Source organism: Scleropages formosus, chromosome 23, assembly GCF_900964775.1.
Source record: "Scleropages formosus chromosome 23, fSclFor1.1, whole genome shotgun sequence".
In the NCBI taxonomy this organism is placed as follows: domain Eukaryota; kingdom Metazoa; phylum Chordata; class Actinopteri; order Osteoglossiformes; family Osteoglossidae; genus Scleropages; species Scleropages formosus.
This window is the reverse complement of record NC_041828.1, coordinates 4,063,939-4,117,842: the sequence shown is the minus strand read 5'-3', so window position 1 is coordinate 4,117,842 and position 53,904 is coordinate 4,063,939. Positions and strand designations below refer to the sequence as shown.

At 47.6% G+C, this 53,904-nt stretch overlaps 3 protein-coding genes and 1 non-coding gene across 4 annotated transcripts; 2 read left to right on the top strand and 2 right to left on the bottom strand.

Annotated features, from left to right (window-relative positions):
- The first annotated feature begins 312 nt into the window (after positions 1-312).
- LOC108938884 (retinol dehydrogenase 12) lies at positions 313-4,754 on the top strand. Its single transcript, XM_018759854.2, has 7 exons — positions 313-391; positions 1,724-1,858; positions 2,139-2,330; positions 2,637-2,798; positions 2,997-3,116; positions 4,266-4,470; positions 4,649-4,754. The coding sequence occupies exons 1-7, from the start codon at positions 325-327 to the stop codon at positions 4,752-4,754; spliced, it is 987 nt and encodes a 328-aa protein (XP_018615370.2). The 5' UTR covers positions 313-324.
- A 9,437-nt stretch (positions 4,755-14,191) lies between these two features.
- Positions 14,192-14,273, bottom strand: trnas-gcu (transfer RNA serine (anticodon GCU)). The gene has a single exon. It is a non-coding gene; the product is annotated as a tRNA-Ser (tRNA).
- A 704-nt stretch (positions 14,274-14,977) lies between these two features.
- LOC108938865 (pleckstrin homology domain-containing family O member 1-like) lies at positions 14,978-30,894 on the top strand. Its single transcript, XM_029248526.1, has 6 exons — positions 14,978-15,268; positions 15,984-16,130; positions 24,362-24,502; positions 27,066-27,170; positions 28,478-28,579; positions 28,655-30,894. Exons 1-6 carry the CDS (start codon positions 15,242-15,244, stop codon positions 29,234-29,236), a joined length of 1,104 nt encoding a protein of 367 aa, XP_029104359.1. The 5' UTR covers positions 14,978-15,241; the 3' UTR covers positions 29,237-30,894.
- An 8,356-nt stretch (positions 30,895-39,250) lies between these two features.
- Positions 39,251-46,256, bottom strand: LOC108938858 (acidic leucine-rich nuclear phosphoprotein 32 family member E-like). Its single transcript, XM_018759822.2, has 7 exons — positions 46,041-46,256; positions 42,742-42,891; positions 42,421-42,543; positions 41,372-41,534; positions 41,156-41,274; positions 41,015-41,066; positions 39,251-40,653 (listed from the first exon to the last, which is right to left on the bottom strand). The coding sequence occupies exons 1-7, from the start codon at positions 46,092-46,094 to the stop codon at positions 40,565-40,567; spliced, it is 750 nt and encodes a 249-aa protein (XP_018615338.1). The 5' UTR covers positions 46,095-46,256; the 3' UTR covers positions 39,251-40,564.
- Positions 46,257-53,904: the final 7,648 nt, after the last annotated feature.

Sequence of the window (53,904 nt, the reverse complement as noted above, 5' to 3'; positions counted from 1 at the left end):
TTCTGCATCGTGGTTACTCTTGTTGCCGTCATTGTGGCATCGTCTTTCCCTTGGGATTCAAACTCAAGAGCCTTCCGCACAGTGTGGATGGGAGAGTGAGGGGGGACTGATGGAGGAGTAATGGAAGTGTGAGGTAGTAGTGATGAAAGAGGGAGGGAGGAGGGTGAGAGAGTCCATTCTGCCTGCACACTAATCTGATCCTAATCTGCAGGAGGAAGTTCATGCAGGTCCTCACACTGGCTGGACCTGTTGTCAGCAGCACGTGGACGTGACTGCCTGCTGTCTCGCCGAGCTCTGCCAGAGAGGGTCGATTTCAGCGCAACGATGTGGGAAGAGATCAAGTCGAGCAAGATCGCAACATATGGCGCAGTCACCGCGGTGACAGCGATCAGTAAGTGGCCATACGATGCCCCTTTGCCTCTCACACTCGCACAGTTGCTGTGATTTCCCAGTGATTGGTGGGGCAGGACACGTTGTACTGAGCCAGTATTTGAGTACATGGTGGGCAGCTGGTAGTGTAGTGGTTAGAGTTGCTGCCTTTGGACTCCAAGGTGGCAGGTTTGAATCCCACTTCTACCTGTAGTACCCTTGAGCAAAGTACTTACCCTAAATTGCTTGAGTAAAAGTACCCAGCTGTAAAAAGGGGTAAATAACTGTTGGGAACTTAATCATTGAAGGGGGGTGTGGTGATGCAGTGGGTTTGACCAGGTCCTGCTTTCTGGTGGGTCTGGGGTTTGTGTCCCACTTGTGGTGCTTTGCAATGGACTGGTGTCCCCTCCTCCCTATGCTGTTGGGTTAGGCTCTGGCTCCCTGTGACCCCACATGGGACAAGTGGTTTCAGATGATGTGTGTGTATGTGAACTTAACATTGTAAATTGCTTTGCAGAAAAGTTTCTGCTAATTGTGGGTTTAGAATTTTGTTTGTTCTACAATATATATGGTTTAAAAAATTAGGTGTGCTGTTGGTATTACATTCCTGTTTTCCATACCTGGGACTCACTTTTGCAGTTATATCATGATGTGATTACACAGATCTGTCATCACATGAACAGGTAGTGAGAAAAACTGTTCCAGTTTTACTGCAGACAGTTTTTACTGAGCTTTCACCCCCAAGTGCCTTCATAGCCACAGTTTCCCAATTCAATAGTTTTCTAAATGAGTCCAGTATTAACACTGTGGTCGCTGTATTCCACACCTTCATCTGGACTGTTGTGCAGCAGTTTCGAACAAATACATATTCACAGTTGGAGATTATCTCTAATCCCACCCTAAATCACATTATTTGGACTGGGTGATTATGGTTAATCAGGGTCAATCATGTCCTCAAAGTGCCAGACATCTTTCTGTGTTTCTTTCTGTACCCTTGAAGCCTCTGTTTTCCACGCATGGTCACTGGACAACACGCCTTTGCAGTTCCTTTATTCACCTGTGTCCATTTTTATCCCGGTGAAAACCAGGATGTTTACTGTGAAACAAGCTCCTACGTGCCTCCCGGTACACTGCTCTTTGGAAAATAAGCTGACTGAGAATCCGCCGTGGAAGCTATGCTGGCAAAGCATTCTGGGGCCCCAATGACCGGTGAAGCTCAATGCGCTAATCTGTCCCTGGGGGCTGGCTGCCAGGCCCTTGTTCATTGTGAGCTGGGGGGTCACGGAAGGCCTCAGGGTGGCTTGGCAACGGTGAGCTCCCGCTGCCAGTGACGGTCACGTGTGTTTGAACCCAGGTCTGGCACTTTTGCGGAAGTGGATTTCCGGTGGGGTGTGCTACAGCCCTGCCCGTCTCCATCGCAAGACCGTTCTGATCACGGGCGCCAACACCGGCATCGGAAAGGAGACGGCACGGGATATGGCACGCAGGGGTAAGTGACAATTACAACTCCCCACCTGCTCTTGTACCCCTGTCACTTTTGGTCTGTTCTTCAGTGGAATTCTAGGGAGATGGATGCAGATGATCTGCTGTGGGAGCACTGATTTGATGTTCTTGTATCACAGTGTTGGTTGCACCCCTCAGATTTCTGCCATGATGGCAATGAAGGTTCTTTGGGATGAGAGGCTCAGTTGAGCGGTGGTGTTTGTGAGTGGAGGCTTGGTTCACTGAAGGTCCTCCGTGTGGGGGCACCTTTCCGGCTGCTGCCCCAGGCGCCCGCGTAGTGATGGCCTGCAGGGACCTAACCCGGGGTGAGAAGGCAGCGGAGGAAATCCGTAGCTCAACGGGGAACTCAGAAGTGGTGGTGCAGCAGCTGGACCTGGCCTCCTTTGCCTCGGTGCGACAGTTCGCCAAGCGCTACAGTGAACAAGAAGAACGATTGGACATCCTCATCAACAATGCCGGTGAGACAGATCCCTGGTGAGGGAATGCAAGGGTCCCTGGCCAGCCTACTGGCTCACTCCTGAAGGGCAGTTAGACTTTTGGGTTCTTGTAACCACACGTGTGACAGTTTGGCATTTCAAGTGGTCATGAGACTGAACATGACCTTATCTATGAATATCCATAACTACCATACACATCCATACACATGACTGTATCCAGTGTAAAAGTGCCACCTGCTGCATGAAATGACTTTCCACATGTACATCTATCAAGTGCTTTGGGCAAAAATGGCTGTGAAGTAAATGATGTGTTCTTCTCTGGAACAGGAGTGATGATGTGTCCCAAAGGACTCACGGTGGATGGCTTTGAGACACAGTTTGCCGTCAATCATCTGGGGCATTTCCTCCTGACCAACCTTCTCCTGGGGAAGCTGCAGAAGTCCACCCCTAGCCGTGTCATCACTGTGTCCAGTCTCGCCCACAAAGGTGGTAAGAAACCTAGTCATCCTCTGGGCTCAATGGTTGTCAAATCTCACCACAGTGAACCCCAGTTATATTCCATTCGTTGGCCACATTCTACTTTGAGCACATCGCACTCAGCTAATGAATTAATCATAATCACCTGATTAGATTATTGAAGTTTGCTTGGATCCTTAAATAACCTGAACTGCCTGTGTGGTCCAACAGGAAAGATCCACTTTGATGACCTCAGCTTCAGCAAAACAACGTACAACTCGCTGACCAGCTACAGACAGAGCAAGCTGGCCAACCTCCTCTTTGCCAGAGAACTGGCGCGCAGGTTGAAAGGTGGGGGCCCTCATCTTGGACACCCGCCACGTCCCCAATACAATTACACCCATCCTTCACATGACAGGGTTAATTCATGAAATCACCCCATTAGCGGAATCCACACTGAGAGATGAATTACCGTTATTTCCTAGTGATAAAATGGTTCATGGACAAAAATATGTCACCTAAAAGTTATTAAAATTCCAAAATAAAAGGTGTTTTTATACACGGTTGTGATGCCAGAATAATTGATAATATTTGCAAAAAACTATTTGTATTATGTTATAGTTTTAAGTTTATCATTACCTGCCATTGCAGGTTTGCCCAGTTCTTTTTGGACGTTCTTTTGAAGCTTTGTACGAGACATCATGGATGTTTATGATATAAAAAAGAAGTTGGCACGATCTGACAAGATCAATGCCTATGTCTTCATGTCCATTCTGCAAAGCGTGCGAACACTTTGCCCTTAGAGGTACTGACTGTGTAATGTCACTGACAAATATTTGACATTAGATGGTTAAGGATTTATTTGTTTAATTATTAAATTAAGGGTTTATTTATGCTTGCAGTCTTTGTTTCCAGGGTAATTTAGAGGTTCATAAACTTGATTTAACCAGAAAAGTTCCATATTGGCCAGTGAGGGACAGAAGCTTTTTGGGTTTGAGACACAAATTGTTTGTCTGTGTCCCAAAACAGCTGATAAAAGAGGCAATACCATTGTACAGAATAGAATACCCACTGAGGATGTAAAATGACCATTACGAGCAAAAATATTATAGTACTCAGTAATATGCCCATTGGATGAAAATAGGATATATATTTCCATGAACCATTGTGGAGGTTTTTCATTGTATGGGAACCTATTATTTAAGGGATGGGTGTATATTTAACATGCATTCATTAAGGAGAACATTAAATATTAATTTCCTAACTGAACTGTACTTTCCTTCATCTAAACTGAATGCTCAGTTCAAGTTCCTTGACTTCATTGTATTGTTGGCCTGAAATGCAGAGTTATCCAAAAATGCGTGAGAAGAACGAGTGAAACTTTCCCCTGAATTGCTGATCTGTTTTTCTCTCAGACTGTCGGCCCCTCCTGCTTTCCTGGAAAGCGTCTGGTTCGTAAAGGGGGGGCTGAGGGCATAATCCTCTCTGCTGTCTGCCCAGGGTCGGGGGTCATGTCCTTCGCCCTACATCCCGGGGTGATCCGTACTGAGCTGGGCCGCCATGTGGAGCTGCAGAACCCCCTGCTGAAGGTGCTGTTGTACATTCCTGCCTTCTTGCTGCTCAAGACCCCCTGGGAAGGGGCCCAGACCTCCATATACTGTGCTGTGACCGAGGGGCTGGAAGGAAAGTCCGGGAGCTACTTCAGGTGCCTTCCAGAAGCAGTGTGCCGCGGTAGTCCTTTTCACATGTAACGTGTACTTGAATGTGGACCAGTCCATGTGTGGGGCTCACTGTGGGCCTAAAGCTGGTGTTAAGGTTAGGGTTAGGGGTAGGGTTAGTGTGTGAGTAACACTTGTCCCTGTCCCCTTTCGTGTCTCTACCAGCGACTGTGCGCTGAAGAAGCCAGCCCCGGAGGCCCAGGACGACCTGGTGGCGCTGAGGTTGTGGGAGGTGAGCGCTCAGCTTGTGGGCTACACGGAGACGGACTGATGGACGCCGCACTGCACTGACGTGCCGGGCGCTCTCATCGACGGTCATATCTCCAGGACCGCAAAATACTACCAGTGTCTTCGTTTGTGTGGTGCCACCACCATTCCTTTACCTTAACTTTTCTACGAGCTACTTCCATCAGAAGACCCCGTTCGATATGAGCTATTCTCTTCAGCGATTGGCCGATGGATTGACAGACCTTGAGTCAGGAAACCTCCGAGAATATGCCACTGGGGGAATTTATACATTCCCATTTTCACCAATGAATAGGCAAATGTTCATTTCTGTTAACTGACTTTATAGAAATGAATTAAGTATATTTTTTAATTAAAATAATATTCCAGGTAAGGATGAGCAAATGAGGAAAAATCCTTCATCTCACTGTGGGAGGTCCTTCGGTAAAAGCAGTCATGTGACACAATGACATCATATTATCTTTATTCCTATTGGCTGGAAGTCACCAGGTAATGATGGGTGACAAGGCAGAGCATGAGGTGTCTTAAATGGGTTTATTTCAATAATCTAATTTCAGTTGACCTAAAGGACTTCGCTTCTCGACAACTTCCAAACAAACACTTAAATGCATATTTACAGTGTTTAAGTGTTTCATGGTATTAACATCTGACTGTACTTATGAGACATTAAAACATCAGCGATTCTTTATGGTCATTCCACGATCATGACCATTCTCTGTTTCGACCGTTATTTGACAGAAAAGTCAGACCATTATTCACACCAGCAGCTGCCTTGCTTGGTCTCCAAAGCTGACACATACGGAGCCCGGTAGTCCATGTGGCCCATAGTCATCCATCGGATTGATAAATTGAGTGTAACAGTGTTATCTCACTTTTTTTTAAATTTTTGAGTTTTGACTGTGTGTTATTGGAGAGAGACTTTATGTGTTTTATGTAACGATCTCTTAGGAAGTTTTTTTTTGACCAACCGAAAAAAAATGCAGTTGTTTTAAAATTTGTTTACATTTTAATTGTGTGTAATATTAAATAACTTTATTCTAATAAGGTTGATGTTAAAAACAAAAACAGTGTTATCTCACTTTGGTTGTGATATGCGAAGTGATCTCTGCATGACAGCAAAACCTGATTTTCATTATACTTTGCTTTAGGGTGCACCAATTTTCGGATGCGAATATTCATAGAGTTTATCGTAACAGTATGTAAATTATACTTTTGCTTGAGACCGATAACGTCTATCATAAACTTTAGTCATACAAGAGATAGTTGTAGTCATACAGTAGAACCACTCCACTTCTTTGAAATATATATGTATTTTAACAGTGAGATTTTATTAATAATTTAAAATTATTTATCAATTAATAAAATGTGGACCTCATAGTGCGGTAAAGATGTCAGAGACTCGTTCACAGTGCCTGAGGCGTCCAGGTGATTTACACTAAAGTTTTCAGGTAAGTGTGAAACACACACACATACACACACAGCCCCTGTATTGGCAGGAAAAATATTATCATTAGGTGAAAACAACACATATGACTGTATGTGTTGTTAGTTTTAGGCCTCAACCTTGGGGGTAGTCAAGGAAGGACAAGACACTTGACTTAATTCATCTGATCTGCTGTCAACACCTGGGACATGTGGGTTCTGGTTAGTGTGGAACCCGCGGTTAGGCCTGACCTGGTCACTCTGGCCTTATACCGACTGGACCGGCGATCGCTTTCAGCGTAGACTTTACTGAGACAGTAGGTCCGCCGTGTCCTCCCAAGTCAACATATCTCTTCTTCTCCTTTGAACATCTTCAAATTTTGACAGTGGTTTCCATTAGCTTTGGCAGCGGACTCTAGTGTTCTCTGGTGGCAAGGAGACCATAGTGCAATTTAAAAAATGATGTAAATAAGGCTGCACTGAGGCGCTACTCATGATACATCCCTGGTCGTCACAGATGACTGTGGAGACCGAAGGCGCAAGATGTTCCGCAGCCTCGTATTTATTGGTCATTGCTGCGCTCTGGCTGTTTCGGTTCTCGGACACTTGCGTTGCCGATGAGACGTAACGAGAAGGACCACCGGGGGGTCCGAGAAGGACCGGGTGGGGAGGTGGGGCAGCGACAAAATAAACAGATCGGTTCTTGAGCTGCAAACTCACGCAGCCGTTATTCGCAAAGCATCGGCGCAAATGGAATCCTCTTTAGGTTGCATTAAGACAAATGTTATTTTCCCATGACTCCCTTCTGCCGCTCCACCTTCTGGAGAGAGAGAGAGCGTTAAGCAGATGACGGTGCCGCCTGGCTCGTTAAAGCAATCAAACCCGCATCACTGTAATTAGCGCTGCCGAGAGGGAGTCGCAACGCGTGATTAATCGCTGAAAAGAGCTCGCGCTCACACGTCGCCGCGGATCCGTGTAGCGTTCGCTCATCACGTGACTTCTTTCCGGGGCGAACCCCCCTTCTGTCGGTGTACTCTACTGTGTGGCACTCCGACTGCAGGCCCACGGTGTAAACACAGTGTCAGGCCAAGTAAAATTCCTTCTTTAGACTCTGAACAAAGGCTCACGTGCTCATTCTGGCGTGTTCGGACGTTACGCTGTTTATTTCCCTTGCAGCCGTTATCATGCAAAGCAGCTTGTACCTTTCTCCCACGGGTTCCTTCGAGAGAAAGAGTCCGCGAGCCTCTCAAAAGGACCATAGATCTGCTATATTGACCGCGTTGTTGACCCGGCCAATAAAGAGCCGACACACGAAGAGGCTCATTAAGCGTTTATTACATACTAGGGATTTGGGCTGTGAAGTGAGCCAACTGGTCTTCTTGACACATTGCTCACCCTTTAACGGGCCCATAAAAGCACTGATGTCCCCATGTGGGGTCAGATAAATCAAATTTAGGGCTGCTATTAAACAGCAGAGCTGGGCGGAGCCTGTACTCTTACATGGTGTCTGAAGAAGGATTCATTGGTGACTGATCTGGAGCATCAATATCCTCCGGGATCTATCTATCTATCTATCTATCTATCTATCTATCTATCTATCTATCTATCTATCTGTCTCTTCTGCACCTGAAGATGCTCCATTTGGACTGATATGAACACGGACAGTCCAGATTTTTGATCTCAGGATCAGTTCACTGTTGTGGAGAGACACGCTATCCAACTCCTGCTTCATGTGAATCACAGCATTGTTTTATACATCATCATTGGGACCCCTGGGTGTTGGGAGGGCTGTACAGTGAACCCTGGGCTGGACCTCACCTTGGACCAGCGGAGAGCACCACCAGAGGTCCTGGCAGATCCTCCTCCGAAAGAAGGTCGCTGCCCTCTCTCGGCCTCAATGCCCACCTTTGTTTCCATGAACGGAGCTTTTCTTCGTGGCCAAGCTGCCGGAAGAGCAGCGTCCTGCTTCACAGGCGCTTCACGGCTCGCTTGACCCACGGAAACGTCCGTCCGGAACACAGTTGACCGCTTGGATCTCGCCTTTGCATCTTGTTACAGGAATGAAAGTGCGAGAGATTAGAACCTTAAAAACCCCTTAATTCCATAAATCACAGCCACGAATATTTGATAGTTCATCAAACGTCAAGCTTCTGAGATTATTTTGGCAGTACCTCTAAGTTTATGACATAATAAAGCAAATGAAGCACCCGGAAATTTCACATTTCTTATATAACTAATAAAACTACAAAAATATTGCTATCATCAGTTGTGTCATCCACCAAACTGCTAAATCATCATAATGTTACTACGGATATAAAAATAACAATGTGCACTGAGCTGCCTGAAAAGTGTCAGTGAAGCAATAACAGTAACAATGTGGTAACACCAGGTAAATCACCATAATATAGCCTTACCTCACTCACAGTGTGTAGAGGTAGATGTGCTTCCAGATCGGAGCGATGCAGTGAAATACTGCGGTACACCATGGTACTCTTTTTCACTCTTTCCCTCTTATCAATACCTGTAAAAATCTGATCTGATGAAATGAGTAATACCTGAAAGTACACAAAACACAACTACCTCGAGTGCAAATTCTTCACAGCTCAACGCTGTAAAAAATACTCATTCCGGGGTTATATTTTCTTTAGACATTCTGCTTTACGGGGGGAATCGCTTGTTCTTCTTCTTCCTGCCCTTTTCTGATGTTCCTTATGACTTACGACAAAATAATTACACTTTTCCTCATCCTCATGGCACTTTGTTATTGAAGTGCCGGTTTCGTCGGAGCTGTTGCTTCTGGAAAAGGATGCTTGATTTTCCTGGACTAGCGCAGAAACGTGGGAGTTGCGGTAAGGTGTACATGGCAAAGCCATGTGACCCTTGGGGTACCAGCTGCAGGGTCGCAGGAAGATCACCTCCGGAAGGACACTCAACATGTCAAGCTGGCCGGCTCGATTCGGGTTCGATTCGGGCTTCCTGCCGTCCACAGAAAGTCACCCCGACTTTGTCATTGGTTTGCGCGAGCAGAGGGAGGAAATGAGGTGGTGGGGGGCATCGATCTCGGCACGAGTGATGCAATTATCTAACCTAATGGGCCACAGATGGCGGCGCTGTCCAAACTGACTAATTGTCTGGATGAAAAAACACTGCTCTCCCTTTGTGTGTGCGTGTGGGGGGGGGTTGTGTGTGAAGTTTGGACCGCCGCATGCCAAATTAGGAGATCCGAGGAGGTTCACCCTGCGCGTCACTGTCACTGGGATGCGCCGCCCTTAGGATCAGTGATGCGTGATTTAGTGTGTTCAGTCTGCACCTTCCTCTGGCCGACTCACCTGGTCACGTAGCGTTCGCACCTCACTGAGGATCCCCGTCTGAGCTTCACCACAACCTGAGCGTATTTCAGCGGATGCTCGTTACATGATGTTCTGTGTGGGGCAGCAGGAGGCGCAGTGATTCGGGTTCTCACCTTGCAGTCAAAGGAGCCAGATTTGAATCCCAGCTGCTGCTGCGGTGCCTCTTGATCAAGGTACTTACCCTGAACTGATGCAGTAAAAATAACCCTGCTTATGTATACAGGTAGGTGTATTTCCTGCTGTACAGTACCTCTCCGCCGGTGCTTTCGGACCAGCTGCAGAGCTGTCTGCCGGGAGGCACCCCTCATCGATGCCTTCAATCCTGGGACATCTCCTGGTGGTGCAGCGGCGGTTAAGGCATCTCGCTGCCACCCTCCGACTTCGCCGACACCAACTGGCAACCCCGAGATACAGCAGAATAAACCGAAAGCAGATCTGGTTTCATGACCTGCCTTTCCCAGTGGGGATACCTGCACCAATGCGTGTGTGTGTGTGAGCGAACGTGTGTCTCGATGCGTGCGAGAGGTTCCCCCAGACGGGTCGTCACTGCTCTCCTTTCAGCACCCATGAATAATGGAGCATCCAATAAAGGGCACTTCAATAATAAATGGCTGGACACTCCGATGGGCGAATTCTCCGTGTCAGTGTGCCACACACCCCCCACCCCCACCCCCGCTCCCTCCTCAGTGACAGGTGCAAGGGGTCTAGCAGGGGGAGACGGGTCACACAGGTGGGCCTGCGGATGTTGGAGCACAAAAAAAAAGACACGTTACAAACTGGTCAGTGTCTGGGGAAAGGAGTCACTTCTGACACTCGGACCTCAGTGGATTTGCGGTTTCGTTGAGTCTGGTGGGTCTACGCTGTCCCGAAGGTGAAAGGTCAAAAGGATCACACTGGATCTATGTCCATTTGGCCCGACCTGCATAATTTCAAGTGTTTTGTGCTTCTAGCAGCTCAGTGAAAGAGTGGACTTCCAGAGAAAAGAGATGTGATTTGTGGAGTGCAACCGCGTGTCCGGGGCTCGCGGCTGCGGGAGCAGGGATTGGGTGACCGATCCGAAGGTGTTCCAGCCTGATCCCAGCCTGTTGCTGGGTGGATAAGGCAAGAGGGGTCGACAGCGGCACCGTACCCATTCATTGTTCCAGGCTTTGCATTGGGGTTCTGGGGGGCGGAGTCAAGGCGGGGTCAGGGAAGAGTTGGGTGGAGTCAGGAGACAACTGGGGATTTCTAGAATGATCTATGATTTTCATTCACTCATTTAACGGACGCACAATTCAGGGTACACAGAATCACCCTGCGTTTACATATTTAACAGCTTTTTATGAAGTGTGAGAATTTGTTTACACTTTTGTGATATTTACATTCACTTGTTCAACCAGCGCTTCCCATACTGTATTTATACAGCTGGCTAAGTTTTACCGTATCCGTTCAGCATAAGGACCTTGATCAAGGGCACTAGAGCAGGAGGTGGGATTCAAACCTGGGTCTTTCAAGTCCAATCTCAGCAGCACTAACCACTGTACCACCTGCTGACCCCATGGTTGATGTCCATCATGGTAGAGCAACAGTGGTGTCATTCAAACCTCTCCAGCATCAAGGCTCCACCCTCCTCCCAGGCCTCGGGTGCTTGACCAGCGCTACTCAAAGTGGACCTGACGCGAGTGATTAAGGCTGTTGCTTTTATATTCAGAAGCTGTAGGGTCAGCTCCCACCAGAGTCATGTACAGTATGTTACCAAGAAACGACAGGAGATGTTTGACCATCCTGAGCTCAATTATGGTCCAGAAGGCTTTGCTTCAGAAGCTCAGCCTGGCCCCCCGACCCGTCGTGTTATCTCTTGAGCCAAGCGGTGCATTGTAGGTGAGGGGGTCGCGTTCTCCTTGCTACTTATGGGCAAGGTCATCAGTGGAGCAGCGAGTTCTCCGCACTTTCAGTCATTGTCCTTTGATCCTATCTGAACGGGACCCTTAATGGATCTGCAATCTTCTTCCCAGGGGTCTGTGCGATCCCTGCTGACCCAGGAAGCATCTCCTCCCTTCATGCAACTGACAGCTGTGGGTCAGATACACCAGGACTTCACATCCAATTTCCTTATTTCTCTATTTCCATGTAATATGGAGTCTCCCGTTGGCATGTGAAGGTGTATGGGATGGGGATCATCCATCGGGGGTATCTCCATCCCCCCAGAACTAGACGTTTGCAGATATAAACCACTTCCTGTGATAGAGTTACTTCCCGGATGGGATCGATAGGAAGATGAGCGTCAGATTTCCTGCATATGGTCCAACAGCACGCTGTGTATGCTGGACATCCCAGAAATGAGTGTGTTTGTGTCCCTTCATGACGGGAGGTACCTTCTGATTACAAGAACCGTAACAGGTATTCCAGGTAACATGAGCAAGAAAAGAACAGAGCTCTTCCGCACATCTCTCGACAGAGGAAGTTATTAATGAGGGATTCTGAAATGGGTAATGGGTCGGCTGGTCTGAGCCCAATCTCTGGGGTCAAGAAACCAGCGGTGTGGGTCGTCTCCGGTTGAGGCTGTCAGTCCGCAGGGGGTAAGTCCGGAAGGAGTCTGTTCCTCCCTGAAGTTCTTCCCCCCTCGTCCTGCGGCTCTGTGGGGGTTCCTCCTCTCGGCCTCTTTATTTTTTCTTTTTTCCCCACAAAGGAAGCTCACCTATGAGCAGCTAGATCTCCCCGTTACTCTGATTTATTGAAGGGTGACTTACCTCGTTTCATTCGAGTCACTTCTCTCCGAAAAAAGGAAAAAAATTTATATATAGTGCCGCTTGAAAGTTTCTGATTCCCTCGTGTCCCTTATTTTACCACGCCCGTAGTTTTACCTATCTGACATTATAGGTGTGTACTGACCAGCTCCATGTCTTGCTTTATAGGATATTGTGTGTAGTACAAAAACAGAAGTAGTGCAGGTGTAAAAATAGATGAAGCCCAAGCGGGTAAGTAGAATTGGGTGTGTAAATCATAATCTTTTATTAAAATTTATTTTAAGATGTAACATTTAGATTTTTTACATTTATTTTAATATTTTGTACAAGAAGAGTTGACCATCCCTAGGGGGTTCACGTATTTTCAAGCCTTGCTGTGTCTCTGTGTGTGTGTGTGTATGGCTCTTTCAACAGGAACCATTCTTTTCCACCTCTGAATTTCAACAACTAAATTTCTTTTCCCACAATTATCTACCATCACTGTTACAAAACAACCGGCTTTCGCCATCTTCCGCATACCTGCGCTTTTGTGCATCTATGAACATGTGCTTGCGCCTATGAACCACTGTCCAGCGGTCAAATTACCTTCTCATTACCAGAGTTACTGTTGCTGGAACCATCAAACCAGATGTTTTCCTGGATATGTTTTACGGGAGGTAATTAATTTTATGGCCTTATAGTCCTTTTATTTCATCCTGCTGGAGTTAAGTGTTTGATACTATCTACCGCAGCGCTTTGTGATTCCAGTGGCTATATATTGTGTGCAACTCACGACGTTGCAGTGCCTGGGTTGGAACCTTTGCCCCAGCCAACATTCGAACCCGGGACCCGGCCGGTCACCTGGGTGTGTTCCTTGTGCAGAGTGGCGCCTACCATCTGTGATAGCAGACAGCCGTGCTCGTACCCCCACCGCCCCCACCTCCCCGCCGGGAATGGAGACACGGGGGCCTGTGAGAGGAATACTGATCAGGGTCCCGGAGCTGGAATAGAGACAAGACGTGTTGGGTGGGGACACTCCCCTCTCCGACCTGTGGCTGTCTCCTCTCCTGTGGATCTCACTCTTGTTCTCGATCCAGTCTCCGAGTGTCTCGTCGCAGGAAGAGCTTTCGCTGCGTCGCATGGGCGCACTGCCTCATTTTGGCTGCAGGCTCGTTTCTTTATCGTTTACCCCAGTTTATGGAATCCAGAAGAACCCATCGCTGGACTGGCCGTGTCGCCGAGTGTCCGGCCGGTTCATTTGCCTCCGCTGCGGTGCTGAGAGGTTGAAGTGATGGGGATCTCAGCGTGAGGGCATATTTAGGGCACCGGGCCTCATTTGTAGACCTCAATAGGAGCCTCAGCTGGCCAGGAGGAGGAGCGGGAGAGGGAAAGGAGGGGGCACCTGGGGGGTGGGGCGGTCCTGGTCCAATGGGGCCTGGGTCCTGGGGGCACAGACAAAGGCTTTCCCCGGGGGCCTCCCACCAGACTACGTGCCGCAGCTCCAGGCACCCGAGGGCCTCCGGTTACCTCCCCTCCCCCGCCTCTCCTTCGTCCCACAGACCACCTCATTCTGCTCTTCATCCACAAACACAACTACAAAAAAAGAAGAAAAAAGCAAAGGCGCCGGGAGGGAAGGGATGGAGCTTCTGCCGCACTTTTCTGCAACAAAAGAGCTGGAGATTCAGCGACCCTGCGCTGTTCGGCAAGGGTTCGATCACGCTGAGTTAATATTTCGAGTGATCCGACACAATGACACTGGGGAGAGGAGAGAAGAGATCAGGCTCAGAAGTGTCACCCACATCTATAACCATTTATTGGAATGGCGGGTCAGCCAATCAGAGCAAAACATTGTTTCAGAAAAGAACTCCAAAAATTTGTTGTTCTTCATATGTAATTGAGGCTGGGACAATCAGAGAATCATGAACCAATCGATTCATGGATCAGAGCAGATCTTTAACCATCTTCCCGTGAATAAGAGAAACGCTCGACGAGGATGGGATTCGAACCCACGCGTGCAGAGCACAATGGATTAGCAGTCCATCGCCTTAACCACTCGGCCACCTCGTCACATGAGGTTCTAATTTGTTGTTCAGAAGGGAACAAAAAGGCATTTTCATTTGACGCTTTCATAGCTTTGGCGTGTCGGTGCTGACAGCAAAAATAAAAGCAGTTCAAAAATAGATATGAGTTGATTAGAGCCTAAATTTCCCACATATATTATCGGTGCACTTCAGTGGTTACAGTTCCTTCCGATTACAGTATTAAAAAAAAATCAAGTATCATTTCAGAGCATAAAAAGTGTACAATCTGTGATAATTACGGATATATGGTTATTCTATAATTAAGTAGCTTTCAAAAAGTGTAGCGCAGCAAAGTGCTCATTTGTGATTCTTAATTGCTTTATTAATAAAGAGCTACAGTGGGCGGCCGACTTGGTGGGGGGGGGGGGGGGGCAACAGGAATGTGTCTCCAAGGGCTACAGTGACACTTTGACACACGACTTGTGTCTTTTCCACTCCTTCACCGTCAGCACGGCCCATTCCCCCAAACTTCTGAAGCCGTGTCGCTCCTTCACTGATGTGTCCCGGGGTCCTGGCAACGTGCGCGGGCGCGCGCGCCCCCCCCATGGCTGCGATCGCGGTGGAAATGTGCACGGGTCCGCGGACGGAGCCTTGAGGTTCCCCTGCGCAGCTCCCGCCCCCATACCGCCCCCCCCCCCAGCTCCACCCCGCCTTTCCGTGGGTCCGCGGGAGGCGTCTGTGACACACTGCCTCGTCCGTGTAACCGGATACCAGCGCGCGCGCGAGAGAGAGAGCGAGAGAGAGAGAGAGAGGGAGAGAGAGAGACGGAGGTTGAACGCAGGGCAGCAGCGGCCAGGAACAGCATAAAGGATGACGCCCGCTCCGCAGATCACCCCCTGCTCGTGAAGCAGCTCTAATTCATTCTGCTCAGGACACCATCTGGAGCACAAGGAGGGAATAAGGAATAAGGCATCAGGGCGGGGAGCGCGCGCGCGCGGCCGCTGATCGCTCACGATGAAGAAGAGCAATTCGGCCAAACGGGTGAGGTCCTTCAAAGCGTTTCTTTGCACCGGGGGGCTGGAGTGGAGTGGGGTGTGTGTGTGTGTGTGTGTGTGTGTGTGTGGGGGGGGGCTCTGCGGGGTGCGAACGAGGTGGAGATGCCCCGGATTCCCGTCGGCGCCGCGCTGCGGTGGGGACACATTGTCCCCTTCGATCTGTCACATTGTTCTCCCCGCGCGCGGAGGTGCGCACAGCATCATCATGTGGCTCCGCACGCGCTCTCTGTTGTTAAAAAGCCCCCCTTCTGGCTGCAGCGCATGCCATCTGTGCGCGAGGCACGTTCCGCTCCGCGCGACACTCTTACAAAGACGCTCCGATCGCGGGGCGACGCGGCGGTGACGGTCGCGCGAACACGACCGTAAACGTTCACGTTCTCGAGGGCGAGCTCGCGCTCAGGGAATCCCGGCCGCGAGTCTCTTATTAGCCACGCCCTGAACATAAAGAAAAGACGAGCGATGCGAATTACGGTGGAACTTTACGGAGTATTGAATAGCGCGCGGGCGCGCGAGCGACGTAACAATGTGGCCATTGATTAAAACGAGAGGAGTTTGCAAAAAAAAAAAGAGAGAGAAGACACGCTTAAAGTGCATGAATTTTGCGCACTTAGGGCTCCCCTGGTTTGGTTACAACACTCCCCACATAGATACTAAGTTGCGCGTTTTGCCCCCCCCCCCGTCCCTGACGTGTGCGCGCGCAGGGCCCGCAGGACTCGAACCAGGGCTCCGCGCCGCCGGACAAAGTGGGCTGGATCCGCAAATTCTGCGGGAAGGGCATCTTCAGGGAGATCTGGAAGAGCCGCTACGTGGTGCTGAAGGGAGACCAGCTCTTCATCTCGGAGAAGGAGGTGAGTGTGATCGAGTTGCACCCAGGGGTCTTCCCTCCCTGTGTGTGTGTGAAAGAAATATTGAGAAAATATTGAGCTGATCGGAAGCCGCCGCTTTGGTCTGTGAAAATACCGAACTGATGTGTTTTTACCCGTGCAGTCATGTCTGCTGATTAACCCCGTGTTTTACCACACATACAGTAAATGGACTGGTAAGGATCAGTGAGAGGAGGACCAGTGATTTCATTACAGGGTGATTGTTGAGATGACAGGAGCACTTTTTTCAGTCTGAACAGGGACACTGTTCTTTGTGCATTGTTTGCAAGCAGGGGTTCCGGACCGGACCGGCACGTTGACATTGGGCCTTTTGGACTGGGGGTGTTTGCACAACTGGTTTGTGACCAAGGGTTTGCAGCTAGAGTTTTAGGACCCACTGTCTGAAAACAGGGGTTGTGGCCCGGAGTTTTCGGACCCGGAGTCCGGAAACAGGGATTTTGGGACCGGAGCTTTAGAACCCAGTGCTTGGAACCAAGGGTTTGGGACTGGAACTTTAGCACCTGGAACCGTCCTAACCCCGAAGCCTCATGTTGTTTCCTTAAATTCCAAACGAAGTGATCGATCCAGATACATGGAGTAATGACTGCGAAAGGTAGAGTTAACATGCGTTGTGTGGAGAACAGTTTTGTGTGTCACGCGTTCGCCCCGAGCGACGCTCGTACGGTATGTTGTGCGGCACCTCGTGACTCAGGTGGACGCGGGCGGGACGCGCGGCTTTTCCCAGGTGATACGTTTGGACCGTTCACCTGTCAGCAGTTTGGCCTCATCCTCGACGTGCACGTTGGTTTCGTCAGGACCCATGAGGTGCCGTGTCTTCGTCGGATTTTCGTTGGCATTGTGCGGTTTTCTCGGGGATCAATGGGATCAATAAAGTATCCAATGTATCTACATGTGTATCAAGCTGTAAATCTGTAAGACTAGGTGTATATGTGTGTGTGTCCGTATGTATGTATGGGTGTGCGTATGTATATATGCATGTATATGTTTGTTTGTGTGTGTGTGTATCTAGTCTACATTTTCACTACGATCATGTAGTAGGTCTACAGAAATCATGGATTTAATAATAAATATCACTGAGAGCAACGCGATCCTTCAGTGTATTTTCACGTTAGCCACTGCATGCCAGCATCCCGAGGTGTCCCCAAGGAGATGATCCACGAGCTTCACGTTCACGCAGTGGTTCAGGTGCACCCCATCCCCCCGCGGAGCCCAGAAAGCACCCACGTGATGAAGGTGCCGCACGAGAGGTTGGTTGTGGTCTTTTGCGGTAACCTCGAACGCACTGCTGGTGGCGCTACTGAGCCTTACTGAAGGTGTGTGCGGTTGTGTGTGTGTGAGAAAGAGAGAGACAGAAAGAGAGCATTAACACAACGCTGTGTCGGGTGAGCCGTGATCTGCCATCGCCCACCCAGGTAGGTAGAAGTTAGGTATCGAGGGGTGAGCCCTGACCCAACACCAGCCTGTGTGAACCCCCCTCGGGTGTTGGTCTTGGAGGGCTGGGATCGAGGCAGGAACAACCCCTGCAGCAGCGCTTGCTGGAAAGTCCTGTCGCTCCCCATCCTGTGGCATCATGCCGAAGTCTCTGGTTTTGGTCTCAGGCGCAGCGACTACTTACCCAAGTGCCTGCTGCCGTGGTAACCGAAACCCACACAGTCGCCTTCAGTTTCGGGCACCTGCTGGGTTAATAATGCTCACTTGCATGTTAAAAATTATAAGAAAATCTCTGTGAGCTCTCCACCAGCTCGGAAAACAGAAGTAAAAGATCTGACTGTCAGTTTTCTGTTTTTTTAAAATAAATCATCACTGTTTAAAAATCAGCACTGCAAAAGCGATTCTGATTGGACGGCTAGAGCACTTCCTGGTTAATGAAATTTACATCTGTTGAATATTCATTAGTGGCTACATGTATTTGTCTGAAAATAGAGCACAGCACAATAGGATATCACCTGGGGTAAACGTGAAGGTGGTATTTTCTCTTGTTTTATGTGTGTGTGTTCGTTCGTGGTTGTGTGTCACGTGTGTAACGACATGTATGAGCGGAGAGGCCCTTCGGCAAAGCCTCGTACAGCCCCCCGAGGCTAAGTGGGGTAAACTGAGGTGTAGAGGGGCGAACCACCAGCAGGGGGCGTAGTTGTTAGAGCCATCACCCTGTGATCTAAAAGTTGTTCGCTCAAATACCTGTTCCTGTTCGAGTACTCTAAGCAAGGTACTTACCCTGATTTGCTCCAGTAAAAATTACCCTTCTGTGTAAATGGGTAAATCAGTGTAAGTAAAGTTGTCAGGTATGTGAATTGATAATAATAAATAACAACTGAGCTACGCTGTGGGTATGTGGGTTTATTGAGGTAAATCAGCGTAGAAAGGTGTAAGCTGAGACACGTGGAGGGAAACATGGTAAAATTAAGTGATGGAGTAAATGTGGTAAAATCTGTGTGAAGAAAGCGGGAGGTGGGGCTGAAACCATCATGTCATGTTGGCCCCCGGTGAACTCAAGCCGCTTCCTTTGCGTTCTTCTCCTTCTGCCTCACACCCTGTTTCTGCCCCTGCTGACCAGTGTAAAACCAGGTAACTCCCAGTGGCAACTCACTCAATTGGGACACCTGGCACCAGCGGGGATTCTGCACCCCCCCCCGCCAGGGACCAACAGTAGACATCCCCTCATTGAAGTGCTCTGTCCTCCTCCATCCCCACTTTTACTACGGTAACCTGTTCAGTTTAACACGGTCCAGGCCCTGCTGCCATGATCCACGTGTAACAACGTTGTAAAATCTGCTTGAACGTTTCATTCGGCACCAGTTTGTGCTGCACTCGCTCTAACAAACAAGAGGCAAAGTCTCAATGGCTCCTGGTGCTGCTCTGACCACCCCCACACACTCCTCCACAACATCACACGTCGAACGCTGGGGCCAGAACACACCGCGGTTATAGCGCTCGAACCCTTTCGCTTCCCTCGCTTCAGTCTTCCTCACGCAGGCAGGACCACATAGGGCCTGAAACTGCCCTCGCTTGGCCCTCCCTGGTGGGGTCAGGAAAATGCACTGGGGGTGGTGTCATTATAGGCTTTAGTGGAGTGAGAAGGAGCGCCCCCCCCTACTCCCAACACCAGCCCCTCCACCCCCGCTCACAGTGTGATCAAGTGACCGTTGAGGTAATGAAGACCAGCAGGAGGGAACCAAATGTGATGCGGTCATATCTGAAGTTTGTGCGAAACCCTTTATAGTCGTCTGTGTTTGCTGTTTCCGGGAATGCCTGGGCTCTTGTGGTCCCGCCCACGTGCGGAGGGTTTGAGAATCTCCGGCCGGTCTACGGTTACAGGGAAGCGTCCCCCTCCTCCTGTGTCCTGCGTTGCGGTGCTCCAGCACAGCCCGGCTCTCCCGTGTGACCGCACATCGCACACACCTTTAAATGCGTCGCCAGATTGGACTCATTGCGGAGACGGGTGCGATGTCCCCGCGAAGGGTAATGAACCGGGACCCTGGGCGGTCCACGGGGAACAACCCCAGGGAGCTCCTCTGAGTGTCCATCTGCTACGGTTAAAATGGGTCCCAAACTTGATAAAGTGGAGACTTGGAGCAAATTAACAACAGCAGCTGCTGGGAAACCCTACAGTGGTGACCGTAGAGGTGACCATCGGAACAGGGGGACCATACAGAGGTGACCATAGCGGAATGACCGTAGGAACACGTGGACCATGCAGAGGTGACCGCAGCAAGGCAGATCCGTCAAGCTTCTTTCGTACAGGAACGAAAGGCAGAAACCGGCAATAAAAGCGCAGCCCCGTGTGACCGTCCCCTCAGTTCTGGGGCTCTATCTGTAATTTTCTGTTTCACTTTCAAATTATTACTCAGTGTGGAAGCTGTGAGCAGCGACAGCCTGTGCAGCGCAAACAAAGGATTTACACTCCCACAAGGCTCTGTGGTCCTGCGTGCGTGGCTAACGCTCCGAACCATGGAATTCAGTGTTATTCTTCGGAGAGGAAGCGTTGGTGCCAAAGCGACGATCTCAGCAACCAAGTTCCATTCAGCCTTGGGGGGGGCGTGGGATGGAGGAGGGGGGGGAGCACCGTTGGATTAAGTGCTATTTTTTGCTGTGATGATGTCACGCAGCGCACGTCAGGGCCCCGCTATCTCCCCGCTCACGGGTCGGCTGTCGGAAACGCACGCCACACAAAGGTAACACACGGGGAGCCATGCGTTTGAACCCTTCCTTCCGCTGGGGGGGGTGCAGATGTGGTCATTTCCCTTCCCCCGCCATACTGATCCTGCTCCCGCTTCTGAATTTTTCATGTGGCGCAACGTTGTCGTGTGTTCCCCTCGTCCTCCAGCACTTTGCGGTTAACCAGAGGGCGACCTCATGATAGGGGTAGCTCCCCGGTGACTTCCTCACCGCATGACCCACCACGTAGAACAGCAGCCTTTCCAAAGCGGACACCGGTTGGTTGTGGGTTCCATTCCTACATAGGTACTACGGTGGGGTCACATCTTGAAGAAGTGTTCAACGTCAGGAACGAAGAGAAAATTCGAGGCTTCTCAAGTAGGCAGGGAAAAAAGGAGAATCATCACATGATCAACAGATTATTATTATTATTATTATTTAGTTTTCCTTTAGCTGATGCTTTTGTCCAAACTGAGTTTACCATAGTTATTTACTCATTTCTCTATAATGTCCTGTCATTATTCAGGTAAAAATGGGGCGGCAGGTGGCATAGTCCGTAGAGCTCAAATTCAGATTCAAACCCACTTCCTTCTGTAGTATCCTTGACCAAGGTGCCTACCCTGATAAGGTGCAGTAAAAATTACCCTGCTCTATTAATGGGTAAATCAGTGTAAGCAGTTTAACACTGTAGGTGACAAATGTCAATGTAAATGACAAATGTCATCTAAATAGGGTAATTTTGCTGTACCAGTTCAGGGTAAGTATGTTGTACAAAGGTTCTACAGCAGGAGGTGGCGTTCAGGGCCCATCGCTCTCAAGGCAATGACTCCTATCAACATGCCACCTGCTGCCGTATGACCACGTGACCAGCGGTCGGACATTACGCAGCAGCCGTATGCGGTAAATCCGACGTTTCCACGCGCGGTGGGGGCAGGAGGCTTGCGAAAGAAGCCGCGTGACACTCGCTTGGAGAAACGCTGCCTGAGGGGTTAAGTCGAGCGATTCCTCAGCAGCCACACAGCCTGAAACGGATGACATTTCCTCCCGTGAACACAACACACAGCGGGTCGCACTCCTCCAAGTTTAGCATTGGCATATAAAAAGAACAGCTCGCTGCCGCGTGATTACAGGGCTACCGCTGCCCGCTGACCGAGCTGTAGACGCGGCTGTGAGCGGAGATCTCCACGCAGGCCCCCGCTCGGCCCCAAGGTCTTTCTTTATCTTCTCGATTCACAGCTGTCTTACATTGCCGTTACTCCGGAGGCGGCCAGATCCCGAAATAAAGGAAAGTCGAGTCGCTGGAGGGAGAGCGGAACACGGGGAGGATGCGGTGTTGACGCACACTCTACTTGGCTTGGCAGCCGTCCCAGGCTGGTGTCGCACTCCATCCGCACGGTCTGCGTTGGGATCGGAGACGCTTTTGTAATGAAACGACCCTAGGGTCGCTGAAAAATGGGTTCATCAAATGTTGCAACTGAAATATACAAATAACTCGTAATCTTGGAAAAATAAATCAGTTTGCTCAACAGTGAAGAAACAATTTTATTTGAAAATTCTGATCTTCAGCCTTATATGTTGTTCGAACATCATATAAGGCTTCGGTGCCCCATCTCTTTGACATGGTGCAACTTTGTAGGTAACATTTTCTATTAATCAAAACATCAGTCTACACAGTGTATTTGTCACGTCCACGCCCACAACACAAGCGACAACACCTGACTCCGCACTAGCTCCTGAGTAATCGCTCACCCTATAAAGACCCTCTTCAGCTCCCGTACCGTTGCGGAATCTCGTTTGGGACAACCACCCTTCCTCGCATTACTTCGCACACACACTTATTCTATTCTCTGCTCATGATCTCTGGTTTTTTGACTCCTTGCTTCGTTTTCCGACCACGTCCACGGATCCTCGTTCCTGTCCTGTTCGCCGATCGACCGACCCTTCGCCTGTCCCTGGTTTTGAGAACTTGCCTCTTCCCTCAACTTCAGACGAACAACGCTGCACTTGGGTTCAGCCGTCCCGGCTCCCTGTGTTCCGCGTGACAGTATTCTTAAAGTGTACAGAATAAACCATTTTGTTCATAAATGAAGTTATGTGAATCAACGTTTTCTTCGATGAATTCTTTGATTCATCAAGTCATCACAGATTTTGAATGATGAGATGCACAAGTTTAGATGTTTAGCCAACGTTTCTGCTACTTGACTAGTGGAGAGAAGAATTACCCCCAACATCCCAGTTTCCAGACCTAGGAAATGTGGCTGCGTGACCTTTGGCTTTCACTAATTCAGAAGCAGCTGCTGGCCTTTGTAAGAAATAGTGTCACTTCCTGGTCGCTGTCTCAATAGACGCAGTTGAAGGCCCATCTGTCAACAGTGTTTAAGTGTGATCTGAAGAAAATAGTGCAGAGAGGTGTATTCGGTATTTGACTACTGAGCCACGCAATAGCCATGTCCACTTGGCTCTTGTAAGAGAATGGCAGCTTAGCATCTCACACATCCTAAAAAAACGAGACTTACAGGTTTGGAGACACAAAGCGACATGCTTTTACCCATCTTCTGTAGAACAGCAGACCTTCACCAAGACGGCAGATCGCAGGGAACCACACTCAAATTGGACAAGACGGTGTCACTCGCACTTGTTCATTACAAATCTCACGCTCCCATGAGTCGGAGCCGAGGGGCCCGGGACACACACCCCCTTCACGGGAGGTGGAAAAACTGACTTAAAAGACTCGACAGAGGCATCTGGCAAGACTCAGCTCTCTGGCAAAAAGCAGTTCAGGTCCTTTGGACCTTGGGGATTGTCGTCTTCAGGCTTAGCTGGACGAATCCGGCCCATCTGTGCGGAAACCCTTTACCCGGAGAAAACAGAGAAAGTACAGATAGAAAAGCAAACACTCTGTCCTTCTCCAACTCATGATGATGATCATAATTTTGCACATCGCTATCAATGCTTAGGAGTGTCAGCATGAGATGGGAGAAGCTGATGGAGTCGCTGTGGGGGTTTTGGGTTGCGAGAGCCAACTGTTGGGCAGAGTAAAAGTATAGGATCCCATTAACTCTCCTGGAGGAGTGCCGCTCTTACTGCCAGGATCTGCACGAGGTGGGCCATGTGTTTCCAGGATACTGAGGCTTTGCACCCACATGGAGACAGGTGGATGGGTGGTTGTGTGGGAGTGATGCCCACGAAGATGCGAATTGAAAATGCTGTATTTCCCCAAGGAATTGCCATGCGCTGCAGGTTCTCCTGCTTTCATTAGGAGGACTTGTGGAGTTAGATGGAGAATGCCTGCGTGGAGTTTTATGAAAATAAACACAGCATGACTGAAAGAAAGGTGTCCTGTTGCTCTTAGGGTCATATATTAAGGTCTTAGAAAGCATTGTTTGCCTGTGTGTTTCTACAGTCTTCACACTTGCGGGGAAGCAGCGGCCCCCTCTTCTGCGTATCAAATATAACTATCGCTAATGATAACAGTGTAAAAGAAACCTGAACTGCAGTGTACCTGTGCAATAATGTATAATTCAGTATTCGGCAACAAACTGCACAATTTTACACAGAATGAAAGAATATACTTAGCGATGGCTCTAGCATCACTTTTTCCGATTCATGGAACTGGTGCCAAAATGGATATGCGAACCTTGGAAAACACTGATAAAACTAAAAATATTTGGTAAAATGTAATGTAAACTTGTTCACAGCTATTAATATCACTGAATGTATAATGTTCATTGTATGGCTCTTCTCCTTCGTAACTATATATTTTCTGTGGCGTTTAACTTTGCTCCAGCATAATTTCTGTTGGTAGACAGTACATGAGTGGGACAAACAGTGTAAAATGCAGTTGTGTTACTCATCTGGCAAGATGCTGCAATATATACAAAGACTAAGAACCACTTCCTGCTACAGTGAACAATGTTGAAAACAATACAAAAATAATTAGAACACTGGACTTATACATCATAATTCTAGAGAAACTTACACCACTGACTCAGTTTAAATTAGATTTCCAGTTCTGTTGACTATGTTTTTTCTGTTTTCAGGTGAAGGATGAGAAGAAAATTCCGGAGGTGGTCGATCTGACCGACTACGAGCGGTCGGAGGAGCTGCGTAAGTCCAAGAGCCGCAGCAAGAAGAACCACAGCAAGTTTACCCTGCTGCGCTCGCGACAGCCTGGGAACACGGTGAGCGCCACACCCAGCAGACGGCCACCTCCCGGCAGGCGGGATGCTGGGAAACGCCCGGGCATGGTGGAGGCCTTGAGGTGGCCTTGCTTATGATGACTCTCATAGGTTTGCCATTTTTTCTCTGGAGCTCTGCCAGGGTTTGGGCAATCGGGGGATGAGTGACTGAATATTAAGAGCCTTGGGAGGTGGGGGGCGGCCAGGCCTAGCAGTTATTAACTTTCCACAGGAGTCGGGGACAGCTTAGCGCTAGGTACACCGCTCCCGCCCAGCTCAGCCGGCTTCCTGTCTTGGTTAATTAAATCTAATTCACGTAATCTCCTTCGCCCGACCCAGACCGGGCACATCAGGGGCCATTCACAGAAATAGAGTTTGAGGCGCCCCCAAACAGCAGATTGCCAGCCAGAAAGAGACATCTCGTGGGCCACGTGGCCTGAACACGGTTTCACACGTGTAGAGGTCAACATTGACAGGTGTGTGATGCTGAGCCTAGCAGTAGTACTCACACACACACACTTCCTCCTCCATAATCTCGTAGGATAAGAGAATAAGAGGGCAGCATGTGGCGTAGTGGTTAGATCCCACCTTCTGCTGTTGTACCCTTGATCAAGGTACTTACCCTGAGTTGGTACAGTAAAAATTACCCAGCTGTATAAATGGGTAAATCGCTGTATTTAGCTGTACACTGTAGAGTAGTTTGGAGAAAAGATAAATGTAGATATAGAGGAATGGACCTTATAATTAATTTCTTTAAATTCAATTATTTAGCTAGCATTGTTCTCCACAGCAGCTTACACTGTTAAATTTATTCCGGTGAATAATTTTTGCAGGAGCAACTCGGGTCAAGTATTTTAGTTAATCGTCCATTTCGCTGATACTTTTCGTCGAAGCCGTTTCCAGTGTTGACACGCTTACAGTTATTACCGATTTACACAGCTGGGTAGTTTTTACGGGAGCAGTGTGGAATCGGTGCCTTGCTCAAGCCTCCGGCAGCAGGAGGTGGGATCGAACTTGGGCCCTTTGCTTACAGTTGCAGCAGGTTTTTCATGTTTTTCTGCCGATAATGCGGCCCTGAAATCAACCGTAATCTTTTTCGTAAACTAATTTTTGAAGCGTGCGAGGAGAACTCTGCCGCCACCGAAGAGAAAATCTGGAATGTGGGGTTCGTCCCGCGAACAGCCGCCGCCGGTCTCTGAGTCACTGCCGTCAGTGGAAACTCCTACCGGGGTCTCATGCAAACTGACGGCAGCGATTTTAATGAAAAACAAATTGCTTGTAGCACCGTGACAATTAACAAATCAGCGGAGTAGCAGTGGTGGGGGGTGGTTGGGAGGGGGCAGAGAAAACTGCTGTAATAGTCTTAAGCGCATGTACGAAATGCACAGCGCTTCAATAATATATCTGTAGACATAGAATTGTGATAAACATCAATCAACTCTAAGTCATTTTGGATTATCTGGTCAAAAATTAGCCGATGCTCTCTCCTTGTGATATTGCGGCATTTCTGAGACGTTGCAAAAATTTGTGAAAAAAAATATTGTACTCGAGGTTCCGGATTCTGGATATGAATCTGTCACTGGGCTCCACGGGCTCACAAAGGGTGAGATGACAAACACGTTTAACACAACAGGCGTAGAGCAAATCCCATCTAATTCCTGTAAAATATCGGCATCTTCTCTCACTGCCAGGTTAGTTTTGCTTTAGGTTTGAGTTACTTGCAAAAATCGCCATGCAAAATCGGAGAAACGCAATCACTCCCCCTGCCATCTGTCTGGCTAAATGATTTGAGTATATTTGCTTATTATCGTCTCTAGTACATTATGCAGATGCCGTGGTTTTGTTGCTGCTTTGAGTAGAACTTAAACCCATAGACGCTCCCTTGTGTTGGCATGACGAAGCAAAATGAAGCGAGGAAGTAATTACCATGGTAAGATGGACACTCATGAACCCACTGAAACCATTTGATTTACTGGTGAGGGGTTTGCGTGAGACAACGGGGAGATGGACAGTTAGTCCTAAAGCGATGCCGGCTGTCCGTGAAGCGGAATCCCATTGAGGTCGGATTCAGGACACAACGCACTTTTCTCCAAAGCGACGACTCTGATTATTTCGTGTTTAGCTGACACCTTTGTCCAGGCTGACCGACAGCGTTAGAAACACGACGCAGCACCTTACGACATGGCACTCCCTGCAACCGTGCCACCTACGAACGCCTATGAACCACCTAGGGTCTGCTGCTGTTTCCCGTGACTTCTGTGCACAACTTTTCCAGCCCTCTTTAAGCACCTAGCAGGAAATTGCCGCTAAATCGCTTTTAAATTGGTTACATTAGTTCAAATGGAGCTAAATTAGCTCAATTAGTGGAGTAATTGGGTCATTTCAGTGCTCCAGTGTGCAGGTGGAGCCGGAAACCGCTCATAGAGCCGTCCTACAAGAGCACGATGGGCGCGATCGTGCCGCTCCCGGGTCGTAAGCTGACGGAGGAGAGGAGATCCGCTGGTGTCGCTTCCAGATTTGGGTGGAAGTGCGGATCCTGAGCTCCCGCCTCTCTTCTCTCTCCCAGGTGCCCAATCTGGTGTTCCTGGCCGTCAGCCCCGAGGAGAAGGAGTCCTGGATCAACGCTTTGAATGGCGCCATCACCAGAGCCAAGAACCGCATCCTGGACGAGGTACTCCTCCCCCCTCCCCCATTCCGGATCTCGGTTTCAGGAAGACGACGGACAGCCCCCGCGACCCCTCACACCCCTTCCCTTCATTTGTCCGATAGCACTTTTCAACACAACTGTAACGGGGGTCAGCCGGTGGGCTGCAGCGTGCCCTTGATGACCAATGGGTTTTTCGGAGACCGGACCCTCGGTCACATTCTGCCGCCGAATTCACCTGTTTCCTTAATGAAGTCAGCAGCAGTGACTCAGTCTCCCACTCCGTGCCTTGAAGATCAACAGGCGTGTACGTCGGTGGACGGAAATAAATATGACGTCTCATTTCTCTGCAGCGATATGAGCGCCCGAGGCTCGCAGTTTGATTGAAAGGGATGACTCACACAGATCTCTCCTGGCTGCTCCGCATTCCCATGCTGCCCTTTGGCTGGGGGCGGGCCTCCCTTTACACAGACGGGAAGTCGTCACGATGACTGGAAGTCACATCAAACCTCATCTACTATTAGTAGAAGCAATATTGTATTCCTGTGAATGAGGCTGGCAGTGCTGGACCGCCATATGGTGCGTCTTCGGCTTGCAGGAGGAAATGACAGATACCTGTGGATGGATCCAGTTTCTCTCACAGATGTTAAAATGGGAGGAAGTCGCTCACGCTAAATAAGGACGTTTCTGCTATTTAATAGTGGGAAACAGAAAGAACATGAAGTGACCGTACTGAACACACAAGTGCTGCTTGAAAGTATGTGAACCCAGTAGGGATGGTCGCTCTTCTTGCTGAAAAAATTTAATTTAACTGTTAAATCTTAAATGTATAAAATGAATAAATGACTATGATTTACATCCTTGATTCTACTTACCTACTTGGTTTAATGAATACAACTTGGGCTTCACTTATTTTTGCACCTGCACTACTTGTGTGTTTCTGCTACACACACGATTTCCTCTAAAGCAACATATGGAATTGGTCATTATACACATATTATGTCACATTGGAAACACTGATTCTCATTCAATAATCTTTTCATGGTAAAACTAAGGGACAAATGGGGTTCATTGTGATATAAAGGAAAAGAATAACAATAAGCAAGTGGAAACTGAGCCACTGCAGCTTCTCCTTGCTTCTTGGGGTAACTTACATGGGATTTACATTGATTGCCACAATTTAATTTAAGGGGACATGGAATTAGGAGTGTCGGCGGCATTCGGACACGGCCGGTCCCTCGTGTCACGGTCAAATCACACTGCAGAGGATGGATGCCGAGGTCAGCGGGTTTGCCGAACCGTCCGTCTCACAGCCCCCTCATGTCCCGCCCCAGGTCACCGTGGAGGAGGACAGCCTCCTGGCCCACCTGACCCGTGACCGCGCCAGGATCCCGCGCACGCGACGCCTGCCCACCCGCGGACATCTCATGGCTGTGGTGAGTGTTGCCCCACCTGCCGGGTGATGCGGCGCCGTCCCCCGACTGTGCTGACTCGCCTCTTTCTCCCTGCAGGCGTCCACCTCCACGTCGGACGGTATGCTGACTCTGGACCTCATCCAGGAGGAGGACAGCTGCGAGAGTAGCTTCCGGGTTGACCTTGACAAGTCCGTGGGGCTGCTGACGTCGGGCCGCCGGCGCTCCGAGGGCGATGGCGCCGGCCCCCCGCAAGCACTGTTGCCTTCGGAGGCAACGGGCAAGTCGGAGAGCCTGCCTCGTGGGAGCACGGCACCCTGGGAGGGGCGTGCTCGAACCCCCGAGAAGAGCCGCTGCGCCTCCATGGATGAGATCCTTTCCCAGGCGGCCACCACGTCCCGACTGCAGGAGCTCATCTCCGAGAAGTTGGAGCGGACTCGTGAGCTGCTCGCCGAGGCCCAGGTGACGGGGCCCCCGGGCGGCGACTCGGACTCGGATTCCGGGGGCGGCCGCGGCGAGGCGGAGCGGCTGCTGCAGGAGGCGGCCTCCGCCTGGGGTCAGGCCCGCCAGGTGCTGGAGGAAGTGAAGGGGCTCCAGGAGCTATATCGGCAGCTGGACCGCAGCCTCGCCGCGCCACCATCGCCCTCGCAGTCAGCCGAGAACCGCAACGGTATGATGTGACGCTGGGGGCGGGATCGAACCGGACACAAAAAGGGTGACGCCCCGCAGGAGGACCATGTAAAGGGAGAGAGAGAAAAGGAGGAAGAGGAACGTGAGGAGGGCTCCGAAAACGGACCGCCAAGCCATTCTGGCCTCAACCCCCTGCCGCTGCTGGTGACGTGCAGCTGTGTGCGTGTGTGTGAGTGAGTGTTTGTCAGGATCCGACAGCCCTGCGGAGGGTCATCTGTACACCTCGTTCTGTTGAATTCCACCGGGGCCGTCCCTACCCCCCGTCCCCACCCCATCCCCCTCTACACGCAGGACGGAGGCTGAGCGGACCCCGGTTTCCGTCCCGGCGCGCGGGTAGGCGGATGAGCAGAGTGGGTCGACCGCTGGTGTTGCCAAGGCGACGGGTCTCTGCTCGGCTGCTCGCTGGAACGTGAATGTTTTCCTTTCATGTTTCATAACGGGCGTCGTCCACTCCGCGGCTGTCCTCTTCCACATCTGCAGGAATGTGAGTCTCGACTGGACTGGGGCCAAAGCTGAGATGCTCTTTTTTCCCGCTCATTAAACGCGCAACATCTGCCGCCTCTTGCTCGGACGCCGGTCCGACAGTCCTGGGTTCGGCCGTGGAAACGCTAATGACTTGCACGCGGGCGGCTGTCGTGACGAGATGCGCGAACGGAAAGGGGCTTTGATTTGTGTTGACATTTTCCTGTTCGGTTTCTCAGCCGAGTGGACGTGGGCTCGGCGATGTGCCGTTTCCGTGCTCATTACCGTGGTGCTTCGGCTGCAGCGGGAAAGCAAAGCCGGAAAGTCCACGCTAAGCCCCTTATTATGCTTGGCAATTTGAATGTGGAGAAAACGAAGGCAGCGATGCCACTTGGTCCGCCATCTCGATGTCCAACTGGAGTGTAATTGAGGAAATTAAATTAAATAAAAATAAAACTGGACAGCAAAGGGGGTTTGAGGGTTGCAGATTCCGGCCGATGGGCACTGTACTTTTAGAAGGAATTCACAGCCTTCTCATCATGAAGAGACAACATCTTTAACCTCCGATGGGCCAGACACGCAAAGAGCAGCCACACCAAAACACGGTAACAAGAGTCATGTACATCAGAGCACATTTGCAAGAGTGACCAACAGCAGTGGCTCTTTGCCGCGTTTCGCTGTGGACCCCATTGGTCACAAAGTCCACACAGGGACTCGAGCTCATTGAATGCCCTGCTGCATGGTGGGTAATTGTCCCAGGGGACGGCAGTGGTGCACACCAGCAAAGCGGGTCTGAATGTGCGGTGCCTTGCCATAACGCCTCCGCCTTCCTCCGCAGTCCTGTGTTTTTCCTTTGTTTGCACTGCGCAGGGCTCTCAGTCACTGGTCCGCCTTACCAACACGGTACGAAACACGGTTTTGTCTTTTTCGGAGGCATTTTCTCCATTAGGAGTGTTAAAAAAACATTCTGACGACTGCATTGCCTCCTCGACTTGTGAACACACACCGGTCTTCGTATCGCATTTTGTTTGGAACTCCAAAGTCACTTTTACGAGTGAGTTACAATCAGTAAACGCTCAATAATACAGACGTCCCTCCGTTTCTTTACAGGATCTGTTCTGTAAAACCTTGTGCATAGCTGTAATAAATAAAAAAACACATTGACTTTTTAACCCTTATTAACTTTGAGCTGCGTTGAACTGGAAATTGATTTAAAATGACTGAAAACACAAACAGGTTGTCTCCGCTAACTCCTGGTCGGTGCTGCATGTTGACGGATTCGTGCAAAAAACACGCGCGGTGTTCCTCATCTTGCTATCGACCAACGAGTTTCACAGACATCGGACGTGAGCTGTAAACACTGGAGAAGAGTTGAATCAAGGCGGTTCCACATCCGTGCTCGGTTTAGGAGCTCTTTACCGACACTTGTTTGCTCGGCAGGTGAACAAAGGCTGCAGTTGCTCCTCCACTAGAGGAGAAATTTGACAAGATAAATTAGGCAATAAAATCCAATTCAATATAGAAATTTATAAAATCATACTAATTTTATTATTATTATTCGCAACACAAGGAGCCAGTGTACCAGCAGAACCGATCTCTGACCCACGGGGTCTGGTTCCTTAGTGCGGTGCTGGAGACGCTGCCAGGAAGTGTCCGCGGTGGCAGTTCACACCTCAGGTCGGAGGCCGAAACTTGACCGGAGCCGTGCGCGGGTGTGACGGCGAGCATGGCGCGAGAGCCAAGAGGCCTCGAACCCGTGTCTCGGACTAACACGAGTTCGAACGGCAAGAACCTGAACAAAAGGGATTCGATCTGAACCGCCACGGAAGCAAATTCACTAGAGGGGGCAGCTCCTCTCAGCTCTGCTCGTTCCGGCGAGTTCTGAGTAACGGCTTCTTACCCAACATTGTTTCCCACAACATGAGGGATTTTCACCACGTTCCAGCGGCTGAGATCCATTAGATCATTCCAGCAAAAAACAGGCTGTCTTACCAAGGGTCCAAATTTGGGTCATTCATACAAAGATTTATCAGTATTACTTCTTTTAACATATTAACATATTTATAAATCTTCTTTTATTTTATGAATAATATATTTCGAATTAGAATTTAGGTTGAGGATCTTTCTCTGAGGTGCGACACATTCATCAGCTAAAATGATTGTTTTATAAATATTACTTATATTAATGTATTGACATAGTTGTATTACTTTATTTTTTCAATAATATATTTCGAATTTAGGCTGAGGATCTTTCTCCAAGGTACAACAGGAGGAGCTCTTTGGGCTTTTTAACCAGCAGTTTTGTGCTCAGATACAGTATGTAGCTATTTAACCGCTCTGGTCCCCACTGCACTCTTACCTCTTACTTGACGCGTCAACCATCGGAACTAAGGTTACTTTTAAAGAGCTCGGACTTGTCTGATGTTGCTCGTTGCCTCGCTGGTCCCTTTTTGTTTCCCATGGTGCTCGGCGCCAACACAACTCCTCACCATGTGACTCGGAGTCTCCTGGATGTTATTTTTGGCCGTCGGCTTAGTGTCGCTGAGCCGGGGATCACGGCGCACTACCGATGTCGTGTTTAATCCCAAGATTTCCGAGGACGGTCGGGAAATCGGGGAGGCGAGATTTCGTACACGAGCCCAGATCCATCTGAACACCACTTGGTATTGACTGGTATTGATTAGGGCTGCAAGGGAAGGGAAGGGTGGACCCGACTTTGAAGAAGTTCTTGTGAAGGCAAGGAAGGACCACACCCTGAGGGGCAACCAGGGACCAACTCGAGACAGTTGGGCTCACAGTCCAGCCCTCATTCAACTCTGCACCTATATTTCACTTATTTTCATTAATATGGCACCTCAAACGAGAGAACCACACACGCCACATTTGAACCAGAGTTTAGCTGCAGCCATTTCTTCTTGAACTGTTCTTTGCTTGTGTGAATCATTGACAACACTCACACACACACACACACACACAATTTCAACAACCACATGTCCTGAGCGGGGTCGCGACGAACCGGAGCCTAACCCGGCAACACAGGGCGCAAGGCTGCAGGGGGAGGGGACACACCCAGGACGGGATGCCAGTCTGCTGCAAGGCGCCCCAAGCAAGACTCGAACCCCAGACCCACCACACAGCAGGCCATGATTGAAAACTTTTGGTTAAAATGACTTTGGATGGTGTGGATGGTGTGTAGATTGAAGGTGTCCTCCAGTGGCCGCTTCAGAATCCAGCAAGACCAAAGGTGATGGCCGTGGCATCATGTTGGACGGGCACCATCCAGCTAATTTTGATGGGGGGGCAGGTGAGAGTAACAGTCATGGCGATGTCAACTTCAGGAAGTCCTCCATAGAGTCTTTTGCCTTCTGCAACAGACACTGTAGTTGGCAAAGGCAGAGTGGACCCCGTGGCGCCAGTTAAACAACAATGAGCTCGGCGATCATACTTTCACTCAGCATCACCACACTGGCTCTTACCTGGCACATTCATGGCAAAAACGAGATCAAACTTTAAATGACTTGACAAAAGTTACTACGCTGACTCGAGGGGTCATCTGTGTTTCAGTAAGCTCTATTAGCTCCTGTTAAATAATTATTTGTCCAATTTCAGAACAGGTTTGTGGTCCTTTGTCGCAGCTCTTTGATGAGGGAGCTCCTTCGGTGGTGTTCGTTTCATGTAAGACGTCTTCCTTTGATACGTCACGCGTCTTCAGTTTTGTGGCCTCGACTCCCAAACCGACACAAGTCGGAGTTTCTCCACGAAAGCTTTAAGATGCAGTTTTGGCTTCGGAAAGGGCTCCTAAAGTGTAGAAAGAGCTGCAGAGATCTTCTGCTGCTTCTCCCACATGGTACAAGCCGTCGTAAAGATGTTCGACACGAAGATTGTGGAAGGCGACTGTGGATGGAACACGGCCTCTCAAGGAAACGCTTCTGTTGTTCGGACCCTGGTGATCCGGGGTTTAATGTGAATAAATGTGCTGTAAAAATGGGACCGTTTTTCCTGTCATTCATCCTGAGTGTCTCTTCGCTCAACCGACACCAGGGAACCGTGACCAGGTCCCTACATCCACGCTGGAGAAGGGCTCATTTGCCCTGAGTGAAGCGACCCAAGTGAACCTCTGCAGACGGGACACATCGCCACAAGCAGACATGGACCACACACACACCCCATGAGATCACTCCTTAGTTCTCTTGAGTGTGTGGCCTGGACGTCACATGGGGGAAGCCCTGTGGTTCAGCTGCTGTGGTCCTCAGAGTGTGTGTGTGTGTGTGTGTGTGTGTGTGTGAGACCATGTCCCCAGTGTGGGATGGAGGGACACACGGCAGCCTTTAGCACATCGTGCCCCGAAATTACCCTTCCACATACCGCAGAGTGACCATATAAGGCATGAATGGACCAGGGCTCCCTGATTGGCTGGCTGGAAAACATAAAGAAGGGGGAGGGGCTTACGGGAAGTGGGAGCTGTACCCAGCATGCCGTGAGGTGACAGTGCAGGCAAGGGCGGACACCGGAACAGAATCAGATGCAGGGATTGAGAGGAGGGCTCCCCAGGACACTTTCCCAGAATGCATAGCGTGGGTCTGCAGGAGCAGCAGGGTCCAAAAGAAAATTTTGTGCATCCGCATAAAGTAAATTAAGAAAAGTCCTTGCTTAAAAACTCCGAAAACAATTTTCATTGCGCCAGACAGAAATATAGAAAATGGAAGTGGTTTCAACAGACACACACACACACACACACACGTGTATGTGTGCCTAATTATGAAATACGTTTGCCGGGATAATTTGCCTGATTTTGCATACGGCACCTGTTGCTGTGAGACCCTAAACAGAGAGCGATGACTTCGGTGAGTGTGTGTGTATACAGCTTTCCTGCCATTTAAATGTGTTGTGTGTGTGTGTCTGGGGTGGAGTCCGACTGCGCCCGGCCTTGCCGGAGGAAACGGGATGAAGACGATAACTGCTGGGTTGATCGACTGGGTCCAAGCACAGGGACTCTACTCAGGAGAGATGACCGCCTGCCCTGGCTCAACACACACACACACACACACACACACACACGTAGGACACACCCGAGGGCGTTCTTTGTTTTGTTGCCTTCTCAAAGTACGACCCAAGAGCTCTACCGGTCCTTGGGAACGACCCACCCCAGCTGCACCTGACTCATTACTTCCACGCCGAACCCCCGCCAGACACGAATGATGTCATGCTTGTTGCCATGGTTACGCCGAGGCATTCGAAACACGAGAATCCTATCGGCTCGGCCAGCTGCTCAACTGGAACTTGAGAGCGGTGAATTAGGGTGGCGTCGTGTGCGTGAAGCCAGGCCAGCACACGTCGCAGTAGTTCCCCGATGTTTCGGCACGTCCTATGTAAGCAGCCGAAGCGAACCTGCTCTGATTGGCCGCTGCAAATGGGACGCACACGGGAGTACGGCGGTGCGCTGAGAGCGGCATTCTAGGGGTATCGTGTTGAACACGTGTTGCTGACATCGGGTCCTGAACCAGAGAACAGGGGTGATGGGCTGAGGGGCAGGGGTAAGGCGCTGAACATTGTCCTGTGCACCACGTTCACAATCCAGACAGGATGTCGACATGCTGCTCGGCTCTGAGGTGTAATCTTTGTTTACACACAGCATCGCTCGATGGCAGCGTCAGGATGCCACGGCTTTGTGGGTGTGCTTTTCGGCGTTACGTATCCCACGCTGACCCCGGAGACCAGCGAAAATGTTTAGGATCGAAACTTCAGCCTCGAAGAGACACTAATAAAACAGCAGTACACACTCACACACTCTGTATTCCTCCACTTTAGGGCAACTCTTACCAAAGAACCATCCAGAATGTTTTCCACCCATTTAATTCTGGAATCTTCTATTGTGCCCATTCCTACAGAGAGGGGTTTTATTGAGCGTGAGGATTAGACCAGTGACCTTCATGTTGTGCGTGTTTTCACCTGCTGCTGCAGATGCCCCCCATCCCTAAAAACGTGCCCAAAATGCCAGTGTGAGGGGTCCATGCCAAAGGAGTATCAGTGCCTTTCAATACTGATGCCTGCAGGTCTACAGTCATTACATAATCACTCGAGCAGGAGACAAGCGGCGCTGCGATTCACGGCGGAGCCCTTAAAGCTGGTCTTCGTCGCCCCCTAGTGGTGCAGTTCCAGTGCATCAGTTCACTTCAGTTGAGTTCACGCCCAAGGTAACACACTACCGCAAGGTAAAACACACACACACTGGCCGAAGCCACTTATCCCGAGGAGGGTCGCGGCGAACCGGAGCCTAACCCGGCAACACAGGGCGCAAGGCTTGGGGGGAGGGGACACACCCGGGATGGGTGCCAGTCCATCACAAGGCACCTCCAAGCAGGAGTTGAACCCCAGACCCTCCAGAGAACAGGACCGGCCCAAACCCGTTGCACCACCGCGCCCCCGCAACGTAAATACACTACATGCAATTTAAAAAATATTGTATGCATTTTTAATTTTTATTTGAATTTTTATTTTTCCTCATTTATACATGCATGCATCAGAAATGTTTATTTGGTTTCAAACCAATGCTTCCTGGGACTGATCGGAAACACCCAGTTCAGTCAGACTTCCAGCCACGACTTGCCCTTAAAAGGACTTGGACAGGTATAAAAAAAAAACACTGGGATTACTTTTAATTGGTGCGTGACAGGCAAGAAAACTCGTCACGTATCTTAATATTCACTTCTGCATAGCTTTTTGTCAGGACTGTTCTTGATTTCTAATTTGTCCTGACAATTTTATGGCATAAATGGATTATAAATAAAAATAAAAGAGACAGTTTGAAGGTATAACTACAACACACAGCGCTGAGAGCAAGGCTTGCAATATTCTTTGGCAGGAAATATATTCCACAGAGGAACAGTTAAAAGGATGTAGAAAGGAAACAAATGTAAGAAGCGGTATCCTGCCCTGTGGGTGTACTTGTATGTTGATGCCACACAACTGGCTCTGAACTCCATCCCTCCCCTGACGTAGCGGTGATTTTTGTTGTGTTCAACACAACAAAAGCGATGCGAGCCAGACACGGTAATCCCTCTCGTCCATACGGAAAATCTTTACATGGGATTTAAACCCAGAAGCCAGAGCGTGATGGGTTTTTTTTTTCTCCGATGTGTGTGGAATATCAAAATCACATGCATTAAAAATCATTCTATACGGTGAAAAGCTTCTTATGGAAGCCCAGCTGTGTTTACGGGCCCTCAGCTACCCATCCGGCCTGGCAGAGTTGTGGATTATCTTAAATGGTGCGGGGGTAAGAGGAGAGAACTTCCCGCTGAACCCCTGGAAAAATCTCTGGAATCTGTCATCAAACTGAAGGCAGCCTGGATATGACCCTATGATGTTCTGGATATGACATCCAGAGCAGAATACAATTGAAAGGAGCAGTAGGTAACTTTGGAGTATACAGCGTATCAGACACTACGTACAACATGTGCCAATAAAATTGCAGCACTGGAACTGTGGAGCCCTGTTGCGCATTTAAATATAAATTTAGTTGACACTTTTCCGCAGTGTGACGTACAATTTTAAGCTACTTGCAATTATTTACCCATTGACACAGCTGGGTAATTTTTACTTTGTTTTTACTGTATCAACAGCTGCGTAGTATAAGGGGGATGCTAGTTTTTGTCATTCGTGCATTTGGCAGATGCTTTTAGAGACAAGTCATAAAACCAACTACCTCTGAAAAACAGAGTGGCCAGCAAGTGGCGTAGCAGTTAGTTGGCACTTTTTTCTCAAAGAACCGGGGTTTGAGTCCCACCCTCCTGCTGTAGTACCCTTCATCGAAGTGCTTACCCTGAATTGATAAAGTAAAAACTACTGGCTCCCTGTCTTCTTATCTTCTCTCAACTGGTGTTCCACAGGGCTCAGTTCTTGGCCCCCTACTCTTTGCCATCCACATCTGAACTGAACTGAACAAATTACTCATTTCACCTGCTTCTTCAGAGAACCTTGGAGGAACAAAAGACCCACATCGATACAATAACTTGGTCCTGCAGACACATCCTGCATAACAGCCACAGAATCTGACCTTATCGCTCAAGAAACTCTTCAACTTCTGGTCCAGATCATGGGTGCGCAGACCAAGTTTAAGCATTTGGTTGTGGCCTACAAGACCATCAACAGATTTACTCTCCAGTACCTACAAGACCTCATCGCTCGCAACACTCCAGTCAGGCTGCTACGCTCTTCCATCTCTGGCTTTTACATCGCTTTGGACAAAATCTTGTGCTAAATGAATAAACATAAAATGTGCCCAGCTGTATAAATGGATAAATCACTGTAATACCTTAACATTAAGTCACTTTGGAGAACAGCGACAGATAAATAAAAACATAAATGCCTTTGCATCCAAAATGGCTAGAAAAAATGTGAGAAGAAACCAGCAGTTTAGCATCGGCATGCTTGAGTTAACAGACCAGGGAACTAGGCAACAGTTCAGATGCAACACTATGAGCTACTGGGTATCACTTCTCCTTTTCTTATTTCACTTCACCACCTTTTTCCTCTCCAGCTGTAATAATAGAGCTTGGTCACTGCTTTCTCATGGCTCACATTTTAATAGGTGACTGAGTGACACTTTGGAACGCTGCTTAAGAGATGAGGACAAAGGCAAAGAGGTGTACCAGGTTACCCCCGACCATGGCTGGACAGATATTATTATTATTAATGCTCACACAGCATGATTTCAGCATGTTTTAAAAACAGTTTGGTCATGCTGCTATGATTTGTGAAACAGGCATAGCAGAAGCAGCAAAAAAGTAAATAAGTGGCTGCCGTAAATGATGTGTTGGGTAAAGCCTACATGCGAAGGTGTTGATTGCTGCCAACTCCTAGTCTCTGCGCAGAGGGCCAACAACCTGTCATGCAAAAAAAAAAAAAAAAACTTTGCAGAAAAGCCATTCAGACTACAGTTTTACCAGGAACACAGCTGAAATACTATGATCACCAGTGGGCTGGACCCCTCAGGTACTCAAGTCCTTACTCAGCCAACAGAAATCTCTCTTTAACTGATATCAGAGCCTGTGTGCTGACTTCAGACCACCTGCCTCATTCTCCTGTCTTGCATCCCTTCACTTGCTGCCAGCTGGTCTCCAGTACCTCATATTGTTGCAGGGTGAACAGCGAGGGGCTGTCCAAGTTCATCCCCACCCTGCAGAGCAACCTTGTTACTGGGACGTCCTCTGCCGATCCACTGATAGACACTCCATGGAAACACCCTACCAACATTTCCAACAGTCATGAAAGAACTCCACTTGCTAATGATTCTACAAAGTTTTTTGCGTTTGCTTCTGGCGATGCTCCTTATTGCTTATCCCACTCCACAACACATGAGAAATTACAAAACATGTAATGTAGCCTCAAACACTAATTAACCCAGCAGCACCTGACACTGAAGACCAGACAGATGAACCACACAGGTGAAATGGCTCCATATTTGACTTATGCATCAGGAAACAAGCACCAACACAACAATCTATTAAATTATTTTATTTTAAAGCATTCCCCCCCCCCCAAAAAAAGTGAACAGCACACAACTGCCAAACACAAAACTGTCACAACAGCCAAAAGACAAAAATAAACTAGACACTGAGTGTTACCTGTGTCAAAGTGTCAGCTTCTGACCTGTGCTTAGTAAAACTGACAAAAAATTCCAAGTAAAAAAAAAAAAAAAAATTACACAAAACTCCAATCTGAACACAAAACTATGTACATATTGCCATAAACGAATCAAATGACGATAGCACTCTGTAAAATACCAAAGAAAGAGAAACCTAAACAACTTATAAGCGAAAAGGTTCTTACAGGTCTGATTCTACTTCCATGTGGTTTGTGCCTTGACTGACCATTGAATTCATTATCAATTTTCTAAAAATGACTCAGTGAACATGTATAAAAATGTACTACTTACAGTGAACACACGCTGCATAAGGACAAACTGACCAGCCGTGGTTCTGGAGGTCCAGTGGATCTAATGGATCCGGTCCATTAGAAAGAGATGGTTGGTTTCAGTGCTGGAATGGCTTCCTCCAGGTGTGAAACCTTCACATTTCCAGTATAACTCCTAATAGAAGCCTCAGTCTCCCTAATCTGCCTACCGAACCCGTTCCCAACCCCTACGACGAGTCCATTAGACAGGAAGGGTGTCCATCTACACCAGAGGGGGGGTGTTTGGCGCAAGTCGACTGTCTAGTACAGAAACACGAGGGAGGGGAATAATCGTCGGCATGTAGAAAACAGCGCAAGGTGATCGTCTGGAGGCAGGTTTCGGAGTCGAAAGGGTGATTTCTCCAGCCACGTGCTCCTCCAGGGACTGCCATGCTGCACCTCTCACAGACACAAAAGCCACAGCTCAGCACTGATGCAGACAGTGCGACTAGCCTGAGGTTGTAGGAAAGATGAGGGGGGTAGCTTAGAGCAAAAGAACTGCACCCAGATCTCCATCATCTTCAGAGCTGGACAACCATCAATGCTGTGGAATTTAATGAGCAAACAAGACACACAAAATTACAGTGCCTTTAATCTTCAAAATCATCACACTCAAAATGATCCTGAAAATCCTTCGCACCAGTGAGCCTCCAGTGTGCCGTCTAAAAAGCCAACATCTCCTCCGGGTCACTCCACAGTAGCAACATATTGAGGACGGGGAAATAAATTTGGAATGATGAACAGTCTTTTTTCTTTAAAAAAAAAAAAAAAAAAAAAAATTATTAAAACAAACAACTACAGTGATACCTACAGTATACAAAGGGGTAAAAAAATAAAAAAGATCACACTTTCATGGTTGTTCTACAGCTTAGTTCAGGATCCTGGTCGTCGGGTTGGACAAGTCTAATCATCTTCATCATCATCATCCTCTCTGTCATCCTCAGGATCCCGTTTCCGCTTCACTCCCTGGACACCTCCATCTGCATCCTCTTCTGCAGGACAACAAGGCCACATCAACGACCAAAATGACATCACCTGGATCTGCCACATCTTACACTGCAGTTCAAAGGAAATTTTCCACACCACTAAACACGTCGTAAAGGATGCCAAGCACATTGCTTACATGTGCAACAGAACCAGATCTCCACATATCCTTGTCCTCCATAACCTACTTACATTTAATCGTTTAGCAGACGTTTTTGTCCAAAGCGACGTAAATCTCAGCAAAAGTACAATTTATGCATTACTTTTTTGAATAAATTCTGGTAACGCAGCATAAACCAGTTCTTTGACATTGCAACCAAAAAATTTGGGAAATACAGCATTGCTCTACATTCCACTTCAGAAATGTACCTTCTTCCTCCTCTCCTTCTTCTTCCACATAGTCATCGTCATCTTCTTCATCCTTGAGGAGAACATTAATTTAGGTACTGTATAGCCAATGGCCAGTAGCCCAACATAGCTAAACTCAACAAAGAATCAGTCTTCACTTACTTGGATTTCATCCTTCATCAGGTAAGAGAGCCCAACCTCACCACCTTCTGAGCCCTCTTCATCTCCATCTTCCTCATCATAGTCACCTGTGGCATCAGCTCCTTCGGCATCATCCTCATCTGAGCATAGCAACCATGTTGATTTTGGTACCCAAAGAGCACAGTATACTCCTAAGCTAATGAACAAGAGTACAACTCCACCCATGCCAATGCCCACCTTCGCCATCGTCCTCAGAGTCAGGTGCCTCATTGTCTTCTTGGTCAAAGCCATCCAGGTAGGCGAGCTGGGGAAGGAGTTCAAAAATGCTCTCGCGGTATTCCTCGAGGGTGGTGATCTCACAGTTGAACAGGTCCAAACTCTTCAGGTTCTTCAAGTTTTGCTGCAAGGAGGAACCCTGTTTACCGCCAACTTGCCGAACTTTGATCACGGACGTTGACTTGAGAACACACGTTTCACTTTCCCACGTAAATCAACAGCCCACATTGACTTAAACACAAGGTGGAGTCTTTAACCCAGTGGTGAGCAAACTACGCCCGTTGGGCTGTTTAATCCGGCCCGTCGAATATTTACAAAATTGTCCTGAAGACCGCATTCATTTCGCCTTTTTCCTGGAATACCCTGCGTTTCAGTTGATTCCACTAGATGGTGCTGTTCACCAACAACACTGTTCCCACCGAAATTGAATAAAAGTTCTCTACTTTTTAGGTAATGGGTTTCATGTGTAATTTATATTAGTTCATCGCCCCCATCTGCTACTGGCCCAGCCTGTCTGTCAAATTTTAAAACCCAGTGTGGCACTTGAGTCAAAAAGTTTGCCCAACCCTGCTTTAACCCAATGTAATGAGTATTAAATGGGGCAAAACTACAGTCACCCCATCTCAATTTCCCATCGTTTTTGTTTAAGGGACACATCAAAAGAAAACTGCCTAAATATAAACCAAACACAGGGTCAGAAGAAAGGAGCCGAAGGAGCAGAAATTACACGTAAAGCAAGGTACACATTTCAGTGTATAGTGGGGATTCCTTCCAAAAAAAAATTTTCAGATTTGAGCTGTTTGACCAAGTCAGTGACACAATGAGGGGGAAAATTTTTTTTTTAAAAATTTGTAAAAATGCTTTATACAATAGTTAAACATTTCCTTTTTATGTTTGTTTAATCATGTATAGCCCTATTTTGAACAATTTTCTTTTCAGTTTGTAATGGTGCTGTGTACAACATAGCAATACTAACTAGGAAAAGTGAACCCAGGAGACCACCTACTCACCAAGGCTTCCACCATGCTCAGGTCCTTGATTTTGTTCCCACTCAGGTTCAGGTAGGTCAGGTTGGGACACTTCTCCGACAGAGTCTCCAGGCCGCCTGAAATGCTGTTGTCACTGAGCTCCAACTGACAAAAGAAGAAGCTTAATACTGAGAATTGAGAGACCCAAATATTCAGCTATGCAAACAGGATAAATGGTTTATGTAAAGTTATTTACGTAGATGAAGAAAAGGCTCCTCTAGGCAAACAAAATGACAAGTAAGCCCGTAGCCCTGGCTATGGAGCCCCGATGGGAAGGCATGCCCTCAATAACGGCGACTCTACCTTGCGTAGCTTGGGCAGCGATGGCATCTTGGCCAGGGATGTCAAGCCCACATTGACCATGCTGAGGAACTCCAGCACCTTGAAGTTGTCCGTCAATCCCTCCACCTCTCCATCGCTGGACCGGCAGTTGTCCACCACCAACTCCACCACCTGCAGGAGGAAGGAGGCCACGCTGGGCATCATCATGAGGATGACAGTATGCCCACTGAGGGCTTTAGAAACAAAGTGAAGCAGAGGCAATTAACTGCACAATTACAAACCACAAATATCAGTCACACTTTAGTTCAAAAGACATTCAAGGATTCCTTGGGCAAATAACAGCTGGGAGTTATCAATAAAGAACCAAACCCTTAAGTATAGTAATATGATAAAGCATGCAGAACACCCAACTGACATATCTTAACACATACACTAGGTCCTCACTCTACAAAAGCTAGAGTGTGGCACCTTGATTATACTACTTCAGTTACCCATTTTCTCGTCTGTACTAAAATGATTGCAACCCGCATTCACCTACCGAGCCAACAGACAACAGTAATAAGCACACAAACCTGTAGGACCTCTAATTTACCTCACTTCCGCAACGTTTGCTCATGCGATTTGTCAGTATCAGGGATTAATGAGGTGAGGAAGGCTGCAAAATTCAGTTTGTGGATACCATGTATTTCTAGTCTTATTTTAATGTATGTTGATATTAACAAAAATAATCCGAATACATCCGACACAGTTTCCTTATTGTAGTATATCAGATTTTTGACAGAATTCAATGAACTAAATGTAACTCAATCCTTAATCTGTATTAAGCCTTTATTGATTGTGTCTATTTTAATACGGAAAGTAACTTTGTTTAAAATAGGAAGACTAAAATGAGTCCACTATGGAGAAGTAGTAAATGTTATTCAACTTTGATTCTGATGGGAACTGGCATTTTACATGCTGCTCTACAATTAAGTGCAAATCTGTGGTTATCAGGAGATTTGTGGGGGGCTAATGAGTGGGGGTGCAGTGCACATATCAGCATTGTCTCCATGGCAGCTGTTGCCATGGGCTAAAGATTATGGTGGAATCTACTTCCTTCCTGATTCAGGCTGCCTTGATAGCCAGAATGTGGCCCATGTTGTACCCTTGTAAGTGTGTGGGGATGGGAGGCTGGGGGTTCGAGTGGAGACATGTCTAGGAAGCCACAGCCACGCACTGACCCAGATGAGCAGATACACTGACAGCAGCTGATTCACATTTGGAGACACAACACTAGACATGCTGGTCTTTGTATTTATCTGAACGTAGTTAAGGAGCAGCAGAGGGAATGGGGAGAGCCTGCAAAGTTTTAGGTTGTGTGCGAATCAACACAGACAGCAGACAAACTAACCTAACAGTCTCTCTCACCGTTCAGATAAGACCCCAGTTTGGCAACATACCACGAGAATGGTAGAGGCACACCTTCCGCAGGTGGCACGCGAAGCCAAGCCAGTTATACAGGCTCCAAAAAAAATAAAACGGCACCGACATGGCTGCGCGCAGCACCACTCCCCAGTCCTGAAGGAACGCGCCATTTGCGCATCGCCACCTACACGCGTTCCCATGGGTTTCGCATCTCTTCCTCCGTTTGATGCACAGTCACGATGCCGGAACCGTTTCGGAAAAAGTCTTGCTGTCAGTTGGGTTGCTGATCTCACATGCGCCCTGGGTTGAGGGTCATAAGGGAACGGACACTGTCAGGGGTTCATTACCCCCAACGGCTTGAAACACATGAAAAACAGCTCTGTCCCCCCCCCCCCCCAAGACAGATAGATACTCAGTGGTCAGTCTGACCAGTTAACCTGCCAACCGTGGGACAGTCAAGAGGGGTGGGTGTCACTGTCCACCAAGACGGGTACTTACCTGTGTTCATCTCCATGCTCCTGAGGGAAGTGTAATGTGGCGAAATGGGGTATTTTGTGGGAAAAGTGACGCCCCTGACCTGACAACCGGTCCGTATCACTGCGCGAATTCGTCCAGCTGATCGAACTTCACTTGGTCCTTCACGCGAACTGCGCCGCAAAGTCTCGAAACCCGCTAAAGTAAAGTCGCCATAAGCTCGGATTCCGCAGCTTGCCACGCGCTTACAACTGAACCCCTTCAAAGCTGAAAAGGACAGATCGACGTCGCGCACGAGGACATTGGATCGGAGGGAAAAGAGCGCGCGGCGCGAGGACGACGACGCGCACGAGAGCGAGGGGCTGCTGAGCCCGACGGCGCCGGGGGGGGGGGGGAGAAGGGTGGGTAGCCTGAGTTCCATCGCCATCTGCCACAGTCCCGCGGTTCATAACACACAGCGAACGCGGTCCGTCGTTACATAACGACACAAGACAAAACCACTACACCGCAACAACTAGCGGCTCCATTTTTATTCATACTACCACAGCCGAGAACCACCGTGGTGGAAGGAGCTGGAGGGAACCTCAGTCAGCCTAGATTTTACTAAGATGTCGACATCAGTTAATGAGGGCTCGCTGTGCCCCTCTACTACAGCAGTACATCATGGTACATTTGGTAAAACACGACCCCGGCTTAATACTCCACCGCGATCGGGAAATGTCCGCTGAAGCGGAGACTGGGCGGTACGAAGGAAACTTCAGGTCACTTCACACCTGCCCTCGCCCTGCCTCACATGATCTTCATCATAAATCATCTTCATTATCTCATTCGGAGGGAAGACGACAGATATGTGTCTGTAGTGTAAAAAATAAGACTGAGAACCACGATGGAAGTTTCCCTCGCTACTTGCCGAAGGTGACAAAATACTGACCGAACTGAAGTCCTGAGGCTGAGGTAAAATTGTGCTGAATTAAATCATGGAACACCACACCTAAACCAGACTATTTGCTGTAAATTAAAAAAAAAAAAAAAAAACATTTTAAGCACGATCCAGTAACTAGAGTGTACATATACTAAAACTTGTTTCCGTTCCATCCGTGACAACATACATGATACAAATACCACGTGGAGCAGTTATGTGACAGCAAAAAAATCTATATTACGCACTAATCGACCAGCAACTCCAAGTTTACGGTTTTAGAAAAGAAAAAAAATACAACTTTTTTTCTTCCTTTTTTTTTTTTTTTTTTTTTTTTTTTTTACTGGAGTCACATTCCTCACAGCTCGCTCGTGCTCAAGCTCGACTGGACCGGACCGGCGCACCGACAACTCCTCGAACACCTCTCACCCCCCCGCCCCTCGCAGGCTCGCGAGCTAGCCGCCTCCTCGCGCCTCGTCAAAGATAAATAAATAAATGCCAATAATAATGCTTGCATACTGACCTCCTCTGGAGTCCTGTTCCTGAGTTCCAAACTGATTCTCTTTTTCATCTCCATTCCGAAAGATAAGTTAAAAAATAAAGTCTAAAAACACCTGAGACGCCACTTAAAATACTTAAAAAACTGAAGCGCTCGAGCACACCGCTTAGCTTTCTTCAATGGCTGATGACCGCTAACTGATCCTCCATGATACCTCACACCAACCCCCTTCTTTTAGAGCCCGCCCTTCTGAAAACGTGATTGGTCTATTTCCATTATTTGAATGTTAACTGGAGAGATTTAATGCCAGTCAAATAGGTTGTATCGCACAGAATAATACATAGAAACTCGCGTTCCAATTGGCTACAGTCATGCGCGCAGCCCACTCCGATTTGTTACTAACCATGTCAATTCGCAATTTTTAAACCTATAGTCCCGCCTACTCCTTGTTTTTATTGGTACCTGTAGTTACGAGCTGTAGTTCACGTGGAGCCCGCTTAGTCTTTCCCGTTATACAATGTCCACGATGGAGGGCCGAGGATGTGAGGTCAAACACGTTACTACCTATGTAGGACAGCTGTGTTTCAAGTCACGACGGATAAAGGATTGTTACATTCTTGTCCTTATTATTTTCAACACTCAAGAGACTAAAGACTGAAGAGGTCCGTCGCTTGACGTATTTGCTGTGTGACCGTTAAAGTGACACAAAATGGCGGCCCCGTTCCGAGCGGTTGCACGAGGCTTACGCAAAAGTGCCCATGGCAGGACAAAGTCCCCGGCCTAAAAACTTTGCGGAAAAAGATATACAGTTTTAAAGTACGTCAACAGTGCTACAGTCTTCTCGCAGTACAGTTTATTTCCCTAAAATCACTGTATAACTTGAAAACTGCACTCAAATCCATGGTTACAATACTGTTTTCACGTCACGTGTTACGTGTGTGAATTAAGTATAAATAATATGGATCACCTAAAAAGAACAACATAATAATACATTATAGCAGTGTTGACCGTTAAGGACTAAATCTTATGACTGCGGTATGTATTTGGGCATCGATATTAAAATATTACGGCACAGAACACCGGTCGTGGCAAATAAGTGTAATACCCAAAATGGCCACTAGTTGGGGTAAGTGTTCAACAAAGTAGATTCTTTAAATATTTACAATATAAACTGTGATTTACCTTCTCTGGACGTAATTAATAATGTTGCTTTAATGACTTTCTGTTTTCACTACACACTTGCCTATTTCACGTTGTAATATTTTGCTGTATAACATTGGTTTAACTTTTAAACGTGTTCATGTCTAGTCAGATGGGGACATACTTCAGTTTTCTAAGTTATCTTCAGTCAGAAAAGTCCCTTTGATATAACCTTTAAGGTATGAAATAAAGTTCTGTAAATATACAATATTTGTAATCATTGTTTCACTTCAGAAAGGAAAATAGAAAATGTTGAAATACTGATCTACTTGATATGTTTTAGTGTAATTTCAGTATTGCTATTACAGTTAATAAAACAGGAGTATAAGGGGATTTCTGTCCTGTTAGATGAAGGTGCATGAGTGTAGGACAAAATCACCCTGGGACAAAACCCCCGTAGGACAATACCCCCTCAAGACAAATAATTAACAAAATTTTTATTTTTTAAATCAGCCAGGATATTTTTTACATAAACTGAACATATATTAAATTAAATTAAATTAAGTAACAGTAATAAGTGAGTAGCACTGCTTTCTCACAAGGGGGTTTTGTCCTTTTTGTCCTACACTTCACAGCGCCTGGGTGGTGTGAGAGGGCAGGGTCCAGGCAAAACCCCCAGGACAAAACCCCTCTTTTGAAACACAAAGTAGGACCAAATCCAATTTGCTGAATTGTAAAGTAGGAAAAAAAAAAACCTTCTTAATTACATTTTAAAAAGTAACAAAAGCTCCAGTTTTTTTCTGAGGGCAAATCGGGTGCGTATATAGAGTGTCGGACAAAACTCCCTAGGACAATACCCCCTCAGGACAAATAATTAACAAATTTTTATTTTGGAAATCAGCCAGGATATTTTTTACATTAATAGAACATATATTAAATTAAATTAAATTAAATTAAATAACAGTAATAAGTGAGTAGCACTGCTTTCTCACAAGGGGGTTTTGTCCTTTTTGTCCTACACTTCACAGCGCCTGGGTGGTGTGAGAGGGCAGGGTCCAGACAAAACCCCCAGGACAAAACCCCTCTTTTGAAACACAAAGTAGGACCAAATCCAATTTGCTGAATTGTAAAGTAGGAAAAAAAAAACCTTCTTAATTACATTTTAAAAAGTAACAAAAGCTCCAGTTTTTTTCTGAGGGCAAATCGGGTGCGTATATAGAGTGTCGGACAAAACTCCCTAGGACAATACCCCCTCAGGACAAATAATTAACAAATTTTTATTTTGGAAATCAGCCAGGATATTTTTTACATTAATAGAACATATATTAAATTAAATTAAATTAAATTAAATTAAATAACAGTAATAAGTGAGTAGCACTGCTTTCTCACAAGGGGGTTTTGTCCTTTTTGTCCTACACTTCACAGCGCCTGGGTGGTGTGAGAGGGCAGGGTCCAGACAAAACCCCCAGGACAAAACCCCTCTTTTGAAACACAAAGTGGGGCAAAACCCCCCTTTTGGAAACGCAAAGTAGGACCAAATCCACTCTGCTGAAGTGTAAAGTAGGAAAAAAACCTTCTTAATTACATTTTAAAAAGTAACAAAAGCTCCTGTTTTTTTCTGAAGGCAAATCGGGTGTGTATATAGAGTGTTGGACAAAACTCCCTAGGACAATACCCCCTCAGGACAAATAATTAACAAAATTTTTATTCTTTTGATTATTTGTAGTTTATGAACATTTCACTTACTGCTGTCTCGTTATATAACAAATTTGATATTTTACAATTCAGAGAAGTGTTCATAACTACAAATAATCAGAAGAATAAAAATGTCATTAGTTACTTGTCCTAAGGGGTTTTGTCTGCACCCAGATGGGTGATCCAGTGTAAGTAGTGTATCTAGCAGTGTAAGTCACCTTAGTGAATAAGGTGTGTGGGCTGATAACACTACACAGGGTTCATTGTAAGTCGCTTTGGACAAAAGTGTCTGCTAAATAAATAAATAAATGTAAATGACTAACTAATAGTAATATTTTTTATTATTACTGCGTAGACTGCTTTACTGAGAATGGCCACTAGAGGGTGGAATAATTCAATAAATAGTACAAGAAAGTTGCATTAAAACTACCTTTTCGTTTAAGTACTCTTTCCCATCTTGAAACAGTGTACAGTATATAGAAGGAATGTAGGAAAAACTTTTGTCATGGATTGTCCGAAACCAGTCTGTTTTCAAACTATTGTCATTCTGCCGGATTCAGTTACAGCCATTGTCTACTAAACCTGTGTTTTGCATCAGAGTTCACAGAGAAGGTGCAAAGCTGCCTTTGTTCCGGTGACTATTTGGATGGCACCCCAGACGTTTACCCCCTACCTGATATTGTCATTCTCCTCCCTGACCCCATTATCTGCTCATGCAGATGAAAGCAAACAGAAAACATCAATTTACTAATTTTAATGCTAAACTATTGCAAAGGCCCAGTGAAAGAAGTTTTCACAGATGACAAAATTGTTTTCCTATCAAAAAGCAAATGAACTGATCTGCCTTGTGTCCTGCCACAGTGCTAAGAAACACTTTTTAAAATATTTTCTTCTACTGTATGTTTATCCAGCGGGTTTGGCCGGGGCCTCCTCTCTGGTGGGTCTGAGGTTCGAGTCCTGCTTGGGGTGCCTTGCGATGCACTGGCGTCCCGTCCTGGGTGTGTCCCCACCCCCTCCAGCCTTGTGCCCTGTGTCGCCGCGACCCCGCTTGCGACCAGCGATTTCAGACGGTGTGTGTGTATATTCGTCATTGCTACAGAATGACTTATGTTTGATTACATTTGCATTATTTACTTTGACAACATGATTGTATTACTTCTAAGAACCTTCTTGACAAAAATGGGTTTATTAGCAATCAAATGCATAGTTTTATAGATGCAGGGTGTGAAATTTCTTGTTAGTTTTCCAGGGCTTCAAGACAGACCTCTGAACATCTTCATAATGTATTTTTTCAGCTGCCCTTGGGGAAGCAAAGGGTTTGAGGCTTTTCTCTCTTTGTTAACAAGTGTGATTGATTTGATTTTGACTCACCGATCCCTTTCCAAACATTGCAGGCCACTCCTCACCTCCCCCAGTCTCCCACTCACTGAAGGACAGAGTCCAGCGGGAAGCGGCTCCTCGCCCCCTCATGTCAGCACTCCTTCCTGCCCTTGAGACACCTCCCATATAAGGCAATGGTGTGATGGGCCTACTATTGGAGTGTTTTGGGTTGCAGGAAACTTCCCTGCTGGTGTCCTCTGTTCCTACTGAGGTGAGAACCACCATACCCCACTAACCAGTCCCAAGCGCCGCAGTGTGGCCACCCGGGGTCCAGAGAAAACCCCCTTGGACAAAACCCCCTCCTTTGAAGCACAAAGTAGGACAAAACCTTCTTCATTAAATGAAAAATTACAAAAGCCCCTCTTTTTGCACTTTAATGCCATTATAATTGGAAGAAAAAATATAAAATAAGTAATTTAATACTGAAGTAACCCTAGAAAATATTACAGTCTTTCCAAAAGAGATGGCCCTTCGAGACCCTTCTTGACTGTTGAGAGGGATTCAGCAGTTCTGAGTGACAGAGGGAGATCATTCCACAACAATGAAGACTAAACCAATAACTTTAAGAGTTGTGATTTTTGACCTCTTGTGCTTGGGACCACTCATTGTCCAGAGGTGGAGAAGTGTAGAAGCATAACCAGTGATCAGGTCCTTCAGATACTTGTAAGTCATAAGCAGAGTCTTGAATCTGATGCAGACAGGGAACCAATAGAGAGAGACAAGGAAGGTGATACATGGCACCACCTTGGCAGGTCAAACTCAACTCCTGAAGCAGCATTCCTTATCAAGGGGAGAAGTTTGATGGCAGGGGCCAGAAGACCAGACAGGAGAGAGTTGCAGTAGTTCAGGATGGATATCACCATGGCCTGGACCAGGAGTTCCATAAAGTTTATTGTGAGGTAAGGGCATATCCAGCGGATGTCATGCAGGATGAATCTGCAGGTCCAGCTTATGGCATCAGTGTTGATGCTAAAGCATAAGTGTGAGCTGATCCTTAGCTTTGGGCTCTTAACCGATGAAGCAGTGACTATGAGCTTTACACACGTTCATGCTGACAAGTTCATGGTGTTCACTGCATCAAAGAGTACAATGTGTTAGAATGAACAAACGCCTTCTTCCACGTGTCTTGCCTGTATCGTGGTGACTCTGACGAATAGTGGTAGTGACTGGTGAAAAATGTTTGTCGGGTTTTTCACCAACAGCTCCATTCCTGTTGGATTATTATTTTATGTACCAAGTGCATGTGATTCATTCTACATCCCTGGGAACTTCCGCCTGGTGCCAGGTCTCTCCTTCCTCTTCTTATCCCCAAGCATGTCGCCAGCACTTAAGCGTCAGAGCCCCCCACCCACAGCTCCGACCCCGACCTTCTGCCGGCCTTGGATTTAAGCTGATCCAGATGTGGACTACAGGCCACGTGGTCCATGTTTAGAAACCCCAGCATCAGCACTCTGGGAAAACGGGGACGAGCTCCTGCTGGCTGCCCCGATGAGAGGAGATGGCTGTCCCTGAAAGGTGCATGCTGGGAAAAGGGAGTTAGCGTTATTCTGTGCGTGAGCAGGGTGGTGGGAAAATCAGACAGAGTCTCTCAGTGTCCAAGGGTCCCATACACTGACTAAGTCGTTAGCTGTACATAGTCCTACAAAAGTAATTTAGCTATAAACAAATCCCACAAATAGCAAATCTGCAAAGCATCTTAAGCCCCCTTTTTTTTTTCCCCCTTCACAGCACTCATAAATTTAAAGTGAGTTATCCAGATGTTGTATATTCACACTTTTTTCACTTTGCAAGTCTTGAACATGGGTTTTTGTAGCATGCTCTCGAGACAAACTAAGCTCCGTTTAAAATGAATTTTTGTGATTTTTATATACTCGTGTGTCTTATGGCAGGGGCACAGTTATGATTATAACCCTGGATCCTTTAAAGAAAGGGGTAATTCTGTGCTGTGATGCCCATGGGGGCTGCTGGTTAAACATAGCAATTGTACAGTTTTATGGCCTGTCACAGCTCTCAGCAGCACAGCTCCCACATCAGTGACACTGGGAGCTGTGGGAGCCCAGCTCACTTTGTGCCTACAAGACCCCAGGAGAACACTGGAGCCTGGCACACCAGTGAAATATTTACATTTATTTATTTAGCAGACGGGGGTGCGGTGGCGCAGTGGGTTGGGCCGCAGTCCTGCTCTCCGGTGGGTCTGGGGTTCGAGTCCCGCTTGGGGTGCCTTGTGACGGACTGGCGTCCCGTCCTGGGTGTGTCCCCTTCCCCTCCGGCCTTACGCCCTGTGTTGCCGGGTAGGCTCCGGTTCCCCGTGACCCCGTCAGGGACAAGCGGTTCTGAAAATGTGTGTGTGTGTGTATTTAGCAGACACTTTTCACCAAAGCAACTTCCATGAACTCTATATAGTGTTGTCAGCCTACAAACCTTATTCACCACAGTGACTTACACTGCTAGACACACTACTTACAATGGGTCACTCATGCATATATCAGTGGAACACACTCTCTCTGTCACTCACACACGATGGGGGAACCTGAACAGCATGTCTTTGGTCTGTGGGAGGGAACGAGAGGACCCGAAGGAAACCCACGCAGACATGGGGAGAACATGCAAACTCCACACAGACTGAGCAGGGATCGAACCCACGTCCTCTCGCACCACCCAGGCGCTGTAAAACAGTAGCGCTGCATACTGTGCCACCATGAACTGCAACCCAGCAGTAAAACCAGTGGTTCGCACCCTAGGAAATGGGCACAATACACTATTATCCTCTAAACTGCGCTCTCAAAAGGAAATAAATCACAGGTGTCAAGAACCATAACAGCACTTTCAAAAGGGAGCATAGAAAATCAAAGCTAATACACAAATTGGAGTGTGAGGGGTGGAAGAGTGTTTTTTATTTTTCCACATATGGTGTTTCGTCAGGGAGGTTGATTCATTTCGCTGGGGTTTTAAATAAAGTGTTGGACAGTAAATCTGTTTTTTACTGGAAGTCAAAGACAAGCCAACACACTGCTTTTCAGCTTATAGAATAGTTGATTATTAAATGCCAGCTTTATGCTCTCTGTGTGTAATTAGTAACACAGATTATGGGAACAATGAAATGTAGTTTAATAAATAATAAATACTAAATACTGTAGCTTTCAGCCCTGCACAGCCCTTTGAAAATCAGTCTATTAATTAGAAAGGTTATATATAATGTATTTCCAGAACTTTCCTTTTTTCTGTTTGGCGCGTTCTCATCCTGGACCAAAATTGTTATTCATATCATCTGTTTCAGGTGGTCCGGCAAAGAAACGCATGTTTCATTTGAAGCTTGATCTGTGGCCTTTTGATAATTTCCTATCGGCATGGCAGGCTTTGCAGAGACTGACATGGAGAGGACGTGGGGCTCTACGATAAGGGAGCTTCATTAGCGCTCGAATCGCCCATTGATGAGGATCGATAATGAAGGTCTGTTCACATGGGAGCGTTAATGCCGGGGCCTACACCCGCTCCTGGGCTTGTGTTCAGACCTGTTCCAGCATGATGAACATCTCCATAAGGGTATATTAGCTTTTAGATGTCCATCACCCCTTTACTATGGTGATTAGGGTTCAATGTCACAGTCCACACAATCTGATTATTGTCCACATTTGCTGAGGGGAAACATGATCTCTGAAATTACGGCTTGATC

Excerpts from the sequence above, each read along its gene's own strand:
- LOC108938858 (XM_018759822.2), bottom strand. The coding sequence starts at position 46,094 with ATGGAGATGAAAAAGAGAATCAGTTTGGAACTCAGGAACAGGACTCCA. Across the intron at positions 42,892-46,040 it reads GGAACAGGACTCCAGAGGAG|GTGGTGGAGTTGGTGGTGGA; the intron begins GTCAGTATGCAA and ends TTCCTCCTGCAG. Across the intron at positions 41,067-41,155 it reads TGATGAAGGATGAAATCCAA|GATGAAGAAGATGACGATGA; the intron begins GTAAGTGAAGAC and ends GTTCTCCTCAAG.
- LOC108938884 (XM_018759854.2), top strand. The coding sequence starts at position 325 with ATGTGGGAAGAGATCAAGTCGAGCAAGATCGCAACATATGGCGCAGTC. Across the intron at positions 392-1,723 it reads CACCGCGGTGACAGCGATCA|GTCTGGCACTTTTGCGGAAG; the intron begins GTAAGTGGCCAT and ends GTTTGAACCCAG. Across the intron at positions 4,471-4,648 it reads AAGTCCGGGAGCTACTTCAG|CGACTGTGCGCTGAAGAAGC; the intron begins GTGCCTTCCAGA and ends TGTCTCTACCAG.
- LOC108938865 (XM_029248526.1), top strand. The coding sequence starts at position 15,242 with ATGAAGAAGAGCAATTCGGCCAAACGG. Across the intron at positions 24,503-27,065 it reads CGCGACAGCCTGGGAACACG|GTGCCCAATCTGGTGTTCCT; the intron begins GTGAGCGCCACA and ends TCTCTCTCCCAG. Across the intron at positions 27,171-28,477 it reads AGAACCGCATCCTGGACGAG|GTCACCGTGGAGGAGGACAG; the intron begins GTACTCCTCCCC and ends GTCCCGCCCCAG.